Source organism: Hemicordylus capensis, chromosome 5 (assembly GCF_027244095.1).
Source record: "Hemicordylus capensis ecotype Gifberg chromosome 5, rHemCap1.1.pri, whole genome shotgun sequence".
NCBI classification, from domain to species: Eukaryota; Metazoa; Chordata; class Lepidosauria; order Squamata; family Cordylidae; genus Hemicordylus; species Hemicordylus capensis.
Window position 1 is genome coordinate 241,052,728 of NC_069661.1, and position 72,089 is coordinate 241,124,816.

Consider the following 72,089-nt stretch of genomic DNA (forward strand, 5'->3'; position numbering starts at 1 on the left):
ATTCAGGTTTCATTTCATTCCAACATTTATACCCCACTTTGCTTTTCCAGTGGAAAACCAAAAGTGGCAAGCAATAAAGGCTTTTTAATAGATACATGAAACCGCTGGGAGAGATTGCCAGGAGATTTGGTGCAGAGTGTTATCAATATGCTGATAACACCCAAATCTGTTTCTCCATGTCAACATCATCAGGAGAAGACATAACCTCCCTAAATGCCTGCCTGGAGGCAGTGATGGGCTGGATGAGGGATAACAAATGGAGACTGAATCCAAATAAGACAGAGGTATTTATTGTCTGGGGTTGGAACTCAGGAGACAATTCTGATCTGCCAGTTCTGGATGGGGTCACACTTCCCCAGAAGGAACAGGTACACAGTCTGGGAATGTTTTTGAACCCAAATTTGGTGTCTCAGGTTGAGGTAGTGCTTTCTATTAGGTTTGGTGTTTTCTATCAGGTTCATCCGTTGCATCTGTTTCTTGAGATAAACGAGCGCAGAACAGTAGTACATATGCTGGTAACCTCTAGACTTGACTCCTGCAATGCACTCAATGTGGGGCTACCTTTGTATGTAGACCAGAAACTTCAGTTGGTACAGAATGCAGCAGCCAGGTTGGTCTCTGAGTCGTCTCGGAGAGACTATATTACTCCCGTATTGAAAGAACTACACTGGCTGCCGATATGTTTCTGGGCACAATAAAAGGTGCTGGTTATAACCTATAGATCCCTAAACAGCTTAGGCCCTGGGTATTTAAGAGAACGTTGTCTTCATTATGAGCCTCATCACCTATTGAGATCATCTGGAGAGGTTTTTCTGCAGTTGCTACCAGTTCATCTGGTGGCTACACAGGGACAGGCCTTCTCAGTTGCTGCCCCAAGACTCCGGCATGCGCTCCCTGCTGAAATAAGTGCCCCCCCATCTCTGACCATTTTTAATGAATCTTTAAAGGCATATTTATTCACTCAAGCTTTTAAACCTGATTTGTGGTTTTAAATTGTTTTAAGGTTATAATTTCTGTTTTAATTTGTTTTATGTTGCTGAAAAGTGCTCAGAAAGAGAAGTTTGGGGGTGGTGTACAAATATAATAAATAACATAAAATAAAGGCAAACATAATTGTATCTATTTCCACAAGAACTGAGAATGTTATTACTCTTAGGGATGCATAACTGGAGCACCTGTGTGCAAGAGGGTGTACCAGTAGACGTGGGTTATGCATGGAAACATTGGTTGCACAAACATCTGAAGAAAAAGAAAACGAAGGAGGCCACTCTCACCCCCAACTGCCCCAATGTAACTCAATGGAGTGGAATGTTTGCAGGCTCAGAGAGAAGTTAACAGACAACCAGGTGGGCATCACCAATGGAACTCAGTGGCAAAGGGCAGGGAGGAGGACTTGAACAAAAAGAGTAGGACATTTCTTAACTTGAGGAATCCTCCCTCAAGACAGGCACAACCCTTTCTGCTACTGAGCGGGAAAGGTGTCTATAACTTTGGCCATGTCCAGGAAGAGGTTCAGGTAAAACAGGCACACCAGGGATATATTGCAACATTTTGTTGTGAGTCCATACTTGTCTATATAATAACATCAAAGTAACAGACATTATAAGCACAATAAGAATAATGTTACCGATAAATGAGCAATCTGATCATAATAAACAAATTCATAACATCTCATGAACAATACATGTGATATATCTATATCTTAGCAACAGCTAATAAACAGAACAACAGTGAACTAGCAGTTAGCACTGAAAATTCTAATTTTTAATGCATGTGCGCAAGTGTGTGGGCAGTGTCTGCATGCATAAGGAGTGGGTGATATTATTTGCACAGGAGTGAGAGAAGGGGTGTGCTGAGAATATTTTGTCCCCAACATGTCCTTACCATTCTTCTGCAGCAAAGATAGTGGGTAGGGACCTGTATCTGATGGGGGTCCATCTTTAATTTCGCCCCAGAGCCTACTCCAACCTTGCTACACCACCGAGTCCCAACTTCTTGTTGGTCACCACCATGTGAAGCTCAAGGTGGGAGGAGTGAGCTTTCCCCCACCAGAACTCTGAGAAATGTTTACCAGCTGAATGGGGGCAAGTTCAGCAAAAAGGTGGTGGGGGCTCCTTCTTGTAACTTCTTCCCTGAAAATGCCACTCCTTGCAACTGCTGATTTGCATGTCATTAGCATACATGGCAGTGGCCATTTGTAGGTGAACTTGCAGCTCTACCCTACAACGACTGACACCTTGAGACATTCTACCTGCTGCTTGCTGCAACGCCCTGCTGCTGCATGTTCAAGGAGCCATGGAAGACTGGTCTATCCATGGCTACTAGTCTGGTGGCTATAGGCCACCTCCAGCCTCAGAGGCAAGATGCTGATCAATGCCAGTTGCAGGGGAGCACCAGCAAGAGAGAGGGCATGCCCTCACCTCTTGCCTTTGGGCTCCCCAGAGGCATCTGTATGAATCAGGATGCTGGACTAGATGGGCCTTTACCCTGTTCCAGAAGGGCTGTTTTTATACCCTGGGTCAGTTTTCTTAGCCTTCGCTCAGCACCCCATTTCTTGGAAAAGCAGATTTATACAGCAGACTGTTATAGGATTGTGCAGTTGGAGACTTTATTAAATAAAAGTCATTTTTTAATGTGATACAGACACATATTCAGATGTATATAAGTGCCCCCTTGGCTCAGTTAAAAGGCTCTAGCCAACACCCTCACTGACGCTGCACATATGCAGCCAAAATAAAAACCACATGCACAGTGGAAGCATCCTGAAGTGAGAGGGCTTGTGTGCAGGGGGACAATTTTTGCCAATCCTCTGCTCCCCCCAGAAGCACTTAGCAGATGAAATTATGTCCCTGAGTGCCACAAAATCCTCAGGGACAGATTTTCAGGTTGCACAGAGTGCTTCTGTGGGAAGATGGGGCTCCGTGAAAATTGTTCCCCCATACTTCAGAACGAGGAACACAGCCACTGCATATGTGCGTCTTTTGCTAGCACACATGCAGCTTTAGTCAACGAGTTGGCCTCTATCACTCATGGGCCTCTCATTAGCTGTAGAAAGAGTGAGACATATGGAACAGCTAAGGATCAGGGTCTAAAGTCTGAAAGATCTTGCATAGGATCTTTTTAAAAAGGAAAAACAAAAAAGATAAACAACTATCTACAAGTGTTAAGTCAGTTCATAAACAAAGAAAGAAACACATCATTAAAATTTGACAGAAAATGCTCTGATGACTGACTGCACCGTGCACGCCGCCAGTCCTGTTCAGAGCAAGATTTCACAGGAGAGTCTCCATGGGAGACAAAGGAGAGGGACGATCCAGGGTACTGTCATAAAACTTAAGTGATTTCTCATGCTGTAAAAGTTGCTCTTGGAGAAGATCCCCTCTGAATCCTTTGTCACAGTCCTGCTGCAGATTGTTGTATCTGCAAATAAAAATAAATCCAAGCTCCTTTGTGGTACAATAGAATATTCAGGTGTAGCCCACGTTTAATGTATTTTAAATCCAAAAACAATTCATAGATAAATATGTTGAGTTGTCTTATACAAAACAATGGCCCATCCAGCCAAATACTCTGGCTCACTGTTGCCTTCCAAAATTTTGGAACAAATCCCTTCTCAGCCCTGCTACCTGAGGTCCTTGGTAGGAATCACGCTTACGGCAGATGTTCTATCACTGCACTATGGCCAATCACCTAAGAGAATATCTTACAACAGACACTGTTCACAAGTAGTCACCCATCCAAATGCAAGCCAAGGTGAACCCTGTTTAGCAAAGGGGTCAGTTCATGCTCACTACCTCAGTACTAGTTCTCCAACATTCTCTCTAGTTAGTTTTGCTTCATCCAAATTCCCTGGGAAATAAACCATGTCCTGTAGTTGCTCAGGCCACAGCTAGCTGCGTGTGGCAGCCCCAGAATGGTGTTTCCTAACTGGTGCCTGCACAGAATCACCGCAATAATACTATGTCCTAGGTGGATGTTCATTCTGCCCAGTGGGCAGATTGGCCCTTCCAAGTGCTGGTATATCATGCGCTCAATGGCCAAAGAGTCACCTGTGTGAGATGGTCCAGAAGCCCAAGGTATTAATCACCATTAATGAGGCTAGGAAGAAGTAAAACCGCTCCAATTTGCCTTCACTTGGAATGCTTGGAAACCAATCTCCTGTTTGGAAAAATAATGTTATATTTAGGGGGGATTCCAAGAACATAGTCAAAGAAATAGTGGTGTGGTCCCCCTTTCCCCTCTTTGCACATAGGATTTTGTAGATCCCCCTATATTTCTATACACATAAAGGGTTTCATTTTGAACTTTTATAAACTTAAACTTTTGTAACCTTCTGAGAGTTTTTTTTTAACTGAACCACCTGCATTCATGTATTCATATTTTGACTTCATATATCCTTTTTGTACCAATTAGTAAAGTTTACTTAAAACATCCTCCTAACCACCTGAAAAAAGGATGGATAAGATTTGCTCCAAGAAAAATATCTTAATTAGAATGTCCTTGGCAGTTGGTCAAGTGTTTGGGTCTCGCCCAAACTACTGATAAGATGAACCCACCAGACCATCTTCAGGTGGTGTTACTGAGTCCTTGGAAGTTGTTTAAGTGTTTGAGTCTCACGCAAACACTGATAAGGTGTGCGACCAGACCATCTCCAGGTGCTGTTTATGAGTTCTGTAAACATATAAAAAGGCAGCAGGACACCCCCATTATTCGAACCTCAGCGTAGATCTGGAGTCCTAGGAAGATGCTATGCACCAGTTGGCTTTAAGTGGGTCTGTCCGCTATCATCTGGGATTCTTGACGGCTGAAGAGATGTTTGGTATATCCTTTTGTTCTGTAATTCTCTTTAGGTATTATTTCTCTCTACCTAATAAAACTCTTTGGCATTTACACTGGTCTTAGCTTATTGTCTTTGAATCCCTGAACCTGTTGGACACTGCCAGTCAGAGCTGGATCCCTGGGTGGTCCAGCACAAGGCTTGGGTGCCAGTGGCTCAAATATTGAACTAGGTGACCCCCACCCCCCACCCCAGTTGCATGGGAGTCCAAGCTGGTTGAGCATGGTGCTTGCAGGTTTGGGGTATAGGGGAGAAAGGGGGGTAGAAAGCGGTGATGGGATGGATCCTTCTCACTGCACTCCGTGACGTGTGGGAAACTTTAGAGAAGCGGGTACAGCAACAGGCAGATGGTATTCTTGCCTTTAAAGAACAGCAGGTTCTTTTAGGAGAGGCACTGGGTGGAAAGTGCTCAGGGGAACTGGGAGGCAGCTGAAGAACGTGCTGATACGCTAGCTGTTCGGTTTGCCAAGCTAAAACATCGTAAGCAGGCTAAGAACAAATGTGTGCCTAATCTTGAAAAGATCAGGGCATTTCTTGCATCCCGTGATTGGGATCCAAAAATGTGGGGGTGCAGATGTATGGGACTCTAGCTTTGATGAGGAATGGACAGAGGGGAACAAAGAAGACAAGGAGGTAACTTGGGCAACAGAAGCTAGACCCCTTGTCACCAACAAGTCTAAGGGAGCACTCAGGCAACCCACATGATGAGGGTTTATACCCAGCAAGAGATTGCTGATCTTGCTAAGAATCACAAACAATGACCAAATGAGAGACCAGTGGATGCTGTGTGTCTGGGATCCAATGGGTTAGGAAATCAATCCCAAGAAAATTCAGGGTCCCACTCAACAAGTGCAGTTCCTAGGGGTGGTATGGGCAGGGCCAGTTTGGCACATACCAGAAAAAGGGTTCAATGTGATTTCGGCCCTCCAGCCTCCCACATCCAAGAAGAAAGCCCAGCACATAGTGGGACTAAAGGGCTTCTGGAGGCAGCATATCCCCCATCTTGCTCAAATACTGCACCCAATCTATCAGGTGACATACAAGAAAGCTCAGTTTGAGCAGACGCCAAGGCAGCAGAGGCAGCAGCAGTACCTTGGGGTCCTTTTGTCAAGAGTCTTCCCTTCAAATTACAAGCCTCTGACAATGAGGAAGTAGCCATGTGGAGCCTATGGCAAAAGGGGACAGATGGGAAGAAAATACCACTAGGGTTCTGGTCACGAAAGCTGCCTACAGCAACTTATTCCCCCTTTGAATGTCAACTGCTGGCATGCTATTGGGCTTTAGTGGAAACTGACTGGCTGACTGGCCAATAAACAGTTATTCTGAGACCAGCTTTGCCCATAATGAACTGGGTGAAGGGTGAGTCAGCCAGTCCTTGTATTGGTAGAGCCCAGCGACAATCTGTTGTAAAGTGGAAATGGTACATCTCTGAACGAGCTCGTCCCGAACCACACGGAGTAAGCCCTCTGCATGACCAGGTGTTGGCCCTCACTCCCACAGGGAGGAAGTCAATGAAGAGGCAGAAATAGAACCTTTGGGAGAATCTCCCATCAAAGAGGCTCCTCCTTATGATCAGGTTACTCACACTGCCACTTAGTTCACTGATGGCTCTGACAAATACGAAGGGGGTGAAAGCCCCTGGTGTGCTACAGCCATCAATCCTCAACAGCGTATAACATTAACCTGAGTGGGGAAGGGGAAATCAAGCCAGTATGCGGAATTTATGGCAATCTTATTGGTGTTAGAGAATGCTATACAGCAAAAGGAGCAAACAGTGTGCATCTACACTGACTCATGGGCAGTCTTTAAGGGGTTTACAGTATGATTTCCCAAATGGAAAAGGGGTGGATTTACCATACACAATCACCCTTTATGGGGACAGAAAATACGGCAACGTATTGATGAATTATTGCCCTGTCTTACAGTGTACATTGGACATGTAGATGGGCATTCTTCAGGTAAGCTTTATACAATCGAGCAGCAGACCAATTGGCCCGGGTACAGGCTACATCACCAGACCAGGAAGAAGAACTGTTGATCTTAGCCCGGTGGGCTCATGAAAAATCTGGGAATTTGGGTGCCAAACCTACTCGAGAATGGGCATTACAGAGAGGGATCCTGTGTTCAGTCGACATGGGATCCACCACAGCTGTGCAACCACAACTGCTACTACTTGTGAACTGTGTCTAAAACTCAAATCTGTTCCTTTACCTAAGGTCCCCATGGGACATCTGAAGTGGGGAGATAAATCTGGACAAATTTGGCAATTTGACTCTGTGGATCCTTTACCTCAACATGGGAGATGGCAGTATTTGCTAACAACGGTGGATACCTATTCAGGATATTGTTATATTGATACCTATTCAGGATACTGTTAGTTCATCCTTGTGCCCGAGCCAATCAACAGAGTACCATTAAAGGCTTGGATTTTCTGATTAGGAGGTAGGCACGGGGTGCCCCAGCAAATACAGTCTGACAATGCCAGTCTCTTTGCCAGGGCGGATGTGCAGGCGCGGGCTAACAAATAGAATATTCAATAGGTATATCATATTCCCCATCATCCTCAGGCATCAGGATTAATTGAGAGGGTGAATGATTTACTTAGAGATTAAAACAACTCACTCCAGACCATACTTTGCGAAAGTGGGACACTGTCTTAGAACAAGCTGAATTTGAACTAAATGGCCAGCCATTGACTGTGGGTCAGACCCCTCTACAGAGAATGGTGGGTCTAGTAGCCTCTAAGCCTGTAGAGCATTTAATGATCTGGAAGGTCCAGCCTTATGGCACGTTACCACTTAGAGCTACCCCCGACAGTGCAGGAGCTGATCTGAGTACACCAAAAGCAATAACAGTCCCAGCAGGAAAACAGATAACAATCCCATTAGGCATTGGGATAGAAGTCCCTGCGGGAACCTATGGACGAATTGCTCTGAGGTCAGGTTTAGCTCTTAAAGGATTGCAGGTCCAAGGAGGGGTAGTGGATGCTGATTACCAAGTTGAAGTTCAAGTCATTTTGCATAATACCAGCCAAAAGGATGTACAACTTCAATCTGGTCAGTGAATTGCACAGCTGATTTGTGCAAAACTCAGCATACCTCTTATCCAAGAAGTTTCTGGACCTGGACACCCTACTGTCTGAGGGGATAGAGAGTTAGGGTCCACGGATTGAGGACTGAGTGCAGGACAAAGGATATGGGTGCATTACCTTAACCAAGCTGACCGGGCTGGGGAAATCCTCAGCAAAGGGCCTGGAGCTACTCATTGGGTTCTCCTAGCCAATGCCACCTCCCACATATGGGATAAACTCACACGCCGGGAATGATTAATTTCTATATCCCCATAGGTAGCATCAGTATGGCAGATTCACATTAATATCGCTGTTGGATACATTTTCTGGAACCAAGTACCAATATGCTGTTATGAGTGTAATTAGAAGCAACAGTACAGATAATGATATTTTCTGTTCAATTAGCAGGATGTCTTGGTTATGGTTCCTGTTCCTCTCATGGGCTCCTTCTTGTATGTTGACCACACCCTTGTCACCGCTCCGCAATGTCTCCCTCCATCGGGAAGCTACACCAGAGTATTACCCAGCAAAGAATTGCACTACTACTCTGCTGCTGGGTCAACAACACGTGTGATCGCAGATGCAATGGTTTCCTGGCACCGATGGAACTTGTATGACTGTCATAGGGATGGGGGATTGGGTCATATCCAGTCAGAGAGTATATCTGTCTGTTCCTTGGTATCAGCCAAACTTTGTTGTAACATGGTCCATGACGTGATGGAACATCATTTTTCAAAATTTACAAGGGAAATGATGGAGGACTAATGATGCCAAGCAAGACACAGATATTTGGAGTGGTCCTGATGAAGGCCGGTTGCGAGAAGTGGGTATAGTAAATGCTACGTATGGCTTCTTTTACATATACTTAACTAGAGCACATATGTTAGTGGATTCTCCTCCATCTACTATTATTGTGTTAAGAGATAAACCTCACCAAGTGATGGAAGTGTCACAGAGGCATATTTATCATGTTACCATAAACATATAAGCATTTAACTTTGAACCCCACTGTGCTCAATGGGCACCTGCAGTAAAAACAAACAACTACCTAACATACCTAATGCTAGGTTACAGAATACACCTTTGTCTGATTCCATCCTGAATTTTACGGTGGTTCTTCACCAGTTGTGTTTCCAGAAGTGGAAATCAAAGACGTTATCTCAGTCCATACTAGATGAAGGTGCTACGGCTACTGGTTATCGGGACTGGGAGGTGGCATTCTGCTTGTTCTGGACACCGTTTTATGCTCCTTGACAAGTCAAGGTTTGCAGTTTAGGGGTGCTTTTAGATTCAACCTTATCTTTGGCAGCTCCTGTGGCATGAAACCCCTCCAGATCTCCCTGCTGTCTGAGGTGAATCAGCACAAACTGCCCTACATGGGTAGTGCAGCCCTGGATAGGGCTGGTCATGAAAACTGCCGGGATCGATCCCAATCCTGGCACTCCTCTACCAGGTAGCCCAGGCTTTGTACCCAGCCTAAAGGTGAAGGAGCAGGGCGCGTGCTCCTCAAAGAGAAAAGGAGCATCTGGCAGCGGGGAAACCCCCCAATGCACTGCGCTCCTTGCATGGTGCATTGTGGGATACAGGAGGACCCAGCTTGCTTTTCCCCCTAACCCTCGCTGCTTTGGGATCATAAGCAATCCTGGAGCAGTGTGGATTGTGTGGGGGAAAGGTAGGTTGTGCCCTGCGTTCCCCCCAATCCTCCCTGGCTCTGTCAAAAATGACTGTGTCAACAAGCTTTAAAACAGTTATAAAAATGTCATAGGTCTGCTGTGGTCTCCCCCTTCAAAATTTCTTCCTCTGGATCAACAAGCAGGAGCTGTCAGTTTTGAGTGAGCTGCCAGTTCAGTTTTCTCCTGTTCATGAATCGGTTCCTCAGACAACAGCACGAGCATCCCCTCCCCTCCCACTTCTCAAGAATAGTCCAGGTAGTGGCATACTCCCAGGGCTGGTTTTAAAACATATCATTTAACACTGTCAGCTGATTGAGCTCCTAGGTACTATAAACTTCCATTTTAGTAGCTTATAAACTTTTAGAGCCATCATTCACAATCAAGCAGTCTTTCATTTTACGCATCCCAGCGGCTGCAAAGACTCAAGGAGAGAGCAAGTGTATCTGATGAAAAAGGAAGGATTATATATTGGTCTCTGTACTACAACTCTTCCCATGGTTTAGCAGCTGAAGCTTTGGATTAGAAACAGAAGCCAGAAGGCTAGGTGTGGGAGCAAGCACCGAGGTGGTTTCTACTTTTGTTCAGTGGGAAGGAAGCAACTTCAGTACAGATTTTGTTCCAGGTCAAACACACAAAAACTAACTCAAAGCCTGTTAAAATATGACCTGCATATCAAAACAGGCAATTTTATGGCTGGAAATAGTTTTAAAATTACTTTGAAATATTAAAAATATTTTTATCCTGCCTTTTCGCCATACAAGCCAATCAAGGCATCAGATAAAAGTTAGTGGCTGCCATTCTGCACAGTTTTATTGCTGAGGGCAGTGAACACGTTCACCCAATTGTAGGCACACCCTTTCTAAAACCTCAATATTCAAGCAGACCACAATCAGTTACACAAAATAAGGGAAGACCTACTGGAAGAGCTACTTACCGTACTTACCCAAATCGAAGATGACTCTGAATTTAAGATGACCCCCTTAAAATGTAGAGGTAAAATACAGATTATATCTGCATTTACTCAAAAGTAACAGGACTCTGAATTTAAGATGACCTCCTGATTTCTAATATCAAAACACCTGAAAAAAACCTAGTCCTGGATTTGGTTAAATACAGTACATCTTCAGCTGCTGCTTAAAAGCAGACAGAATGGAAAGGAACCAAAGATCATGAGGGAGGATGTTCCAGAGAGGAGACACTACGGAGAATGTCTGTCCACGCAGCCTGAGCATGACCGGAAAGAGGTAAGTCACACAACTGGGGTAAGAGGGCGTGCCCGATGTTGTGAGCTGCCCCAAGCAGTAGTGCACTGTAGAGGCAGGAGATAAATACCTTAAATAAATACATAAAACCCCAGGGGGAAACCATAGAGTACCTGGCAGGTCAGTGTCAGGATTGGTCTTGATCCTAGGACTTCACATGAACAGCCCCACCTGGGTAGGGATATGCAAGCCTGGATAGGGCTGCTCATATGAACAGCCTTATAATCTTAACACGTCCTCAGAGAGCAGAACTCCAATAGATGAGGTGGGGAGATTATTGAGGAGAGTCAGTTTCTGAGATATGCAGGACCTCTGTGGTGAAGAAGAGCTTTAAAAGTCAAGTAGAGACCAAGTCCACCATTGTGGTCCTGCTGGGCTCACACGGATGGAGAGAAAGAGGAGGCGGGGCAAGAGGAGGAGGGGCAGGAGGAGGAGGACTGGGTTTGCCTCTCCCACCACATGGGCTAAGAGTAAAAGTAAAGTGTGCCGTCGAGTCGGTGTCGACTCATGGTGACCACAGAGCCCTGTGGTTGCCTTTGGTAGAATACAGGAGGAGTTTACCATCGCCATCTCCCGTGCGGTATGAGATGATGCCTTTCAGCATTTTTCTATATCACTGCTGTCCAATATAGGTGTTTCCCATAGTCTGGGAAATATACCAGCGGGGATTCCAAACAGCAACCTCTGGCTTGCTAGTCAAGTCATTTCCCCGCTGCAGCATTAGGTGGCTTTGGGCTAAGAGAGGATCCTCCATAAAGTGAGTCTCACGCAAAAAACCTAAGATCTGCCAACCCTATTAGCTTTTGTGGCTAGGAATAGGCAGTGCTAGTAAGCAGATACGGCACTGGGATAGGGCAACATACAGCACAGGGAGTTTTTAAACAAGAGGACAGTCTTTCAGACCCTTGCTAACTTGGCAAAGAGGCACCTTTTAACGTGGTGATTCTCTTTATTTAGCAGGGGGAGAGTAACTGGCCCTATCCACCCCCAGCACAGGACTTCCAGTGACTGTTGCTGGTGTCTACCTTATGTTTCTTTTTAGACTGTGAGCCCTTTGGGGACAGGGATCCATCTTATTTATGTATTATTTCTCTGTGTAAACCACCCTGAGCCATATTTGGAAGGGTGGTTTCAAAATAAAATAAAATAAAATAAAATAAAATAAAATAAAATAAAATTAAATAAATAAATAAATAAATAAATAAATAAATAAATAAATAAATAATACAGTAACCACCTCAGTGTTTCCAATCGACATAGCAATACCAGGGGATAGCAGAATAGAAGAAAAAGAAATAGAAAAAATAACAAAATACAAAGATCTACAAATTGAAATTGAAAGGCTGTGGCAGAAGAAGACCAAAATAATCCCAGTGGTAATTGGCGCCTTAGGTGCAATTCCAAAACACCTTGAAGAGCACCTCAACACCATAGGGGCCACAGAAATCACCACCAGCCAATTACAAAAAGCAGCTTTACTGGGAACAGCCTATATTCTGTGACAATATCTACAATAACAACAAGAACAATATTGATAACAAAATTCTGACATCCCAGGTCCTTGGAAAGGACTCGATGTCTGGATAAAACAAACCAGTCAATAACACCTGCCTGACTGTGTAAACAAGAAATAACAAAGTAACCACCTCAGTGTTTCCATTCAGGGGCCCTAATGTTTACAATTTAACTGAACATGCACCCTCTTTCAGAACAAATATTTAAACCATCCATTTCAGTGATGCCTACACTTCCACAGGCATTGGCCCAGTGGATGAACCACAAAATGTTCTTCATAGTTATAACACAACTAAGATGAAGTCAAAAGAAAACCATTCAGGTAGGCCTCCTATTCTCTTAGCCACCAACCCAAATGTACATATTTGCATTGCAACTTTTAGGAGAAACTTATTTCCATAACAAGTAGCATAGGGGGATAGGTTTTGTCATGTGTCTCATTAAAATGTCAAGGGAGGTATAAAGAGCCTTAAGAAATCAGTTTCCCCAGCTTGTACTGAAAATATCACTGTCACCCGTCACCTGTTTGCACTCATCAAAATTTTCAAGAAGTCTTATTTTATCATATTCACACCATCCTTCGTAGATGCATTTAAAAAATGATTAACGCCACTTTAAGGCTCCGGGTGACTATCTTATCCACTTTGCCAGCAAAACACAATTCTAGACTAACAAGATGGTACAGGATGCAAATAAGGCTTAAATATTCTGGTTGAAACCTTTGAAAGTCTGCTCCACTGTCAATCTGAAAAAATCTGGGTTCTCATCCCCAAATTAGTCACAGACTCAAGGCCTATTCACAAGTTATGTCCAACACCCGTATAATGAGTGTATAGTGTACACAGGTATGGAACTGTACGGGTACAGATCTGTGAATACAGTTATTCACAGCTTATGCTGAATGCCGGAAGAGAAGTACACTTCCTGTTTGTATCCATTTGAGGGACCTGTATCCAAGTTCACTTTTAAAATGAATAATACAGTTGTTCACACAAACACATGTACACGTGTACAGATATATAGGCAGTCATACAACACTGTCTGAACAGGTCTTCAATGGATACTCTTTGATACATTGCCACATCCTACTATTGCTTTCTTAGAAGAACCATCCAAAAAGGAACAGGAAGACTCATAATCTTGAAGGATGCATCTGCATTGGAAGCTAATGTTAATCCCACAAATAATCTAATTTCCAATTCTGAGCTCTAATCAGGTGACATGGGAGAAAGCTTCTGGTGACAGAGCACCTCCATGCATGGAAATTGGGTGCTCCACATTTACCATTGTATCCAGTACAAATAGGAGGGGGACCAGCCTGAAGAATTACCATGGACTGTTCCCTTGACTACAGATATGTATATAGCTAAGGCAGATTCATAAATTCATCTCCTCCTGTCAAATTTTTAGGCATAATAAAAGGATGCACGGAAGCGACATTGGGTAGAAAAGTCATCACATTACACCTAAATCAAAACTGAGGATTCCTGTTGGCGGGGCTGGGGGGTGGGGGCGGGATTCCAAAGAAACTAATAAAACTTTCAAACTCTCCAGTGAAATCCCCCAGGATGTCTGAATTTCCACACATCCCTGAAAGACTGCTATTGACTTCAAATTTCACCCTTTTAAAATTTCAGTGCTAACTCTACATTTTTTGCTATGATAGAAATCAAGGCAGAGGATATAACATTGTAAAGATGATATTAACCCAATTCTGGGGGAGCAGAGAATATGGTATTAGGCACAGCATAGGAACTTTCTGAAAATGTCAGCTGTTTCCCCCCTCCCCTTTTTTTATTTTAAAAAAGTAAATTTCTAGACCAGGCATTTCCATACTTGGGTCCCCAGATGTTCTTGGACTTCATCTCCCACAATCCTTTGGCCACTGTGACTGGGGATTATGGGAGTTGAAGTCCAACAATATCTGGGGACTCAAGTGTGAGAATGCCTGTTCTAGGCCTTATGACTGTGCTTGAAAATATGTAGACCATGGCTCCTAAAACCACAAGGTGGCTGGATGTATCAACAATGTATTTATTTACTTATATCTCACAAATTATTCTCCCATCATGGAGCTCAGGGCAGCTTACATTGAGTTCCCAGGCAGTCTCCTATTCAGGTGTTGAGCAAACACAGATCTACTTAGCTTGAGCAAGGCGGCCACGTCATATACCTTCACATCATGGAGCCCATGAGCCAGGTCCACCAATTCTGGCCATTGGAGCCATCTCAGGGGACAAATGCCGACATAGATTTTTGGCAATGTCTACTTCTCTAGAGATGAAAAATAGCTTTGTTGCACATACAGCTTCCAGGGTGTTATCATTCCTTTCCCCCTACCCCCTAACGCAGTGGTTCCCAACCTGGGTTCCTCCAGATGTTGTTGAACTACAACTCCCATCATTCCCAGCTACCAGAGACGTAGGTTTTGAGTGGTTAAATAAATAATTAAATAAATTTATTGTGGCTGGGGGTGATGGGAGTTGTAGTGCAGCAACATCTGGAGGAACCGAGGTTGGGATCCATTGTCCTAACGATTTGGATAAAATTGAAGTCATTTTTGCACCAATGATAGGGTTAGGGTAGGGTTAGGGTAACAATGAACAAATTGTACTCTCTCCATGGAGTAATCCTTGAAGAACATTTCTGCTACTTTTCATTTACACTCCTCTGACAACTTCGATAAAAGCTTACAGTAGGGTTTTTTTGTTTAATTATTTTAAAACTTTTAAAACATCATTGCACATTTGACAGCTGCAGGCCTAATGGTCAGGTGCTGGTCCTGTGGTTGTGAGCATGATTTATCCCCTCTTCTAAGCAGGGTCTACCCTGGTTTGCATTTGAATGGGAGACTACATGTTAGCACTATAAGATATCCCCCTTAGGGGATGGGGCTACTTTGGGAAGAGCATCTGCATGCTTGCATGAAGAAGGTTCCCAGTTCCCTCCCTGGCATCTCCAAAATAGCAAAGAGGCACTTTTTAATGTGGTGATTCTCTTTATTTAGCAGGGGAAGAGTAACTGGCCCTATCCACCCGCAGCACAGGACCTCCAGTGACTGCTGGTGGTGTCTATTTTATGTTTCTTTTTAGATTGCGAGCCCTTTGGGGACAGGGATCCATCTTATTTATTATTTCTCTGTGTAAACCGCCCTGAGCCATTTTTGGAAGGGCGGTATAGAAATTGAATTAATAATAATAATAATAATAATAATAATAATAATAATAATAATAATAATAGGGCTGAGAGAGACCCCTGACCGTAACCTTGGAGAAGCCGCTGCCCACCTGTGTAGACAATACTGAGCTAGATGGACCAATGGTCTGACTCGGTAAAAGGCAGCTTCCTATGTTCCCTATGATAGCACACTGAAAGCTGAAAGTATTGCAATGCTATCACCTATTTTTCATCTCTAGCGGGTCAAAAATAACAATGTACCCCAAAATGGTACTGACCACCCCCACTGGCACATGTACAAATGAGTACATTACTGTACATGTGGAATGCACTCCCAGCGGAAATTCGTAATCTTGATTCTTTACTGTTCTTCAAGAGAGCCCTTAAAACCTATCTGTTTGGCCTGGCCTTTCAGGGTTTTTAATCAGTTTTAATTGTTTTAATACCTGGTTTTCAGGGTTTTGTTTTGAATACCTGGTTTTCAGGGTTTTGTTATAAATTGGTATTTATATTTGTATCTCTGTTTTAATTGTTTTTAATGTTTTTTTGTTTTAATTGTAAACCGCCCTGAGCCATTTCGGAAGGGTGGTATATCAATCAATCAATCAATCAATCAATCAATCAATCAAATAAATAAATAAATAAATATATTTTTTTTAAAAAAAAACATGGAATCATGGAATTTTAGAGCTGGAAGGAACTTTGGAGGACTTCTAGTCAGCCACAGTGGACAACTCTAGACAATGGACAACTCTAAATTGCTTCTATTTAAACACATTTATGCAATTGAGCCATTTCTCTACATTATTTGTCCTCTCAAGTGCCTATGGAGAGAACAATTCCAACAGCTCATTGTAGTAAAGAAATTTTTTACATTTTGATACATTTCCAGAGCAGTACCAACATTATCGAGCATGTACAATTTGCAGCTCACAGACACACTCCTATGCCCACACCAACTGGCGGAATATGTTACAATTTCTTGTCACCTGGGGGAGATATTTGACCTTAACATTTAGCAAAGAGGAGAGCTGTAAAAATGATATATTAATTTGGGGTGGGGTGGGGGTGGAGTATAGAGCAGGTATCTTCTTTTAAAAGAAAAGGGGGAATTGAGTAGGAAGTTCAATCAAAAATTCTCAAATATTTTTAAAACCTGCCATAACGTAGATTTGAAAGCCACTCTAGAACTGATCCTTTTTGGCCCAGCAAGAGGATTGCCATTCCTTCCCCAAGATGCTTCAAAGAAATAAAATCCATGTGCCCTGGGGTATCCTAAAGCCCTAAGAGGACCGAGCCTTGTGGCACTCAAAAACTATGACTTGTATTGTAGCACTAAGTTTTGTGGTTTTAATCCACTTTATCAGATGTGTGAAGACATCTCCCAGTTTGGTAGGCAGTGCTATATGTATATATCAATAGAGAGACAATAGAAGTTCTTCTCTACAGTGGAGATGTAGAAAGTAAAAGGCAGGCTCACAAATACAATATCAGTGAGTACCAGCGAGCTAGTCAAAATTTATTTATTTATTTTCTAATTTATATCCCACTCTTCCTCCAAAGAGGTGGAAGCAGTCTACATGTTTATCCCCTCAACAACCATGTGAGGTAGGCTAGGCTGAGAGATAAGTGACAGACCCATGGTCAACCAGTGAGTTTCATGGAGGAACGGGGATTTGAACCCAGACCTCCCTGTTCCTAGTCCCATATTATAACTATTGCACCACATTGCAAATGAATAGCAATAGCAATAGCAATAGCACTTCCATTTATATACCGCTCTATAGCTGGAAGCTCTCTAAGCGGTTTACAATGATTTAGCATATTGCCCCCCAACATTCTGGGTACTCATTTTACCGACCTCGGAAGGATGGAAGGCTGAGTCAACCTTGAGCCCCTGGTCAGGATCGAACTTGTAACCTTCTGGTTACAGGGCGGCAGTTTTACCACTGCGCCTCCAGGGGCTCATGGGGCGCCTCCAGGGGCTCATGAAGTCGCTGGATTGCTGTTTGTTCCCCATAATATGCCATAGCAGGTACTTGGACTGTTCTTTTCAGTCTAGTTTCTCAACAGGTGTGTTCCTTGTGACATCAGTGTAATTGAAGTGCATTGAATCAGGGACTCATGCATCGGAGAAATATAACCGAATTCAAAACAATGTTGGACTGTGTGAGTAAAACAAAAATATGTCTTCATGCCAAACACACTTTCAAGATGGGTTTGGATGCTACAAGAAACTCAGAGGAAATGTCTTTTCAGAGTTTTGTCCATCCCTTGCTCAAATCTCTTTAAAGAACTCTTTGGCAAATAAATATCTTTTTCAGAATAAACACTCCTGTCTTGTAGCAAAATCCAAGGATGTTCAGTGCACAGTGGAAGTCCTGTGGAAAATGCCACACTCTATTATTCCACCTATCAAAATAGGAATGATTCATTACATTTTGATGAATCCAGCTGCAACTCAGTGACCTCTCTTAATCATGGAAAAGAGATCAATAAACAGCTGGCAGCTAGACTTTGTTATGTGCTTCTGATAGAAGTAAATAGCCAATCGGAAGAGGGCAAAAATCCCCAAGAAACACTCCCTAGCTTCACTATGCATAAAGATTACTTTACCTTGTGAGCCGACATAAGCTGCTTGAACAAGAAAGGCTCCCACAATGCAACCAACTCCATTGAAGAACGTCAAGACTTGCATGGCAATCCCACGAAGTCTGCCCGGCACAAACTTGAATGTAATTAAGGAACCTTTCCAAAGCAAGAAAGAAAGAGTCAAGGAGACTGAAGCCAGGGTGGAGTGGGGTATTTTCTGCTGCTCCACATCACTGCTGGGTATCAATGGTGGAGAAGTCACACAAGGTGACATCTTAGCATAGGAAAAGTGATAGGTCTGTGTGCCATATTAAGTCCTTGGAAAAAACTATGAATCGAAGTACCACCCAAGTAGGGATGTGCAAATTGATTCAAATTTGAATCAGTTCGACCTGGGTGATTTGAGTGATTTGAATTTGAATCGAATCACCCCTTAAAAGGGCAATTTGATCAAATTCAAATTGAATTTTTGGAACTTGATTCAAATTTTATTCGAGGGCCTTTTGACACCTTTTTTTAACCATTCAGGCCCCCTGATTGATTAAAAAAGGGACCAAAACAGGGTTGAATTGATTCAAACTCAATTCAAATTAAAAATGGATTTTCAAATTCAATTCTAATTCAAAATGAATTTTCAAAATTTGAATTGAATTGGATTCAAAGTTGAATAAAAAAATTCAATTCATGCACATCCCCATACCCGAGCTACTCAGGGACCTAAATGGGAGTTCAGAGAGGGGAAAATGTGCCTTCTAAAATGGAAGCTACAGAACATGGCTGACTTGTTTCCTCTAGAGTGAAAAGGAAGTGATGGATCCTGTCCCCTTCCCAGAGTCAGAGATAAAGGATCAGGGGAGCGGGGGAGGTCAGGACAGGTCTGACACGTCCAACATATATGTCAGATCTCCAACCCAACATACACAATACAACAGCTGGATGGGCAACATGGTTCCTCTTGACATTGCCACTGTCTGGTCGGAATCCAACATTTCAGGGCATGCACAGGCCTAGTGAGTGAAACTAGTTATGGAAAAGAAAACATAATAGAAGGATACTATTTTGGGTGGCATCCATTTGCATTTTATAAGTTATAAGGACAGTTCACATGATCCATATTAGGGTAGGATAAGCACACCCTACCCAGATTCCACCCCCAGCTTTGGAAAGAGGTGTGTATGTGTGGGTGTGGGGGGGAATAATCCTACTCAGTTGGGGCTGAGCTCACGATCATGCTCCCCGCCTCCAACCTTTTTTTCAACTGACACAAAATTAGAAACTGGGAGTGTGCAGAGCTCCTGAATTAGGAGGCTTCTCTTACTCCAATATCGACCATGGGAACTCAACTGTCCTATAGTGTGCCTCCTAACTTTCCATTAGAAGGGCTCATTTCAGATGACATGATATCCTTGCCCTTTGGTAGCACCTGAAACAGAGAGCTGGCCCTCTGTGGGGCAGACTCACAGAAAGGCCGCTATCCTTAAATTGCTATTGAAAGATCCTAGGAAGGAATCTTTGGTTGATCATTGAGTGTTGGGGTTTGCATCTCTAAGCTTCTCTTGCCATGCAGCCTGCGGGGCTCTGGCTTTAGCCCCCCGTACTAGACTTAATGGATGGAGAGCCCTACAGGGGTGGCAAATTAGACATGTCTCCTAATCTCAAAGAACATTATTGTTCAGTGAGCAGTAACCACAAGGATGACAAATTAAGCTCTTTCCATGCAAGTGATGAATGAGCCTGCTCAGAAAAGCGGTGGAAGAGCGCCAGGGGTGACGATTCTGATGACAGGTATTCTAGCTGTCCCTGTTCAAACAGATGTCATTCTGTGCTGAAGTCGGTTGGTTTTAAAATTAGAAAATGAAACAAACAGCTTTCTTACAGGTGGGAGTCACCAGAGCTTCTGCCGCACCAAGCAAGATGTACTGTGGGGACAGATGGATGCACGGCATGGAGGAAACAAGGAGGACTTTGCCTGAAAGCGTCTGCTCTACCAGAGGGAAATGTTTTCTGTGCACCTCAAAAAACCCAGCAACCATCACTGAGAGGGTGGCAGATGTGTAACCTACAACTGAGTGGGAGAGACACAAAACAATTATAAAACTGTATAAATTATAAATTGTTTCCTGAATCACACCTGGTACACTGGAGCAAAACGAACCGAATTTTCACAAGGTTTGATTTTCGAACTGTAAAAGGCCATTTCCCCCCAAATATGCTGCCTCCCTTTTCAAGAAGTTGCTTTTCATTCACATACTTTTGGCAGCGCCATAGTGCAGCATTTTCTATAATTTGGCAGGTTTTCTACCATTTTTAAAATTTATTTCACATTTATATCCTGCTCTTCCTCCAAGGAGCCCAGATTGGTGTACATGGTTATATTTATCCTCACAACAACCCTGTGAGTAGGTTAGGCTGAAACATATGTGACTGGCCCAGAGTCACCTAGTGCAGGGATTCTCAGCGTTGGGTCCCCAGATGTTATTGGACTTCAGCTCCCATAATCCCCAACCAAAGGCCACAGGGGCTGGGGATTATGGGAGCTGAAGTCCAATGACATCTGGGGACCCAACGCTGAGAATCCCTGACCTAGTGAGTTTCATGACTGAACGGGGATTTGAACTCAAGTCTCCCTGGTCCTAGTCCAACACTCTAACCACTACACCACACTGGTTCTGATATCACATGGTTTCACTTTTACAACTCCTTTATTTATTTTTATTTATCATATTTATATGCTGCCTGATATGTGTCTCTCTAGGCGCTGTACATAATTTAAAACACAACAAATATAAAACAGTAAAAACAATCAAAACAATTTCCCTGAATAAAAACAACAGTTTAAAATTAATTTTAATTAAAAGCCTGGGGAAAAGTGTGTCTTGAGGATCTTTTAAAAAGCAACCAGAGATGGAGAAGCTCTTGCTTTGAACATATTCCAAAACCCTGAGGCAGTCACAGAGGAGGCCTGGTCCTGAGTCGCCACCAAATGATCCAGTGGCAACCTCTTTACTCATTTCCTTCCACAAAGGGAATCACATGGGTGGACACAATACTTGCACATCAAGGTGTGTGTATCTTGTGACACGCCCCATACGTTTTGCAGAAAACCTTTGCACAAGAGTGCAGTTCAACGAGTCCCATGATTTAGTGAAGCTCCATAGTCCTTTCGCATTAGCACAAATTTATTCCTTGACAGCCATTGTATACACCAGACCAGCTAAAGGAGATTCAGACATCATTGGGCCAGCCATATAATACCCATGATATCACACCAAGTGGAACATTTAGCCTTGTGAACTTTTGTAGTGTCACTAGACTTCATGACCGGAGGATGTAACTTGAAAAATTGCCAGCGTTCCTATTTGAATGTTCTTTTCTACAGCTCGATCGAGTTGCGGTTTTATTTTAAATCCTGGGTAATTGCCACCTGCTGTTTCATACGCTTCTACTTTGCACAAAGCTTAACAACAAACTTAATTAGGCTAATTCTAGTCAGATTAATACTTCCTGTCTTTCAGCACTGGCTGTGCCACATGCTATGGGGTACTGAATTAAATGCTAGGAGGACAGGAAATGTTGATTCCTAAGAGTGTGTGTGTTTGTTTTAAATTGCATGGCAGGATGGGAGATAGTTTAGAATTGGAAGTGCATCCCACTAGTCAAATTCATACAAATAGGTCTGGAGTGTATTCTCTATCTTCCTGTAGGAACCAGAGGAAACAGTTGTGGCACGCAAGCACAAGGCAGTGGAGTAGAATCCGGAATATTACTGGTTTAATGAAATATATATTATTTACAAAGAGCATTTTCAATGCTCTTGCTGCTGGTTGTTTGTTAGCCCCGCCTCTTCTTCAGGACTGGAATACAAATAAGTAAAGCCCTATTCAAAAGCTGGCCTGGATCAAGGAATGGATTAACCAAAAACACCACGCTTCCTAACCCAGTGCAAGGCAATGCAGAAAAAAATGCAGCATGGTACCATGGGTAGAATGTTGGGTTTGGATGTGGGAAACCCAGATTCAGATCTCTGTTCAGTTATAACCGTATTAGATAGCCTTGGCCACACCACTCTCTCTCTCTCTCAACCTAACCCATAGGGTTTGGGATGTAACTCAGTGGCAGAGAAGCCCAGGTGCAATCCTGGCATCTCTAGGTAGGGCTAGAAAGACAGCCAAACATAGACAAGACTGAATTAGATGAACCAATGGACTGATTCAGTATAAGGCAACATCCTATGTTGTTATAAAGCTAAAATCCTACCTCTGAGCTCCTTTGAGAAAAAGCAAAAATAGAAATTAATTAGAAAGCTAAATTGCAACAAACAAACATTGCTCAGACAGTAAAGTGGTAGTTAACAACAAAGGTCCCCCACAGGTGTATAGTCACAGGTAGATGTGCATATCTACCTTTTTATACCGCCCTGAGCCATTTTGGAAGAGCGGTATAAAAATCAAATAAATAAATAAATAAAGAATGAATGAATGAATGAATGAATGAATGAATTCAGTTATAAATCAAGTAGACCCAGTCAACAGATCCTCTGCATCGCTCAATTACCTAAATTTACAAACATTATCTGAGTGTGAATTAAAACATAAGCAATAGGCCTTTTCTATAGAAACCAGCATATCTGTTAAAAAAAACACACACAAACACTCACCAATGAAGACTGTGGGGCACCAGCCGCTTGTTTTAGCATTATTGCTAAAATAATTGTTGAGACAATCTAGAACAGGCGTCAGAATCAAGAAGGGCAGGATGCTCATCACGTTCATGGCTGCCATTGGCAAGAGAAATCCATTCAAATTCAAATTCGAATTCATTGTCTGGAGATAGTATGCTGAAGGTATCTGCATTAGAAGAGGGAATACATTATTCTGCTTGTTGACTGCATGTGCAGAGGTGAACACAGGTAATTTTGGAGCCTGGACCTAAAAGGCCTTTGGAGTCTCCTCCCCCACCGCAAGTTGAGCATCATCCCCCTACACACACACACACACACACACACACACACACACACACACACACACACCATGACACACACAGTATTTTTATCACATGGGTTCTTGAGGGCACAAACAGCAACTGAACTCACAAGAATGCAAGAATATAAAACAGGTATATTTATGCAAATATGTATTAGCAGAAACATTTCAATATGCAACTTAATATATTCTAATCCCATATATATCTTTCCCCACTCCCCTCCCCCCTCTGGCTCTGAAGCAGAGGTCACACTTGGTCGCCTGGGGCAAGTCATAGTCACATCTGGCCACCTGGTGCAGTGTGGGCCAGTGGCACGAGGTGGAGCCCACACCACCCGGGAAAGACTAAAGAGGATTTGGGGGGCCCCCAGAGGGTGTGGAGGCCCTAGACTTCTGCCCGGAGGTCAAGGGGTAAGACCACCTCTGTGCCCCAGTTTCTAGGGCAAAGGTTATTTATTATTTATTAATTTATTAGATTTATATACTGCCCTTCCAAAATGGCTCAGGGCGGTTCACAGCATGATAAAAACAATTAAAACAAATTAACAACTAAAATCAACTATTAAAACACAATGAAACCAATGAAACAGCTAAAAGCCCTGAAAATCAGGGCAACAGTTTAAAACAGTTCAAAACAATTAATCATTTAAAACTCTGGAAGGCCAGGCCAAATTAGTACATTTTAAGGGCTCTCTTGAAGGACAGCAATGATCTCAAATTATGAATTTCTGCTGGGAGTGCATTCCATAGCCCAGGAGCAGCTACAGAGAAGGCCTGCCTCTGTGTCGCCACCAGACGAACTGGTGGCAACTGGAGACGGACCTCCTCAGATGAAAAGAAGGCGCTCTCTTAGATAACTTGGACCTAAGCCGTTCAGGGCTTTAAAGGTAATAACCAGTACTTTGTATTTTGCCCAGCAAGTGTAGCTGTTTCAAAACAGGCATAATATGGTCTCTCCTGGTTGCCCCAGAGACCAATCTGGCTGCCACATTCTGAACTAACTGAAGTTTCCGGACTACGTACAAAGGCAGCCCCACGTAGAGCGTATTGCAGTAGTCAAGCCGGGAGGTTACCAGCTGATGCACCACTGTTTTGAGGTCATCCTCTTCAAGGAATGGACGCAGCTGTCGAATCAGCCGAAGCTGATAGAAAGCACTCCTGGCCATGGCCTCCACCTGAGATACCAGGGTGAGGCCTGGGTCCAGGAGTACTCCCAAGCTACGCACTTGCTCCTTTTGGGGGAGTGTAACCCCATCCAGGACAGGGAGATCTAACTCATCCCTCAGATTCTGAGCCCCCACAATGAGCACCTCCGTCTTGCTTGGATTCAGCTTCAATTTGTTCTCCCTCATCCAGGCCATTACTGCCTGTAGGCAGGCATTTAGAGAATGAGTGCCATTTCCTGAAGATGAAAAGGAGAAGTAGATTTGGGTGTCATCAGCATACTGATAGCACCCAGCACCAAATCTCTGGATGACCTCACCCAGCGGTTTCATGTAGATATTAAAAAGCATTGGTGACAGAATGGAGCCCTGGGGGACTCCATATAACAGCTCCCGTTTTGAAGAGCAACTGTCACCAAGCGCCAACATCTGGAATCTACCCGAGAGATAGGAGCGGAACCACTGCAAAGCAGTGCCCCCTATCCCCAACTCCCCTAGGAGATCCAGAAGGATACCATGGCCGATGGTATCGAACGCCGCCGAGAGATCCAGCAGAGTCACACTCCCTCTGTCGATTCCCCGGTAAAGGTAATCCATCAGGCCGACCAAGGCTGTCTCAACCCCATAGCCAGCCCTAAAGCCAGTTTGAAATTGATCTAGATAATCAGTTTCCTCCAAGACTGCCTGGAGCTGGTTGGCCACCACCCTCTCAATTACCTTGCCCAACCAAGGGAGATTGGAGATTGGCCTGTAACTGTCCATCACTAAGGGATCCAAAGAAGTCTTTTTTAGGAGTGGTCTAATCAATCCCTCCTTCAAAAAGGGGGCACCCTACCCTCCCTTAGTGATGCGTTTATGATATTAACTAGGCCATCTCCAACAATCTCCCTGCTAGAAAGAAGCAGCCAAGTCAGGCAAGGATCCGGAGAACAGGTGGTAAGTCAGACCGCCCCAAGCAGCTTGTCCACATCCTCAGGAGTCACAGATTGTAACTGATCCAATCTAATATTGCAAGAGGGATTGCTGGACACCTCCTCCATAGTTCCTGCAAAAACAGAGGAGTCCAAGTCGGCCCGAATGCAGGAGATCTTGTTTGCAAAAAACCCATTAAAGGCATCACAGCAGAGCAAACCGGGGACTGATTTGAAGTAGAAGGAGCAGAAAAACTCCTCGCAACCCGGGATAGCTCCGCTGAGCGCGAACCTGCAGCCGCAATGCGGGCAGACCAAAAGCTCGTTTTTGCCGCACGCACCGCAACCGCATAACTCTTCAAATGGGTGACATGCTGTATCCTGTCAGATTCGAACCGAGTTCTCCTCCACTTGCGCTCTAGTCGCCTACCCAACCGCTTCAGCTCCCGCAACTCCTCAGTATACCAAGGGGCCATTTTTGCAGCAGGTCGGAAGGGACGCTTAGGAGCAATCATGTCTACTGCCCTGATGAGTTCCCTGTTCCAGGTTCCCACCAGGGCATCGACAGAATCACCGGTCACACCAACGTCAAAATCCTCCAAGGCCTTTTGAAATCCCACTGGGTCCAGCAGCCTTTTCGGACGGACCATCCTAATAGGTCTACCAGGTTCTCTCAGTTCTATGTATACCTATTTTAAAAGGGATATGCTTTATTCCAAAAATTGGGGAAATCAGAGGGCCAGTTACAAGGACTGATCTGGAGCAGCAACGTACTGTTACTGCCCTGTTCCCCACTTTCCCAAGAGATGAGAAGAACAGGAGTTTAGCACTAGCTGGATTCTCTCTTCCCTTGGCGAAAAGATCACTGGAGGGTTGCGTAATATTTGGTTTATTGACAGATATCCAAGTGGCTCCATTGGCTGCAGCCTTTGTGTAAAGTTTTTAGCAGGCCGTTGCTGCTCACTTCAAATAGCACCCCAACCACTTGCTGCTGGCCTCTGTGGCCCTGCAATCTTGCCAGCTGGCTTGCCTTTGCTGACCACAATGCAATATACATGAGAACACCACCCTGGCATGAGCCCATAACAACAAAAACAGGCACTGGGCGGTGACTTCATTAAACTGCATCACAACAGGCAAAGGGAAGCAAGTTGGCCATGAGCGTGGTAATGAGTGGGGACCCTAGAGGCAAAGAGTGGGTGAGCACAGCAGCTCCCCCTGGTGGTCCGCATGCAGGATATACGGTTGCTCAACAAGTGTCCCCTTAACCTCATTTTGGGGGGTTGTCTGTAAGTTGTGGCTGCAAGCAGCTATGGCTAGCAGACCCAAGCACTCTCAGGAGAAGGAGGGGGGATCCCCATAACTGGTGCATTATTGGAACTCCGGGGGGCTGGGGCAACACATCCCAGCATCCCGACCCTCAGAGCGACTGGCAGCCGGTGTTCATCTGGGCAGGTGATCCACCCACCAAAGGAAGAAGAACTGCTCATCTGCAGGGAGGTAAGCTCCTCAGGGCTTCCTCCCCACAAACCCTATTGCCTTTTCTCACTTGTTGTGAGAAAGGGCTCAGTGTGTGCCCACCTCACACCTAGGCTGAAACCAGCAGTGTGGGGAGGGGAGGAGGTTATGAGACTCCTCCCATCTGGGCGAGGTTATGAGACTCCTTACAAGTAGAGGTGAGCATGGAATCACTAAGGGCAGTTCAGTTTGAGTTCGAACCAAGCTCGAACCAAACCACCTGGTCTGCAATCAAACCAAGTGGTTGAACGCAGGTTCAAATGCTTGTAAAGGGGAACCTGGTAAGGATTCCCCTTTATAAGTATTGGGTTGTTGTTTTTAAAGGGGGCAGGTGGGGCAGACAGGAGGTAACCTTACACTCCGTGGTGGTGGTACGACTCCTCAGTGGTGGGGGGGGGGTGGCTCCCCTAGGCTCTGCTGCCACTCCCTCCCCATCAGCCCAGGCTGGCAGGGGCCCAGTTCGGCCATGGGCTGATGGGAGGGAGCACTAGCGGGGCCGAGGGGAGTGGCTGCCCACCTGCTGTCGCTGTAGAGGAGATGCACACTGCTGTGGCAAGTAAGGCTACCCCCCTTCCACCCACCCACCCACCCTCATTTCCAACCTCTCCCCAATGCTTGTAAAGGGGAATCCTTACTGGATCCCCCTTTAAAAGCATTTGAACTGGTTGAAGTGGGCCAAACCAGACCCGGTGGGGCTCAGACTCAGACAGGCCCCCCTTTCGGGAGGAGCGGTCCAGTTCAAGCACCCGTACTTACAAACCTCTCTTGTGATAGCCCCTCTTCAGGGTGAGACCCATTAGCTCCCTAATTATCCTATTATCCCGATTATCCTATGATCTGCCTAACAAAAGAGTGCTGATGACAGCAAACTCGTTAGAGTGGTCAACACACTGCGCAACATGACGGATGCATCATTTCCAGTGGGCAGCCTATTGCGCAGTTGTGCTTTCACAACTTTATGTTAGAGCAGAGCTGCCCTGGGGCGCCACACCATTTACACACATGTAAAGCAGCCGCCTATGTTGCTCTGCACAATGTGTGAATGAGTATATGTATCGTCAGCTTGCTCTCCCTGGGAATATTTGGCTTCAGGAACTGGATGAGTGTATTGGATTCCTTTAGAGAGAACGGAGAGGTATGATTATCAAAATGTGTGTGTTGCTGGGGTGTGGGGTGCTCTGGCCCTGAACTGGACCTGTGAGCCCAGGCGCCAGATCTTTTAAGCACACAGGGACAGGGACAGGGAGATGCATTTTTGCTTATGTTCGCCTGTGAAGCCCCATGCACATTACTCAAACAATATAAATAATAATATCATGTCTGGAAAAAGCAGATGAGGAATTGACATATATCCAGCTGTAATTATAGGACAGTGCTGTCTCAGTTTCATCGTTCTTCTTAAATGTCCCAGGGCTCCCCCAACCTTCCAATCAAAGAACAAGATTGGAATCATTTTGTTGGTTCAGATCAAAGTCCCATTTTAGTCTATGAGCTTTTCAGGGCAGAGACTTATCGTCTTCTAAGTCTTCTAAATCCTTCTAAGGCAAAGGATTTCGCACATAGATGGCGCTATATTAACACATAAACAGCGACTCCAGCATTCTGTTCCCAGCAGCAGTCAGCTTGATATCTCCAAGAATTTACAAGCAAGGTATGACAGTCATGCTTATCCCCTTTGTCTGTCCCCAGCATCTGATATGAAGAGGTATCCTGTCTCTGTATATGAGCTATCCAACCTAGGCTCTTACCAACCTCAGCACAGCATCCCTCCAGTGGCTGTTGCTGGTATCTGCCTTTTGTTTCTTTGTGGATTGTGTGCCCTTTGGGGACAGGGGGCCATTCTATTCATGTATGTATGCATGTATGTATGTATGTATGTATTTTTATTAATTATTATTATTATTAATAATATAAACTGCTTTGAGAACTGTGGTTGAAGAATAGTATATAAATATCAGTAGTAATAGTATCTATCAGGGCTTTGTCTTCAGCTGGACTTAGATTGGCCAGTTCAAGGGGACTGGTGACCATTTTAGAGAGAGGAGCACTTAGTTATGGGAAGTCAGCAACAAGTGTTTGTTCTGGTGTTTTGTTTTGTTTTGCTTTGAACATGGATTCCCAAGTAATTTAGAAAGCAAATCCTCTCCTTGCCTTCCCATCCAGTACCTAATCCTCATTAAGTGACTTCAATCACTCTCAGTGATTTCTCAAGTTCCTGGTCAGTCGACTGGAAAGAGATGTCATCTAGATTCCATCCCACCCCACCACCCCAATCTGCCTAATGGTTGTTAGGTGGTTAGATTCAAATTCTTCTTCATGAGGAATGGAAATCTTTCACTAGCATGCTTTTCCTTGATTGACTTTTTACAAGCACTGTCTTTTGCATCTTGTAAGATATTGACCAATTCACTCAGGGGGTGGACACCCTATTGTTGAATCCCAATATCTTAGGGTGTTTTTTTTTTTTTTAAAGAGATGGAACTTTCGCCTTTGATTTCACTTTTTCCTTCTCTCTCTCTTTCTCCGAGTGCTTGCTAAGAAACAGGTCTGATGAAGAAGCTGCAAGCCACAGCTTTTTTGAAATGGCCAGAACCATTTCAAAGGAGGAGAGCTGGTCTTGTGATAGCAAGCATGAATTGTCGCCTTTGCTAAGCAGGGTCCACCCTGGTTTGCATTTGAACAGGATGTGTGTGAGCACTATAAGATTTTCCTCTTAAGGGATGGGGCCGCTCTGGGGAGAAGACCTACCTGCTTGCAAACAGAAGGTTCCAAGTTCCTTCCCTGGCAGCATCTCCAAGATAGGGCTGGGAGAGACTCCTGCCTGCAAACTTGGAGAAGCTACTGCCAGTCTGTGTAGACCAGGGATTTTCAACGTGTGGGTCCCCAGATATAATTGGACTTCAACTCCCATAATTCCTACCAAAGGCCACTGGGGCTGGGGATTATGGGAGCTGAAGTCCAATCACATCTGGGGACCAACACGTTGAGAAACCCTGGTGCAGACAGTACTGGACTAGATGGACCAATGGTCTGACTCAGTATAAGGCAGCTTCCTATGTTCTTATGAGCAAGGACTTTGGGAAACTGGGTAACTGAAGCATGTGTTTACCTTATCTCCTTTTGTCATCACGCTAACATTTGTGGTGTTTAGCCAGATTTAGAAATACTTTTGTTCTTTTAAGGTTTTGAATTCCAGGTGATCCGATTTCCTAATAAGAAACCTACTTGCAATGTGCCTCTGGATTGGAAGCCCTGCACTGGCAAAGCAAGCCGTGGTGCCAACCCTGTGAAATGCCCTTTGCAGGGAAGTCCACCTAACCCCAGTACAGCAAGCCTTTCAGCTGTCAGGCAAAGACTAGGCTTTTTGGAAAGGCGTTTGGGATAAGCCGACTCTGGCCTTCTGGTGTCTTGCTTTATAAAGGATGATGGTGCTTATCATAGGTTGCTATCAGGGACATAGCAAGCCCCCTCCCCCCCCCCCGTGGCTCGGGAACAAGCTGCCGAGCACACCCCTTTCCCCTACATTATCATGCCAATGTGGGGGCGTGGCCTGTGTGGGGAACAAACTCTCAGCAGAAGAAAAGCCCCTGTGCTGGCCATGTCGGCATGATGATGTAGGGAGAAGAGGGGTGGCTGGTACATAAACGTGCACCCAGGCCTGGTGGCAGGGATGAGTGGGAAGTCTGGCATGGGGAGGGTTGATGGAGTGGGTGGCGAAGGGCACATTGGTGGCCCCCCGGCCTCCGCGGCCCATGGACATTTATCCCCCCTGCTCCGTTGTCCCTTTGCACGTGTTTGCTCTGTTTTGCTGCTGGTGGTTCTTGCTGAACGCAAGCTGTCTTTTGGCTCTTTTGTTTTAATTCTCCTGTCTTAATGGTTTTTGTTAGATGCTTGTCTCCTTATTTCCTAGATAGGATCAAACAAGATATACATCTTTAAAAATCAATAGGGACATATTTTTTTTGCTAAACTAAATGGGCTTTAACCTATCCTCATAAAGGTGATGAAATCTCTCGATCATTTCAGCTCCCCCTTTTCTGGAATTCCTCACATTGCTTGTCCTGCAGAGGCCACTGAACAACACCGCTGCGGGATGCTTCCAGCTGCGTTTGCTACTGGTGTGGCACATAGGTTGCCATCTCCAGACACGCCCTCCAGAGAGCCACAAACAGCTATGGGATAGCCCCATAGAGAGCACACTACCCTAGTCGTATCTCAGAATTATAAAAGCATGAGTGGTATAGCAGTTGCTAGGGCTGAATCATTCATAGCCTTGACATATGACAAGATCTTGTGGTACGATGCTTAAGAGGAAATAAAAACACACCCTGAGGTCATTCTCATAACCAGCCTTAGGAGAGAGTTAACTCAGGTACACAGGCTCGTCTGGAGCCACAGGAACCTCTCCTACCCATCGCCTGCCTAAGTGGGTAGCCAGGCTTAAAACAAGGTAGGACAGAACCCACCTACACACTAGGGATGTGCAAACCGGCTTGACGTCGAGCCAGTTCAGCGTCAAGCCGGTTCGGTTCGACAGTCAAAGGACAAACCAAACCATCCCCTGTTTGGTCTGAACCCGGACCGAATATGCCCCGACTGTTCGGGGGTTCGAGGACTTTTTTTTAAAAAAAAACACAAAACAATTTTTTGAAATTTCACTTAGCCCCTCCGGGGGAGTTTTGGACTGGTTTGGGCTGCAAGGAAGGCCGGCAGGGGGAAGAGGAACCTCCACAGACCCCCCCCCACTGCCGCTAACAACTAAAAGGTCTGCAACCCCGCGTGCCCAGACTGAACCGAACCAGGAAGGGGTTCGAGGGGATGCCAGACCGAACTGGCCCAGTCTGGTTTGAGTCTGGTCTTGACTCGAACCAAACCGGGCCAGCCAGTTCCATGCACATCCTTACTACACCTACACACACACACACACGCACACACACACACAGTCCTAGCTTCTTATTGTGTAGGCATTCGCTTTGGCTTCTGCAGCTCCTGGGAGCTGGCAGCCATGTAAACAAAAGATCCAGTGGAAAGTGGGGCCAGGGAAAGGCATGCAGCTGCATTACATAGGAGCATAGGAAGCTGCCATATACTGAGTCAGACCATTGGTCTATCTAGCTCAGTATTGTCTTCACAGACTGGCAGTGGCTTTTCCAAGGTTGCAGGAAGGAATCTCTCTCAGCCCTATCTTGGAGAAGCCAGGGAGGGAACTTGGAACCTTTTTGCTTTTCCCAGAGCAGCTCCATCCCCTGAGGGGTATATCTTGCAGTGCTCACACTTCTAGTCTCCCTTTGATATGCAGCCAGGGTGGAACCTGCTTAGCCAAGGGGACAAGTCATGCTTTCTACCACAAGACCAGCTCTCCTCTCCAATTGAAAAGGGCTGCCACTTCACGGCCCACATGTTGCATTGAGGAATACTGGAGGACTCCCAGCTCTCAAATGCAGCCCTGAGGAACACCACTGCGGTGTTCATAGGGCTGCATGAGCGGCGGAGCCCAATGGAGACTCCAACCATGGGGGAGGAAGCAGGTAGGTTGCTGCGTCCCCTCCAGCCCAACCTCTGTTTGACCGTGTGAAAGGGCTCCCTCTATTTAAAATATGTATATCCTGCCACTGGCACAATATTGTTTGGGGCAGTGCACAAGAACAGTAAGGCAGCAAAGCAATAAAAATAACTTACAAAGCTAAAATCAGGACCAAATTAAGACCAACCTTAAAGGTTTGAAAATTTAAAAACCCACCAGACATAGACTGCAGATAAAAACTCATTTCTAAAAGATGGGTCTCCAAGTGCCTTTTGAAGACCCTGAAATTATCCTTTGCCTGATCTGGATCATATTCCCAAATGCATTTTGGCTTTTCACTTAGGACCAAACGGTCGCTCACTCACCTGCATAACACACGTCCTATAGAGGATTTGAAAAGCAAAGAGAGGAAAGAGACCAAGAAGCCATTTTGTGCTTTCCACTTCAGTTTCGCTGTACCGGCCACCATAGTTTTCCTTGGCATGGTCAAGCAAGTTTGTGACGTTCCCACTGAAATAGCGACATTTCACACAACACTCTTTTAGTGCATTAGCAAAGACCCCGCAGACTGTCAGCAGGGAACTACCTGTGGAAAAGCCAGAGAAGTCAATGCGTAGTCCTCTCTGGGGTGCCAATCTTTGCTGTAGGCCCAGAGACTGAAAGGCACTTCATACCACCGAGAATGGCATGGTCAGATTCTTGACCAACTTATTTTTAATGTCACTAAACATATTCTTATTTTTGTGCTGATTTTTAAAGAATTGTTGCTGTCTGGTTTTAATATTCTTAGCTGCTTAGTGTTTAAACCCGAAGGGTGGGGGAAACATGCCTTTGCAGGGAAGAGCTGCTCCTGGCTGGTGCTGCGAACGCAGCGCCAGCCTTTGTTTAGCTCCTGAAGGGGCTGCGCGGCCCCCGCTCGGGAGCTAAACTAGCCTCCCTGCATCTGACGTCAGACGCGGGGGGGGGGTGTCGGGGCCACTCTCACGGCCCCTGATTGGTCAGCGGCCCGGGTTCTTTGAACCCGCTGGCCCAATGGTGGCTCCGCCCCTGCATCCAGTGCTGCTTTGGGGCCCTTCCCTTTTTTCAAGCAGCAGCAGCAGCAGCGGCAATAGCCACTGCCAGGGGCATAGCAAGGTTGGGGTGGGCCCAGAGACAAGATTTTAAAATGCCCCCCCCCCCACTGAAGCTCAGCTCATCTCTCTCTCTCTCTCTCTCTCTCTCTCTCTCTCTCTCTCTCTCTCTCTCTCTCTCTTTCCTATATGCCACAATGGATCATCATCCTATATTATTCTTTAAAAGGTTTTGTAAATTGTGGACAATGCAAGTCATTTAATGGTACTGGAGAAAGACATGCTGTTCTGTATAGCTCCAGGTCTTAACACTCACATCCGTTTTGGAGGATGAATACAACTGAAGGAAGCCTGGGTGGGTGCGCGGCTGGGGGAGTCAGTCATGTGACTTGCCTCTGGTGGCTCCCCAAGGCAGTGGGCCCCCAGACAACTGTCTCCCCTTGCCCTATTATAGTTACGCTCCTGGCCACTGCTTGATTTTGTAAGTGTCCCAGCACACCCATCTTTGCTACTACCTCCTCCTACTCTGCTGCAGCAATTGGGCCACCCTATGATATGTAGCATGTGCACTCTTCTCCCTCTGTAGAGCACCTCCAGTACACTAATGCCCTGTCCTCATTTTTCTCTTCCTTCTCCTCCTCATTCTCAGGCCAATGGCAGACAAGGGAGGAGGCAGCAGAAGAGAGGAGGAGGAGGAGGAGGAGGAGGAGGAGGAGGAGGAGATGGTGATGGTAGGGTGAGGCATGGCTCTTTGTTGAATGACGGCTGGTGAACATCTCCTCAGATGGAGCAGCACAGCAGAGGTCGGTAGGTGCTGCAGCGAGCATCTTGTTGCTCTGCTGGCACCCCCATCATTTGCTGCCTAAGGCAGCTGCCCCATCTTGCCTCATGGAAGGACTGCCTCTGCATTTAGTACTGCAGGGATTCATACGTAGGTATAAAATGTAAAGCAAGAACCAGCCCTCAGCAATTCGTTCACACGGGTCATGTCTGGAGCTGGGCAGGAAACAGAGGGAACGCACCCAAAGCAAGATGGTTGTGTCAATCAGTGGTATGAGGTCCTTACATATGAACCTGCCTTATACTGAATGGGGCCATTTGTCTATCAGTGTCCATCAATATTGTCCACACTGATTGGCACGAGCTCTATTTGGGGTGTGTGTGTTTCCCAGCCCTGCCAGAGGTTGCACCTGGGATACTGTGCATGCAAAACCACATGCCCCAACACTAAGCCATGGCCCCATCTTCATTACAGAATGCTCAGTACAGACTCTGCAAGCTGCAGCAATCTGGAAATTGTGCATATGCTTCATCCTACAGATATGCATTGGCAGGACTATGTCAAGTTTGGTATATACCGATCACCTGCAATGTTGTTTAAAAGATTAGCATAGTTCTAAAGAAAAATATACTTTTGCATCACACATTTCCAGTTGCAGTATGCAAGTTTTTTGAGTTCCAGATTCTTGTCTATGGAATTCAGATTTTTTTAATTGTAACTTTTCTAGACCCACTCTCCCCTCTCATTTCAGCATATGTCCTGCCTGTAACCTTGGAGAAGCCACTGCCAGTCTGGGTAGACAATACTGAGCTAGATAGACCAATGGGCTGACTCGGTATAAGGCAGCTGCCTATCTTCCTAACACTAAGGATATTGCATTTTACTATCATCCAGTGATTCCTTGCTAGTTCAGGGGCTCCAATGCATATATGAGCAGCCCACAGCCCATAATAGCTTATCCATTAACTTCAGTTGAGGAAGCAGCTCTAAGCAGTCAAAAAATGGCAAAGAGCAAAATTGCAGCTCCCTCCTTTGAAATCAAGGGAGAAACCAACTTGCCCAGAAGCTCCGCATGTACATTCGAGTGTGTACCAGGCTCCATGTCAGGGTGTTAAAATAGACATGTTGAGGATTGGGGGCAAACTTTAGGAATAGATTAAGAAACGTTTTACAAGCAAGATTCTCCTCCCTCACCTTTCCTCCTGAAAATCTTGGCTCGAGTGTGCTGCTCCTCTGACCTTGAGCTAATCTATGCTAGTTAATTACAGTTCTTAAAAAGTCTACATGGCTCTCTCTAGATTATTCCTTCGCTCTCCCCATCTTTGGTCAACTGCCAATTGTCAAAATTATAGCTGGGTGAAGAAATGCAAATGAAATCCCTGCTTGACATATGCATGGCCCGTGATTGGGAAAAAGCGACCTTAAAATAAAATACAATCATTTCTTTTAAGGTCACCTATGGACTTGAATTATTGACTGGTGGGGAGAATTTCCAGACGACTCATCTTATTGGAAGGAGCCAAAACAAGGTTATAAACTTGGCTATTAAGAAGGAAAGAAAGGCCCTGACAGAATACTCAAGATTGGTTATCCTAGCCAAAAAAAAGGAGAGAAAAGAGAATGATTAAGGGAAAAAACACCTTAGTGAATAAAAAGAATAGCATATACCAGATTGGCTGTGACATGAAGGCCAGTGCAGTCTACAGGTTATGGGGACAGGTTTGGGAAGCCACCTGAGCCCTCATCACACTGCTGCCACAAGTCAACAGGTGGTTTTATGCAAACGATGTTTTAATTAGGGATGTGCATGAACTGTGGTTCGAGGACAGTTCAGAAGTGGGGGCTTTAAGACTGAGGAGAGCGGGTCCGTACCTGCTCTCCTCCACCCCCATGCAGAATCCCTGATCTGCGCAAGCACGGTGTTGCTTACCATGTAAATAGCGCACACACATGTGTGGATGCCATGTGCATGCTGGCGCCACGTGGGGATTCTTGGGATGCATGCTGCCCCAGCAAGACGATGCAAGGTAAGGACCTGTTCTCCTCTTTCTCGAAGCTCCTGCTCCCCATTTCCTAACTGATTGTTTGTGCACACCCCTAGTTTTAATATGTGCTGGACGTATGGAGTGCCTCTAAGGCCACAGTTCAACAACAGTCTTTTAGCATTAATTTATCTCTTGTAAAACAGGAACAGAATCACCTTGATTCACAAGTTTTGGTGGGGGCATATTCAACACACATTCAGCCCATTTTCCCATCCAAAACTGGGTAGGCGGATTCAGAGGCGCTATTACCCACGGACCCTGGGGACCTAGCCCGTGGCCTCCAAGGTCCAGGGTGGCCTCCTGCAGAGCCGCCTCCTGCCGCGCCGCCACCTCACCCCACCCCGCCACTGCTCCGTGAAAACTTCAAAAATTCTAGCCGCGCCGTGTGTGCGGCTGCTGGGGTGTGTCGGTGAGCAGAGCAGGCCTCCTCCACCCCTGCGGTCACATTGGTAGGTGGAGCGGGACTCGGGGGTGGCTGCTGGGCTCGACTGCTCAGCCCAGTTGCCCTTGAGTACTGCAAGGAAGCTCCAGTGAACTGAGCAGGCGTGTTGGAGCAGCTGAGTCCAGAAGCCACTGCCGAGCACCTGCCAATGCCACCACGGGGGAGGGGGCTGCTTGGCTCAACCCCCCACCCCACACAGGGTGAGGTGGCAGCACGGCAAGAGGGCCCCCCCCACTTTTTGGGATGATGGAGGTATATAACTTTTTTAAAAAATTAAATTTTAATTTCAACTTGCGGTGGGGTGGGAGTGGGGGGCGGGGAGGGCTCCAAAGCCATTCAGGTCTGGGGACCAAAATTACCTAGGTGTGCCCCTGGGTGGATTGTCCAGCTCGGATCCTAGACCCATGTGCATTTCCGAGAATCTGTTGTGTGCGGTCAAAAAGTGAGGTAGGAGGATGGGGAAGCAATCATGGGCAAGCCATAATCTGGGCAGGACAGCAGCAGCCCACAGAAACAGTTTGCCCCGCACTGTATCAAGCGGGGAGGAAAAGCATGTCCCACACCGTTCTACCCAGATCATGGCTAGCCCACAATCACTTCCCTGTCCTCCTCCCTTGATTTTTGCTGACATATGGCCAGTTCTAGGGAGTGGGCATAGGTCTGGGAGTCTGGGTGGATGCTCCTCTTACCCAGCTTATATCTTTAAAATAAAGCGGCTTGGGCCTCACTGACATGAAACTCCCTGACCAAACCACAAGCATGCAGTTTTTGAAGGTTGGTTCCAGATCCTCCCAGAGTAAGGAAGTATTGTTGTGAGCCACCCTGAGCAGTAGTGTACTGAAGGGGCAGGGTATGAATATTGCAAATAAATAAATAAATAAATAAATAAATAAATAAATAAATAAATAAATAAATAAATAAAACCCCATTATTTTCCTTGGAAATGTGAAAAAAATCCTCATTGAAAAGCTCTGGGAAAGAGACTGCATAGAGCGAGGAAACAACTAGAGCCACATGGTCTCATGGCAGTTCTGAAGGTTGGGGTGCCTAGGGCGTGGGGAAATACCTGTTAAAAATGGTGAACATCGCCACGGCTAGCAGCTGACATTCTACAGGAAGCTGATGGGTTCCTGTGGGGAGGCCGCCCTGCTCCCACTCAACTGCCCTCTGCAGATATGTGTGGTCATTTGAGTGGCCAGCATGATGCTTGACTGTCATGCTGACCATTTAAATGGCCACTGCACATGCTCACAGGCCAGCTGGATGGAGCAGGTGGGGTGGCTTGCCTGCAGAATCCTGTCGGCCTCCTGGGCTTCCCACAGGATGGTGGGTGCTAGCTGTGGGGACATTTCCCATTTTTCACAGGTATTTCCCCCCACCCTTGTCAGCCCCAGAGCTGCTGTTACCAGCAGAAGGCTTGCAAAGGATAAGTTGCTTTACTCGTGAGTATACACACACAGAGAGCTTTTTCAACAAAAGAGTGTTCAAAGCAATTTGAATAGAAAAAGAATAATAAGGACAAGATGGTTCCCTTGAAGTACAAAGATGTCAATGCCCACAGAGGTTCACATGGGAACAGGTAGACCTTCAACTACACAGGACCTTTGATGGTCTGAATATCCAGTCTCAGGAGCTGCCCTTCCATGAGGCAGGATGAGATGGTCACCTCAGGCATGGGTGTGAGGGGTGGCAAGCTCTGCCCCACCACCACAACTGCACCCACCTGCAGGTGGGGTGTGTGTGGGGGGCTTCAAATTGTCCTTCACCTCAGGCAACAAAATGACTTGGGCCTCCCCTGTCCAGCCATCTTCTAGTTTCTTGAGCAAGCTTCCTTGCTCCACCTGGCTCTGCCTTATTGAGACCACAACCCTGAGCATCTGAGATTTCTTCCAGGGGGTGGGGTCATAGCTCAGTGGAAGAGCATCTGCTTGCATGCAGAAGGTCCCAGGGTCAATCCCTGGCCTCTCCAGGTTGGGCTGGGAAAGACTCCTGCCTGAATCCTTGGAGAGCTGCTGCCAGTCGGTGTAGACAATATAGAGTGAGATGGACCAATGGTCTGACTCAGTATAAGGCAGCTTCCTAGGTTCCTCAGCTTTTGGGCCCTTTGTTCTCTTAAAGATAATGGTAATCCCGGGGGCCTAGCAATGAGTTTGCAGAATGCTGGATTCTTCCATTTACCCTTGCTATGATAGACTTCAGTACACACCCCAGCAATTATACCACACGATAAAGCTGGAATACATGGATAGCCACTCCCTGCCCCCTTTGCTGCACCAGCGGCGATACCAGGAGAGCAGGGGGCGGAGTTGCAGGCCCAGCCCTGGGAAGCAGGCATACGGGCTGCCTTTTTTGTCCCCCGTCACGTGTTGCAGGTGGACCAATCAGTGCATAGGAGCGCTTGCATAAACAGCTGGCTTCGTTCCATTATCTCTCAGTTGCTCTGCAGGCAGGCACCCTCCCACCCATCCCTTGACTCAGTGGGGGATATTCTGGTCACCTTTTGGGGCCAAGTAGGAATTTTTTGGGTCTCAGCTGATTGGCTAAGGTTGGGGCCTTTTTTTTTGCCTGCTTCTCACTGATTTTGTAAAGTTGTCACTGGGTTATTTGGTCACTTTACAGTTGAGTGCGGGTCGGGGTAGGCCAATTTGCAGTGGTGTTGGGCTGGAGGGCCATTATGGTGACTGGGAATACGGATGAAGGCTTGGTGATCTCGCGACTCTTGGGCTGGATCCACTCTCACTCAGATGCATGCCAGTTGCTAAGTGCCTTGCGACCTGGGTTGAGGTTGGCTGGCATGCATCTCCTGGTCAGGGGTAACCTCGTGGTCGAGATAAGGTTCAGACTGGTTCCGAGCCAAATCAAAGCCCAGTCCTTCACCCTCCTGTGGGCATACCTCCTATGAAATTGACCCACATACGGGATACCCGCACTTTAGTTCAATTCCTCGTTGCAGGTTTGTAATTTATTTAATAAAGTGGCCCTAGTTTCTTCCAACTACACGTGTCCTGTCATTATTTGGGTCTGGGTTCACAAATTGGTTCTTCCTTCCCGATGAGTGCAAACAGAAGAGAGGCAAGCTTGCGCTTATGAAAGCTGGGGTTTCCCTCCCCATTTTGATTTGAAGACATTTCTAACAGACAACTTAATTGCTTACCTTTGGGGGGCTGGCCAATCATTTCACTGCGTGCCATGTGAATCGTGATCAGAGCCATCAGGACAGAGACAGAGGGGATGAGCAAGCCAAGGTTTTTGGCCACCGACTGCTGGATGCATGAAATGCTGACAAAGGCAATGGCTGAACTTAGGTTTGCCATCCAATAAAACCTACAGAAAGAAATGCCAACAAAAGTCTTTTTTTTTTAGGGATAAGAGGAGGAAGGACAAGTCATTAAAACTCCAGTTGATTTTTTCCAATGGAATTCATACAGCAGGTTTGGACACGACAATACGGGTAGCCAGCACATGAGTTTCCAAGTTGCTTTCCCATTTCATGCCCAAAGAGGGAGCTTGTGTAGTATGTATGCACACCTGTGGATGCATGCAAGACATCTCATAGAGTCCGGCATGCATTACTAGGCTGATGGATGTGGTCTGTTTCTTCCCATCTCTTTCTTCCCTCCTCCCCAGAGTGGGCTTTTACACACTTGGTGCAGCTTATCTGTGTGCAGAAACTACAACACTGGTCAAAGTGTGAACACCCCACATGCAATTCTGCTGGAGTTCAGACATCTGGCCATGCTTCTTGTTCCTATGCCATGGCACTTGGGCAGGGGTGGACCTGTAATAGAGTACACGGGTTCAAAGAATCCACCATGCCCTGCACCGGGGAGCTGCAGAGTGTCTGGAGAAGCCACCAAACTGCCCCCCCCCGGTCAGGACTCACGCCACTGGCATCGCAGGTTGCCTCCTTTGGTTGCTGGCCTGGCTCTGCCCATCCTCCTTCCATTGGCCAGGCTCCTGGCCAATGGAAAGAGGGCATGCATTTGGCCCTTCAGTGGCTGGTCTGGCCCTGTTCCGCCTTCCTGGAGCCCAGCTGATGGAAGGGGGATGGTGGAGCTGTGTGAGCAGGGTGAGTGCATGCACTGGGTTGGGGGGCAGTACAAGGAGAGGTGAGACCTCCCATGTAGTGAACACAGGCCCACCCTCCCCTTGCTATGCCCCTGCACTTGAACACGGGTTGTAACGCTCCAAGGGTGAGGAAATGTGCTCCTGGCCCTTTTGGACTCAGAATCCCAGGGTGAGAACAGCCAAGGTCAGGCTCAGAGTAAGCCGGGGAGGAGGTTACTTCATCACCTTAGTCCTCCTCCTGGCCTGCTGCATCCAGCTGGTTCACTCTGCAGGGGGACTCCAGTTCCCACGCTCAGGAGCAGACCTCATGATTATTGGCTGCCTTGGCTTTAAATGCCCTAGTACAGAGCGGAAGGGCCTTAAAACCTCCTCCAAGCCCCTCCCCCTCCCTGGCCTCACTTCCTGCTTCCTGCCACTCGCAACATGGAGTTGGAGCTCCTCCCTGCAGCTCTCCCTGCCTCACCTGCTCAACCCCACCGGGACCCAACCAGCCTGGAACTATCTCACCCCCACTCACTTCAGGGGAAGAGAGAAGCTCCAAAGGATGGACACCACACTCCCCGCGCTCCCCACCGGACTCTACAGGGCCACGCCTTCACCCAGATAACACAGCATCCTGACATTGGTTTTTCTTTGCAACAAGAGAAGTGGGAAGAAAGGATGGGGTGGAAACATCAGCTCGCATGGTGGAAACAAAGGCCAGCAGGCCCATCACTCACTACCGGGCAACGTATCATGGACAAAAATCGGTACATGCTTGTCACACACCTGTGCTCACACCAGTTATCACTACCTGAGTTCTCCCCCTACCCCTCAATTACACATTCATGGAGTTTCAATTCTGTTGGCTGTATCAATCTACTCCTGTCCTGCAATAAGCCAAAAGGTTATTCACTCTTTTTGTTAAGTATATGCTAAAAAAAAAAATACATTGTTGTATAATATGCAGTTATCACGATTTCAAGCGATGTGACTGCAGTGCACGAAATAGCGGGCAATGCCGTGCAATAGTGTCTTACAGGTCATGCATATGCATTTTGTGCAAGTGAACGAGATACACAAAACTCCCTCCTCAGAGATTTAACTTCTAGAAACTCTGGGGAGTCCCTGAACCTCGAGGAATGACAACTGTAGCAAATCACACTAACCAAATTTAACAAGGCAGCTCACAAAGAGAAGATAGGGTCAAAATAGGGAGAGTGATTTATCAGAAAATCAGGACTGTCAATGAGGGAAGTTGGAGCGTATGCTAGAACCACTCACAGAGCATTCTGGATATCCGAAACTCTATTCTGGTTGCAATAGCAACATTTTGTTTCCTACAGATGAGAGATTTAAACATTCCATGTGCACATCATTTATGAGCAAAGAAAGTATGCCTTTTCCTTCAAAAGTAGCATGTTGTTTATCGGGAAGTTTATGCAGATATAATCCATTAAAGTAGATAAAAACTCATACAGTTAAATCAGTTACGATTACTTTAATTGGGTGACAGCTCTAAAGTGTTTTTTAAGCCCCAGAAATCTAAGACCAAGAGCATTTAAGGACTCCGAAAGGTCAGGGCATAAACTTTACATGTTGGAGGCCCAAGGAGTGCGAGAATCCCCAAGTTGGTTTTAACTGTGAGCAAAATAATTTCTCATCTTGTTAGAGCGGGGAATGACAGTGGCTGTGTCGGAGCAGTACATCCGTGTAGCGGCGTGCCTTGCAGAATACAGACAGCAGCCAAAGGAAAGAACAATGACAGATCCAATTTGAGTGAATTTAGAGCTGCCGAGAATCCTTTGGCAGCTGTCAAGGGTGCTAGCAAACATCTGAGTGCCAGGAAACTGAGATTCCCATCCACCAAGGTCACCGCCCCCACAAGCTCTGACAATGTTAACATTTTGTGTGTGTGGTCGATTTTGGCTTCTTTTAAAATATTTGTATCACAAGAAGCTGTGGGAGTGAGCTGGTGACGTTTGGCTGAAGATTAGGTTTGCCACATAGAACAAGAAAACAACTGGTCTCCCTTGGCTTCTGAAAGGAAGAGCACACACCATAGTTTATGAACACGACATTACAGAAAACAAAGAACAGGGCCACTCTTGAAAACAGAAGCTCCACAACTAGTTTCTCGTCCTTTCCATGGTAATTTGTAGCAGTGAAATTTGTGATGTGATGTTATCGTGCTATGTGTGTTTCCTGTTCCACAACAGCCAATGAGGGCTGGGGGGAAAGACAGTCAGATGATGTTTTCTGCCTTTCCTAGAGTTGCCCTGGGATTCTGGAATGAATTTCCTAATGAAATTACAGTTTCCCCTTTTTTAAATGTTTTTAAGAAGGACCTAAAAACACACCTGCTTAGTCAGGCTTCATTTTATAGTTTTAAAGCTTTAGTTTTAGAGTTTTTATTGTATTTTTAATTGTTTTAATTATGTTAATGTTTTAATAGTTTTATATTGTGAACTGCCCGGGGACTTTTTTGTATGGGGCGGTATAGAAATGTCCTAAACAAACAAACAAACAAACAAACAAACAAACAAACAAACAAACAAACAAACAAACGTCATAAGAAGAAGCCTACTGGAGGTAGACAAGGATTGTCTTGTAGTTGAGAGACAATTCCCACTCTCTCCCAAGCCCCCAGGGTTATTTTATTTTATTATATTCCACTCCTCCTCCAAGGAGCCCAGAGCGGTGTACTACATACTTGAGTTTCTCCTCACAACAACCCTGTGAAGTAGGTTAGGCTGAGAGAGAAGTGACTGGCCCAGAGTCACCCAGCAAGTCTCATGGCTGAATGGGGATTTGAACTCGGGTCTCCCTGCTCCTAGTCCAGCACTCTAACCACTACACCATGCTGGCTCCATGCTGGTTTGGGAGAAAGGCTGGGATGGGTTGGCCACTGCATTGCTGAGGCATTCCAGGGTGTGTCGCTGGTGCAGAGTCAAGCCAGCAAACTCCTGTCACCCTTCCCATCTGGGGAGACACAGAAATGTGCTGCGGTTGTTGCTGAACTGTAGTGCTTGCAGCAATTTGGCCAAGCAAAGGGCAGAGTCTGCCTCCCTTTCTCATGAGAAAGGATACTTCTTTGGCCCATGCTGGACAAAGGCTCCCAGAGTGGCAGAAAGGCAAATGATCACAACTTTTGGCTCGTTGGCCATGGTCAGTCAAAAATCTTGGACTCCCTTTTAAGCCATCTAAGCCAGAGGTTCCCACCCTGTGGTACTCCAGATTTTGCTGAACTGCAACGCCCATCAACCTCAGCCACAATAAATTGTTACTGGGGATGATGGGAGCTGTAGTTCAGCAACATCTGGAGTACGACAGGGTGGGATCCCCTGATCTAAGCTAACGGCCATCACCACATCTCCTGGCAGCAAAATCCATAGCTTCATTATTTATTTATTCATTTGATTTCTATACTGCCCTTCCAAAAATAGCGCAGGGCGGTTTACAGAGAAAATAATAAATAAATAAGACGGCTCCCTGTCCCCAAAGGGCTCACAACCTAAAAAGAAACATAAGATAGACACCAGCAACAGTCACTGGAGGTACTGTGTGAAGAAGTACTGGCTCTTGTCTGCCTTAAATTTCCTGCCAGTCAGTGTCATGGATGACCCCTGCTTCTAGGGTTGCAGGAGTGGGAGAAAAACATCTCCCTATCCACTTTCTCAACACCATGCAGCATTTTATAAGCCTCAGTCATGTCCTCCCTTTAGTTGCCTTTTTCTTCAAACTAGCTGGCCCAGGCACAGAGCATCTGTGCCTCTAGTTCCTCCCCCCTTCCCGGCTCTCCCCCTCACCCAGCCGCCGCCACTTTCTCTCCTGCCACCGTTTTCTCCCCCCCTGCCATTGCCGTTTTCTTCCCCACTACCCTCGTCGTTGTTTCCCCCCACTGCCATTTTCTCCCCACCACCACCGTTTTCTCCCCCCTGGATTGGTTCCCCTCCTCCACCCACACACCTGTCCGCCGCTGCTTTCCTCCGCCCCTCCCAGCAGCTTGCTCGCGAACTCTCACGAGAGCTGCCACACATGGGATTAGCGACGGGCATGTCTTAGATAGATAGATAGATAGATAGATAGATAGATAGATAGATAGATAGATAGATAGACAGACACTGGCGTTTCTGCTGCAGGATTCTAGAAAGTTTTTTATATGTTACAGCTGGTCAATGGCACTGCATCATACATTGCAAAGCACACATTTCATAATTTTAAAGTGGGTTACTAATGCTGGTTTTGCACTGTCTAAAAACAACCTCACCACCAGTCACTAATTCCTAGCTAAAAATGAGACCTTTGTTGGCCCGATTCATGCCATGGGGCCATTCACATGAACTGGCGGGCGGGGGAAAGGCATTGCAAACCTTGCCTTCCTTGGCTTGGCTTGGCTGCCTATGCCTGGGCTTGGTTGTGCAGGAGAGGAATGGCAATTCAACTTCCATTAGTAGAGCAAAGCCAGTCTGGGGAGGATTCAGCCAAGCAAGTGATCTGGAGATGGTCCGTTAAGTCTGAAGAACAACAAGGATTTATTTAGAAGTTACAAAGGGATAGGAAAGCTGAGCTTAAGGCTGAAAAGCGAGATAGTAAACAAACAGCCGTCTCTGGAGAGACAAAATGGAGACTAACACTGGAAGAACAAAGAGGGAAGGAGTCCAGAACTTTTATCCATGACCCTAACCCCGCCCTCCAGTGGTCACTATGAGACATTGCAGCTGAGAGCTGATACTGCCCCCCAGTGGTCACTATTGCAGCTGAGAGCTGATGCTGCCAGGGTCCTAGCTCCAATAGGCTGCTCGTGAGAACAGACTCCCTGCCTATTAACTAAGTATGCATCAAGCAATGGTCCTATTCTTACAAGTCCAGAGTGAGTGAAGACACGGGTGGAGTTGGGTGGAGAGCAGGATCGCAATGGAATGCCCAAGCCATTTGACTGGAAATCCAGCTGACAACATCCCTGTGGAAATTACTGAGAAACTGATCGCTTTTCATAGCATCCAAAAGTCTCCCAAGGCAGTTTTTATTTATTTTTACATTTATATCCTACTCTTCCTCTAAAGAGCCCTGAGTGGTGTACATGGTTATGTTTCTCCTCACAACAACCCTGTGATGTAGGTTAGGCTGAGAGATATGTGACTGGTCCAGAGTCATCTAGTGAGTTTCATTAACATGGGATATCAGGGATATTCCAGATTTATTTTTTTAAAGTCAATTTCTAGCTCTTTCACTTGTGGAAAACCAAGGAAATGCATGCAGATGGTGCTCACTAGGGCATAGCTTGTTCTGCATTCTAGAAGTCCAGTGAATACAGAGACCCTGGGCTAACGGGCAAACACTAGGCCCTTATTTTAAAATTTTGTAATATTAAAATTTTAATTTTGTGTGTGGTAAAAAAAATAAATGCAAAAATACTGTTTGGTGAACTGAGGATTAATATTGGAAGAAGGAGCCACTTAACTCCTGATATAGCCTGGAGTAATGAAAGTTGCTGAAGATAGTTTTAAGATGGCTGCTGTTAGTTGCTTCAGGGCTGTGGGTCGGTTTGTTGTTGATGTAACCCAACAGTTTTGATTTCTTTATAAGAAGCGTGTGTGTGTGTGTGTGTGTGTGTGTGTGTGTGTGTGTGTGTGTGTTTGGAAGCTAGAGAGCACACCTCTAACTCTTTTACAAGAAATATCTAATACTATTGCACATCTTTAACTTAGCATACAGCACTAGGCTTCTTTTATTTAGGCTGTAGCTGTTTTGCAATGTTTCCTTAGCCCAGAGGTTCTCAAATTTGGGTTCCCAGCTGTTTTTGGACTACAACTTCCATCAGAGCCATTGTGGGGGGGGATGATGGGAGCTGTAGTCTGAAGAGGAGCTCTTACCCCTGGACTTCCAGGCTGAAGTCCAGAACCTCCACACCCCTCTGGGGCCCCGCAAATCCTCTTTAGTCTGCCCCGGGTGGTGTGGTCACACCACCAGCCTGCGCTGTGCCAGGCAGTTGAGCATGACTGTTACCCGTGCAGGGAGGCCAAGCGTGGCCTCTGCTTTAGAGACAAAGCAGGGAGTGGGGAAAGAAATATGTGGGATGAGAATATGTTGTGTGTTGACATGTTTCTGCTAATGCAGATTTACCTAAATATACCGCTTTTATATTCTTACATGCTTGTGAGTTCAGTTGGTGTTTGTGCCTTCAAGAACCCATTTGTTAAAAACACTATGTGTGTCAGTGTGTGTGTGTGTGTGTGTGTGTATAGGGGCATGATGCTTTACTTGCAGCCCGGGGGTGGCGGGTGGGGCGACTTCAAAGGCCTTTAGGTCCAGGCTCCAAAATTACCTGGGTGCATCTCTGGTAGCCCAACAACATCTGGGGACCCAAGTTTGAGAACCACTGCTTAGCCTCTGAGGGTCCTTGTTCTGCTGCAGACCTGTGTGTGGGTGGACATCCTTAGCTTTGCAAATTTTCCGAGAGCAGACATTCTAGAAGCAGAATTAATCATTAAGCAGGGAACCACAGATTTAGGCAGAGCTTGCCAGCGAGCCACTGTTTGTGGTTGCCACCAAGCTCCCCTCAGGTCATTCTCTGCCCCACTGTCAGGGGAGAGAAGTGGATCTTCTGCCATTTGCACTGGGATATGGAGATGGGAAGCATAGGGAACCCTATGCTGCTCAGAAAGGATCCCTGCTGTTTCTTACCTTCTCAAAAGTGGCAATGGAAACCAGACTTCATGTGAGGAGATCTTCATGGTGCTGGCTGCCCTGCTCCCCAGAGGGCTGGAGGCACTCATCACTGACGAGCTGGCAAGTGGATTTGTAGCTGTCTAACATTAAAGCTGAGAGCCACCTAATGGCGCAGCGGGGTAATGCCTGACTAACAAGCAGAAGGTTGCCGGTTCGGATCCCCGCTGCTGATATATCGGGCAGCAGCGATATAGGAAGGGGCTGAAAGGCATCATCTCACACTGTGAGGGAGGAGGCAATGGTAAACCCTTCCTGTATTCTACCAAAAGAAAACCACAGGGCTCTGAGTCGAAATTGACTTGATGGCATACTTTATTTAGCCCACTTTAAGTGGCACAGCAGGGAAATGCTTGACTAATAAGCAGAAGGTTGCCGGTTCAAAAATCCCTGCTGGTATGTTTCCAAGACTATGGGAAACACCTATATGGGGCAGCAGTGATATAGGAGGATACTGAAAGGCATCATCTCATACTGCATGGGAGATGCAATGGTAAACCCCTCCTGTATTCTACCAAAGAAAACCACACTCTGTGGGTGCCAGGAGTCGAAATCAACTTGACAACACACTTCACCTTTTAACATTAAAGCTGGTTTTGCTGATGAATTGTCTTTTCAAAGCAGATAATTATGCACTTTCTTATTACCAGCTCTCAAGTACAGAAGGTATTGCTTAAAACGACACACTTTCAATGATGGTCCTAAGGACTAAGCTTTGCTTGGCGAGATTTAAGATCCCAACAATGCATTCTTTCTTCAGCCCTTATACTGCTATAGAAATTCAGTTCTATCGCCTGCCATCCTTCAGATACTATAGCAAAAAGCCCCAAGCAATGCCCTGCTTGGATTACCCCAAGGATACATTTTATATGCATTACATCTCCTTTGTAATCAACACCAGAAAGTGTCACTTTGATTAAACAAAAACTCTGAATTACTAGGACTGCAGTACAATAAATTCTCCAGAGCTATCGTTTAGATTGGTCTTCAGCCTTAATTCTCTAGAGCCTTATTTAATCATAATGATGTTGCTAATTAAGGATTAAAACCCAGAATTGAATGAAAAAAAGGAAGATTTCTCTCTTATTCTCTCCTTTGGGCAGGTCAAGCAGTGCAAATTTGCTTCAAGGAACTAAACAATCTTTTCACCTTCAGCAAATTCAGCAAATGCCATATTCAGGAAAATTTGGATTTAATCCAAAAAGAGAAAGAGTAACATAACAAGGAGAGAAAAGAAGATATGCACAGAAAAGCACCCCCTTAGGAGCAGAGCTAGTACCTTTCCCACTGGTAATAATTAAAATTAAAATGTATGAGTGACAAGATCTGAGGACAAAGGCAGGAGTCAGAGACCTCCCCAAAATCTTCCAGTTCCTCAACTCCTATCAGAGCCTACCAATTCAGACAGAGGCTAGTACATTCTCTATTTAAAAAAGTCTAGTTCTCTTTTTATAGAGTCTCTAATAGCCTCTGTCTAGATTGGTAGGTTGTATAGTACTGCACCCTATGTGGTGGTGGTGGTGGCTTACAGTAGCAGCAGTTGAGTAGCTGGGTCAAGCTGTAGGATGTTCACAGAGGCTGCCTTCGGATGTAACGTGGGACTGTGGATCTAATTGACCCAAGGTTCCACTCCACTCCCCACACTCTCCCATCTGAATCCAGACGTTCAGGAGAGCTCCCTCTCTGCCGTCTTGCTGACTGCAGAGAAGAGGGGGAAGTGGCTGCTTGGGCTTCCTTCTTTACTAAAGGACAGCCCTGGCAGCCAATAGCAGCCAGAATGAGGGCAGAGCTTCCTCCATCAATTCTGGTTGCAAAGCAACCAGACTGTGGTGCCAGTTTTCGGACGTAACACTGGCACCGCAGAACTGAAGGTCCAGGTGGTGGACCTCACTACAAACTAAAAGGTACAAATCACTGTCCGGGGAGGAAAACTATGGATTCATTTTTTCTGCGAAACTGCATTTCCCCCATCAGATGAACTGAAAATGAAACTGGAGGTCCCTTCACCTCCGGTTTCATGTTTTGTGTGAATGCAGCCAGACAATAGTATGATAGCCCTATTTTTACTCAGGTAGATTAAGTCCTTGCTAATGTACTTCCACCATGGTACCATGGATAGAATCCGAGTGTTGAATTAATCTCCCAACAGTCTTACAGTAGTACTAAAGAGATGGGCAATCAAAATAAAAGATTCCAAAATGAAAGCACAGCAATTGCCTAATTGCATGACTATCTAGTCAGACAGCCTTGCTTTTCAGTTGTGGGGAAAACAGCTTCAAGCCATATTTCAAGGGGAAATGGCTACTACCAACAAAGCAAGAAAAGGAGAGAGCCTTCTTCTTTCCCAAAGTCCTTTTTGAACATTCTTGTCCCAAAGAAACAAAAGAACCTCGGCATAAACACACACTGTGATTGTGCTGGTATGCACATTTGCATAAGAGTGCTTCTGCACAATTGCATGAAGGTTTTGTTAAAATGCAGGCAGAATTTTGCACAGTATGTCAGGCACTTCTCTTTTAAGAACATAAGAATTGCCCTCCTGGTACAGACCATGTATCTATCTCATAACAGCAACAAACAACAGTTAATCTAGAACAAGGCTGCTAAACTTCAGCCCTCCTACAGATGTTGGCCTACAACTCCCATATTCCCTGGACACTTGGCTGGGGATTTTGGGAGTTGTAGTCAAAAACAGCTGGGAGGCCAAAGTTGAGCAGGCCTGATCTAGAACATGATTATCTCCCCAATGGTGGTCAGTCAGATGTCTCTGGGAACTCACAAAGAGGATATGAACATGACAGTCACCCTGAGTTTTTCCTTTCCCTCTGGTTATTAAGTAGTATACTGCCTTTTATAAGAAAAGCTGGATCAGGCCCAAGGCCTATCTAGTCCAGCATCCTGTATCCTGCAGTGACCTACCAGATGCCTCTGGGAAGCTCGCAGGCAAAAGGGAAGCAAAAACTCTGTCTGTTGTGACTCCCCTGCAATTGTTATTCAGAAGCATCTTGCCTCGGAGCGGGAGGTAGCCTATAGCCATCCAGACTAGGAGCCATCGAAAGACCTGTCCTCCATAAATTTGTCTGACCCCCTTATAAATGAATGTTCCAGTTAACTGCCATGTTTGATCACATACCTGCCAACATGTCCCTATTTCCCCATTCAGGTGAATGGGAAAATGGGGACACATGGGCAGGTATGTGATAGAAACGGAAAGACACTCTCCACAAATTTGCCTAATATCCCTTCTTCCTTCATCACTTGATTATGATCACCCTTCTGCATATAATTGATATTGCAAAGTCCTCCAAGAGGGGCAGTATCCCATTTAACTCTGCAAGCAGTTTGATGGATTTTTACTTCTTAACAAGGCACTATCAAAGCGCAGCTAGAAGCACTCTGAAAAATCAAAATATGTCAACAATTAGAACAAAAGATTATTAGTTGAAATACAATTCCTTCAACCACTGAGATTTCCCCAAGGCCAGTCCCGCCTGTGGTTCTTCACCCATTGCAACAGTGTGAAGCACTGACCAGTTGAAGAAGGAAAGAAGCTCTTTTTGTCCATGGTCATCCAGACTGTAGGCACTCAAGGGACACACAATGGCTCTTATTCCTCCTGATCCAAGACAGGTGGCACATAATCCAACGCCAAAGAAGACCTCCTGCTCGCTTTTAGCCAGAGTGTGAAGAAAGTCATGCTTTTCTATGTAAATATCTTCAAAGGGGAAGGCAACAACAGGTAACAGAGCTGTACCTGCAACAGGAAAGATGGGTCAGGTCACATGTCATCCGGATCTTCATATCTGGGGGTCAAACGGGACATGATTTTCAACACATGGTTTCTTTTGTGGGATTAGATGCTTTTGTTTTCTGTTAAACAGCAGCCATGGTGCCCATTCTGGATTGGGACCACAGCATCAAAGGGTGGGAAACTAACGCTTTCTGCCTTCACCATGGTCCAGATCCAGATCCAGATCCCCCACTTTGGTGCAGGGGGCTCCAAATTGCTCAGGCTGTTGGTGGAAGCTTCCCATCCAGGGCAGATAGCCATGAGGTATGTGGACTGGGAATTATAGAGGTCATTCACACAACCAAAAGCTGTGTTCTACGAGAATTTGGGAGCTGTATGTCCTCCCAAGTTTTGGTTGTGTGGAAGCAAAGTAAGAGGAAAACCTGGGAAGAAGTGATTGTGTGGAAGTAAGGTAGGAGGAAAATCTGGGTAGCTTTTCCTCCTACTTTGCTTCCACACAATCACTTCTATTCAGGTTTTCTTCTTATCTTGCTTCCATCCAACTGAAAACTGGGAGCACACACAGCTCTCAAATCTGGGCAGAACACAATTTTTGACTGTGTGAGCGACCTCATAGAATGTTTAAGCTGGAAGGGACCTTGGAGATCTCATCCAGCTCCTTCTCAGAACAAGAATCTGCTATAGCAGGCCTGCTCAACTTTGCCCCCAGCTGTTTTGGGACTACAACTCCCACAATCCCCAGCCATAGTGGCCAATAGCCAGGGATTATGGGAGTTGTAGACCAACATCTGCAGGAGGGCCAAATTTGAGCAGGCCTGTGTTATAGCATACTCAACAGATGATCATGTAGCCTCTGTGTGAAAACCTCCAGCAAAGGTTTTCCCACCACTCTATGAGGCAGTCAGACTGTTCCACTCTTTAACAGATCTTAAAGGTAGTGCATTTTTCCTAAATGAGTAGTGTAAATTTCCTTTCTTGGAATTTCAGCCGATTGGGTCTAGTCCTGTCCTCAGAAGCAAGAGAGAACAAGTATGCTCCATCCTCTGTGACAGCCCTTCTGATATTTGAAAATGGCTATCATATCTCCCCTTGGTCTGCTCTTTTTGAGGCTAAACACATCCAGCTAAACACATCCAGCACAACTGCTCCTCACAGGATTTGGTTTCCAGACCCTCACCTTCTTTGCTGTCCACCTTGGAACTAGTTTATCAATGTCCTCCTTAAAATGCGGGGCCAGAACTGCACACAGCATTGCAGGGGTGTGTCTTTCTTTCGTATTTTCTGGGTATTGCTGCTTAGTCAATTCATTTGATTATTTCCTTTTTGAGGGTTATGTTGTAGTGTGAATATGGGTTGAGTTTTGAGTGTTGCTAGCTTGGGGAGTTTTTGACTGGGAAAGGTGGGATACAAATATCCAATTATCATACAACAAAATAAACCCACCTCACAGGATTGTTATGAGGCTAAAATGAGTGAGGAGACGGTAGCCATGCATGCCATCCTGAGCTCCTGGGCAGGAGAGAAGTGAGATACAAATCTAACACATAAAATAAATAAATATTTATTGGGGAGTTTTGAAAGGGGACAGATGGGCTTCAGCTGTTTTCTGCATTCACACTTTCCACTGAAGTATTTCCATCGGTAGCAGCTCATCCTAACAAGTCTGGGGGCCGCCAAATGAGGTGCAGCTACCTCTGGTTCCCGCCAACCCTGGTTGAACCTCTCTCTCCTGCCCTACCCCAACTGGTGTTAACAAGAGCCACACTGCCTACAGGTTAGCCATTTGTCAGGTGGTACTGAATGGGCTGGTCAATGATTAACCAGCTCACACAGCTCTATGCGACGAATGGCCAGCTCGCAAGCAGCACGGCTCTTATGATCACTGAGGCAGGGCAGTGGGGGTGGGAGGGCTCACCTGGGGCTGCCAGGAACCAGAGGCAGTTGCACCTCAAGTGAGGCGAGTCTCAAGATCAGTGAGACTCGCCTTTAGGGGGTTTGTGGGGAGAACGGACTTAGTCCGCTCTCCCCACAGACGATCAGAAGGGAAGCCCTGCGTGGCCGGATCGGCCACCCACACGACTGCTGGCTCCGTGACGGAGCCAGCGGGGGCTGCGGGGATTGGGGCTGCGTGGCCCCCAGCAGTTCCAGGATGTCCCACACGAGTATGCATGGCATCCTGGAGAGACCCCCAGGGTAGGGAGGCTTGTTTCAGCCTCCCAGTGGGGGTCTCCTTGTGTGTTGCCATGGCGTGGAGCTGAGCCATGGCAATACACGGTCAAAAAGATGAGGTCAGCGGAGCGCTCGCTCCGCTAACCTTGGCTAAGGGGAGGAGGAATTAGGAGGGTCTGTGGCAGCAGACGATCAGCAAAAAGCGGGCTAGGCTCCCTTAGCCCGCTTTTTGCTGATCGTGAGAATCTCCTCCTTGACTCATAAGGACAGCCACTACTGCTTCCCATCTCTTGATCCTCTGCCTCTCCTCACCAGTATCCATTTTAGGAACATCACTTACAGACCACATCATCTCCAGGGCACGAGTTGTCCTACAAAGCCACTAAATGGGACCTTTTGCTACTGAAGGGGTACTCATTTTGGTGCGGAAGCATCAAAAAGGACTTGGAAAGCCATTGTCTGAGTCATTGAAACAGCCGCCAAAGTAAACACTCCCCCGACAAGCAAGAAGTATGACCAGATACATACCTATAAAATGTAGCAATGTGCAGATGTACACCAACTTGATCCTCCCCACCAGGCACTCGGCAAGCCAGCTCATCAAAACGGGAGTCACCATACAGGCCCCCACAAAGCACAGGTTGATCATGGCTGCCTGGTAGTTGTGATAGCCAAGCTTGATGGTGCAGAAAAGGATCATGTTGCAGACCACGCCCAGGAAAGTGAACTTCTCACATAGTTCCACCAACAATAAGTAAATTGTCACCTGGAGCTCACTGAGAGCCTTTGAGCCACACACACGGCCCACTTGGCCGTCTGCGGGGAAGCGTTTTCTCCGTCTCGCCTTCTCAGAGATGCAGTCTAGAAGTTGCTTGTCTTGTGAGGCTTTTGCGTCTTTAAGAGGCATCGCTTGGAGTTGCCAGGAATGACTGGCTCAGAGGGGTGTCAGTTTTTGGTGTGTGCACCTCAGTTACAGTCTCCTGTAATTAACACACAGGCGAGACAGTTTGTGTCAAATTCCACACCTCAACACAACAAGTCTCACAAGCTCTCTCATGCTTGTGTTTCAGGATCCGAGGCACCGATATTAACTTATTGGAGTGCATAACTTTGGCGGAAACCAATCTGTTTAATTAGCTTGTTTTGTGGCAAACACAATCTTCCCCATCCTCATCCTCCCCCCCACCCCCAAGCAACAATTGCCTATTAAATTATATGAATCCAATACAATGCACAGCAAACTTTATTTGCCTGTTACAGATAAAGGTTTAAATACTGAGGAAGGCTCAGCAAAATCCAAGTATTAGGATCGAGAAAAAATAACACACGGCTAATATCCCGATGCTTTAATTAAGCAGCCCCAAATGAAACCACAAGCAAAGAGATAAAGACGGGGGGGATTCATGTCAGCAGATGAACAATAGCTTATCGTTATTACATTGCTTGTTATTTTTTGAGTTCAATTCAGATAAGAAAGTTAATTAGAAAAGAAGTGTATGCCACTAGATTTACGTGTAATAAGTAGTATCTCCATCACCACCCCTCCCGCCAAATAATTGCAACGTGCTAATGAAAAGTGGGGGCGGGACACCATCAGGGAAATCTCCAAGCAAAAAATATCCCTCCACTGTGACTATGTTCTAGTCTCAAGCGTTTGCTGGGATTCAGAAGAAAGAAAATGCATTTTTGTGTGTAGGTAGAACTAGTAACAAAATGTTGGCTCAGTCTGCAGCAGCTGTGAAAAAGGCAAAATCATTAGGAAGGGGATTGAAAATAAAACTGCTGATTTTATAATGTCTTTATACAAACCTATGGTGCAACCACATTAGGAATGATATGTTTAGTCCTGGTCATCATCATCATCATCATATTATTATTATTACATTTATATCCTGCTCTTCCTCCAAGGAGCCCAGAGTGGTGTGCTAAATACTTAAGTTTCTCTTTCACAACAACCCTGTGAAGTAGGCTAGGCTGAGAGAGGAGTGACTGGCCCAGAGTCACTCAGCTAGTTTCATGGCTGAATGGGGATTTGAACTCGGGTCTCCCCGGTCCCAGTCCAGCACTCTAACCACTACACCACACTGGCTTTCATATGTCAAATGTCATATGTCAAAAAGGATATATTATAGAACTGGAAAAAGTGCAGAAAAGGGCAACCAAGATGATCAGGCGGCTCGAGCACCATCCTTATGTGGTAAGGTCACAACACTTGAGGCTTTTCCGTTTAGAAAAAAGGCAACTAAGGTTTATAAAATTGTGCATGGTGTGGAGAGAGTGAACAGAAAGAGGTTTTTCTCCCTCTCTCACAACACTAGATTCAGGAGTCATCCCATGAAACTGATGGCCAGGAAATGTAGAACCGACAAAAGGAAGTACTTTTCCACACAGCACATAATTAATCTGTTGAATTCTCTGCCATGGGATGCAGTGACGGCCACTAATGTGGATGGCTTTAAAAGTGGCTTAGACAAATTAGATTTCATGGAGATCAGGTCTATCAGTGGCTACTGGTCTTGATGGCTATAGGCTACCTCCAGGCGGCCTCACTGCAACACTCTCCCAATGGAAGTCATTCTGCTGTAGCTGCCATTTGTTCTCCCACACATTTAAAAATAGGTTTTACCTCCCCTGAAGAGACCCCAGCTGCTCATCCCCAAGAAATACTGGTGCTGGCTGTGGTCTAAGAAGAAGAGATCGCAGGCAGTAAGAATCTGCCAGCGTTTATGGAAAATTGGGTCTAGGATGGGTATTTGATGGAGTAACCCAGGACACTGGCAAGGAACTAGTCCAGAATTCCTGCCTGTAGCCATTTCTAATACCAAATACTCAAAGCAACAGACCACAGGTATGGTCTTACCTGCGTTCAGTTGTTAGCTTCCAGCTCTTGCCAAATGCTGTCTTCAGTTTGGAAACGCTGCCCAAGAGAGGCCTGGTCCTGCAATGACTTGTATCTCTGGGGAGGAAGATTTAAAGAGAAACACTGTGCAAGTTTACCTGGGAGTGAGCCCCATTGCACACCGCAGGATTACTTCCAAGTCAACATAGGGTAGGGTCAGGCAAAGGTGACAGTGTGGTTACCAAACACACAGCATGAAACTGGATGGCCAGAATACACATTCTGTTTTTACAATCCCATCCCTATGCAGGTTTACACAGCAGTGAGACCCACTTAATTCAATGAGGCTTACTCCCAGGGAGCAGACATCAGATTGTAACCTAAGGCTGCCATATCTTGCACACTGTTAAAAAAAGAAGAAGAAGGAAGGAAGACCTATTGAACACAGTGGGGATTTCTCCCAGGTGAAAACAACAGCGACAACACATAAAATTGGATTAGGTGGTGTATGTCTACATCCATTCACATGACTCATGCTTCCAAGAAGAAGGATTTTGCAATGTGCTTTGTTAGGAAAACATGGCTCATCTCGTAAGAGGGCTGTAGGGATAGAAGATAGTTGCCACAGGGAAGAGATAGGCACTAAAGCCTCAAGTGCTGCAGACCTCTCTTGGGCAGCTGAGGTTTTACTAAGAGAGCAGCACATATGTTTTGGAAAGGGGTTTCTTTCTTTCTTGTGCATCCATAAGGTCTGGAAACTTAAAGAGATAGAAAGAGACTGAGGTTTTCATGACACCAGATGCAGATATGGTGATGGGCAAGCTCTCCTAGGCTCACCTCAGTTTTATCAGTTGCTGCTTTTTGCTATCCTTGAGTCTTTTCCAGCAGTGGCAAGAAAAGTGCATGAAAATGGAATGGTTTAAGGTTGGGATGCTTCTGTTGCAGTATTCTAGGTTCCTTGATGGAGGGAGGGAATGACCTTGCTGCTGCTGCTCCCACCAGAGAGGTTTAGAAGGGAAGGAGGCAGTGGGGAATGGTTGATTGGCAGCAGTGCTGATGGCCAAATCCTGATCTTATATGCATTTCTGAAATGGTTGGAAATGCTCTTATCCTTATGGATGCATAACCAGAGCACCTGCAAGTAAGAAGGAGGTACCAGCAGATAACGGGGCCTGCAGATACGTTGGTTTCATAAAAATCTGGAGGGAAAAACCTAAGGGGGCCAACCTGCCCCAATGTAACTCAATGGAGTGGAATGTTTGTGGACTCTGAGGGCACTTAACATACAAGCAGGTGGGTGGGGCTAATGGAATTCAGTGGCAATGATGGGGGATGGAGGGCTTGAACAAAGAGAGTGAGAAGCTTCTCAGCTTGGAGAAAACTTCAAGAGAGTTATAACGGGATGAAAAGGAGCTGAGACCAAGTACCAGTGGGTCCTTATAACAACAAAAATCCAGAGCACAGAAAAAAATAATTGCAAATGAAGTAAGGCTCAAGTTTGAACACAAACTTCTGTCTTTGTTGCTAATGTTTATTCCCCCCATGTTCAACCACAGGCTCAGGTAACACATGTACACCAGGGATGTACTGCAACATACTTGTATTACCTATTTTCCACATGTCTTTACCACCTACACCAGCCGCAGCCCTTCTTTGAGAAGGCAGATGAGGCCACTATCACCCATGTCTCAGTCACAGGGATTCTTGTAGCACTCATGTGGTTGCCCTTGAGACGTCCTCAGAAGCCACAACAGGTGCAGAATGTGGTTGCCATTGGGCCCTCTCAGATGGACCATGTAAGTCCAACATTGTTGGATATCTGTTGGTTCCCTATTTGTTTCCTGGTGCAATTGGAGGGCTAAAGGCCACCTCCAGTTGGAGGTTTTTCCTCCTAGTTGGAGGGCTGTGGGCCACCTCCAGCCTCAGAGGCAGGATGCCTCTGAGTACCAGTTGCAGGGGAGCAACAGCAGGAGAGAGGGTGTGCCCTCAACTCCTGCCTGTGGCTTCCAGCGGCATCTGGTGGACCACTGTGCGAAACAGGATGCTGGACTAGATGGGCATTCTTGGGCCTGATCCAGCAGGGCTGTTCTTATGTTCTTAATTCAAAGTGCTTTAAGCCCTAAACTGGATACTAAGTTTCGGAAGGACCACATGTCTCCATGTGAAGCTATCTAGAACCATTGAATTTTAGAGCGGGAAGGCGCTTTAGAGATCATCTAGTCCGACCTCTTGCTCAATGCAGGAAACAGCTCCAGCATCCCCGACAAATCCTTGTCCCGCCTCTCTCTGAAAGCCTCTAGCGAATAAGAGCTCGCCACTGTTGCAAGGCAGGCTGTTCCACTGTGAAACAGCTGTTACTTTTAGGAAATTCTTCCTAATGTCGAGCCTAAATCTCTGTCCTTGGCATTTCAACCCATTGGCTCTAATGCTGTCCTTAGGAGCAATGTGCATTAAGCTTGCCATTAAGCTTGCCAGGAGAGGCTCTGCTCCATGTACTGATGCCTAAGGAGGTGTAGCTGGCAAGCATACAGGCTGGGCTTTTCCAGGAGTAGTCTCCAGGCCTTGGAACCCTCCCTCTCAGCCTTCAGACATACACTCAAAATGTTCCTGTTTCATCTGGTCTTGGGATATGACTCTTGTTTTTTTCATGCTCTCTCTGTTGTTTGTGTGGTATTTTTATTCTTGGAGAGGGGAAGAGGAAGAAGAAATGAAATAATCATTAAAAACAAACCCACAAGAGTTTTATCTTGGAGTGGGAGGCTGATATTCAAAATAACAAAAGCAAAAAAGGAGGAACTCCAAACTGGCTGCAAGCAATGTAAGATTCATGGCAAAAATATGCTCTGTCTTTACACCCAATGTGTTTAGGTTCAGATTACCTTCTTTGAGGGCCACAGATCACGTGCAACGAGACCCGCCTGCAGAGGGTTTGTGGGGAGAGTGTCTGCGAGCCTGGTGGCTCCCACCATCAGGTGAAATTGGGCTAGGCTCCCCTAGCCCGATTTCGCCTGATTGTGGGATTAGCCCCCTTGAGTCAATGGGAATAGGGTGGGGGTGGGGGTTAGGTTATTGTGTTTATATACATGCTTCTATGTATATGGTTTCTTTCCTAGGTAACTGTTAAAGGCACAGTAAGCCTTGTAGATGAAAAACTGGCAATGCAACCTGGACGTGTCATTACATGAGCTGTTACAAAACCGGATTTTGGGTTTCTGCAAGGCTTTTGTGTTAGGGAAGACCTGAGCTTCTATCTCATAAACATCTGTCTCCAAGAAGTCTTGCTGGGTGCGCAGAATTTCTTAGATACTATGGTAAGCGGTTAGTTTGTTGAGCCTGAATCCAGGTTTATGAGGTTCTGCCATCAGGTGAAGATGGTGAGCTCATGAGCACCTGGGCACTTGTTTGGAAGTAAGTCCAGTCAAAGGGTGGACTAACTTCCACAGAGCTGCCTAAGGGCTATTTTATTTATTTATTACATGTATATCTCGATCTTCCTCCAAGGAGCCCAGAGTAGCATACATGGTTATGTTTATCCTCACAACAACCCTGTGAAGATGGTTAGGCTGAGAAGTAAGTGACTAGCCTAGAGCCACTCATGGCTGAATGGAGATTTGAACTCAGGCCTCCCTGGTCCTAGTCCACTACTCTACCACACTGGCTCCATCTTGCTCTGATGGGAGGAAACAACCTATAAGCTTCCAACCAACCTTGCAGGTATCTCCAGCCATCCCCAACTACCACCTCAGGAGAATGAGGGCTATCGACCACCTCCAGCCTCAAAGGCAGGATGCCTCTGAGTACCAAGTTGCAGGAGAGCAACAGCAGGAGAGAGGGCATGCCCTCAACTCCTACTGTAGGCTTCTCAGAGGCATCTGGTGGGCCACTGTGGGAAACAGGATGCTGGACTAGATGGGCCTCAAGCCTGATCCAGAAGGGTTGTTCTTACGTTCTTATGAGCAGGGACCACGTTGCTGTGAGGGAAGGAGCGAAGAGACAAAACAGCCTATCAGAAATATAGGAGTTCCCATCCTGGGTCCCTAGATGTTGAGGAAATACAACTCCCATTATCCCCAGCCACAATGACTTTGGGGATCACCGGGATAAATTGATGTAACAGCACACTGTAATAAAATACGGGTCTTATGAAGTTTTGTCTTAGTTTGGCTGTTTGGTGTTTGTTTAATAAGCAAAAAAAAAAAATTCTTACTGATGCCTATGGTTTTAATGTTTTCTGTGAGCTGCTTTGTGAGGCTTGCCTGAAAAGGGGTACATATGCTCAAATAATAAACAAAATAAGCATACAGGGGAACAGGCTCTACAAGCCTGCCCTGAGTGCCTTCGAGGAGATGCTTGGATGCGATGGACATTTTTGTGGGTGTTCATAATAATTATAATTGCACATGCCTTAAGAAAAGTGAAACTGATGTATGTCTTTGAGCTGTTTAGTTGCAAATCACAACAGTCCATTGGCAGGTAGAACCAGTCAGTGGACTCCTGAGGGATAATAGCATGGAAAGCCAGTGCAGACGCTCCTGAAGAGTAACTGTCCGTGGACTGAAAGATGATAGATATCCCCCAGGGGCATAACTAAAATTGATCGGGGCTGGGGAGCAAATATCCCTGGACCCCTGGAGAGAAGAGGGGCACTGTCTCAGAAGTAGCTCACTCTTCCACAGCAAAGGTATGGGGGGAGGTGAAGAAATCAGGGGGCCCAAGGTCTTCAGTTTTTGTCCCAGGGTCAACTACAACTTTGTTACATCCCTTCCCCTTAACGCCCCCACCCCCACAATGGTGCCCCTGATTCTCCTGTCAATTAGGAGTGATTTACAGTTTCAAATTTATTTATTGGATGGATGGATGGATGGATGGATGAAGTACCATCAAGTCAGTGTCGACTCTTAGCGACCACATAGATAGATTCTCTCCAGGATGATCTGTCTTCAGCTTGACTTTTAAGGATTCTCAGTGGTGCATTCATTGCTGTTGTAATCAAGTCCACCCACCTTGCTGCTGGTCATCCTCTTCTCCTCTTTCCTTCAACTTTTCCCAGCATGATGGACTTCTCAAGGGAGCTGGGCGGACCTTTAGCCAGCCTCACAATTTGGGGGGCAGGATTGCAGAAGTCAGGGGAGGCAGGTTATAAAATTTTCAGTGAAAACAATCAATGAGGCTGGGGAGGAGAGAGAATTTTTTTGGTGTGGCAGGTACACACCATGGCGCCAGCTGGCCATGGACCTGGAGCTGGGTCTTTGATAGTTTGAGCCTGGTCATTTGTGCCAAGTGAAAATTCTGGATTGATTTGTTCTAGGATCCATTTGTTTGCTTTCCTGGCTGTCCTTGGTATCCTCAAAAGTCTTCTCCAGCACCAAAGTTCAAAAGTGTCAATGCTTTTTCTATCTTGCGTCTTCAAAGTCCAGCTTTCACATCCATAGAGTGTCATGGGGGAAAACTATTGTCTGAATGATTCTAATCTTTGTAGGTGTAGACACGTCATGGCATCTAAATATCCTTTCCAAGGCCTTCATTGCAATCTTACCAAGTGCTAGTCTGTGGCGTATCTCTTGACTGCTGGATCCTTTATTGGATCCTTTATTTATTTTATAGCTATATTAGTTCCTGCTCTTCCTTCAAGGAGCCCAGAGCGGCATACATGGTTATGTTTATCCCCACAAAAATCCTGCGAGGTAGGTTAAACTGAGAGTTCAGTGACTGGCCCAGAGTCACCCTGTGAGTTTCATGGCTGCATGGGAATTTGAACTCGGGTCTCCAGGGTCCTCATCCAACACTCTATCCACTGTACATTTAACAGCAGCCTAACATGGAGAAATGTATTGGGTGAAACTTCTTTCTTGGCAGTCTATCTACATTTCCTGATTTCTTCCTCTCAGCTTACTTCACTGGAATAGGGCCAGTAAAAGAGATTGGCTACTCTGGTGTTGGTATATGCCTTAGTCTTTATTTTCTGTTCTTCATTGCATGCAAACAATGTACTGTATATCAATAGCTGTGGGAGCTTCCAGATGTCTGATACATTGGCAAGACATAAACATGAAGTCTTTTTTAAATGATGCCTCTCAAACCTCTCCCTGGTGTAGAGGCAGTGGCCAGAGGTGCCTTTTATCAGTTTTGGCAGGTATGCCAGCTGCACCTGCTTCTTGAGATAAATGACCTCAGAAAAGTAGTACATCTGCTGGTCATCTCCAGACTTGACCACTACAATGCACTCTAAGTGGGGCTGCCTTTGTATGTAGTCCAGAAACTGCAGTGTTCCACAATGTGGCAGCCAGGTTGGTCTCTGGGTCATCTTGGAGAGACCATATCACTCCTATCTTAAAAGATCTACACTGGTTGCTGATAAGTTTCTGGGCAAAATACAAGGCAGGAGCATATCTAGGGTAGGGCAGGCAGGGCATGTGCCCCGGGCGCCACTTGAAGGGGAGGCATTTTTTAAAATTAAAAAATTTTAAAAATGGCCACTGAAAACAAAATTTGAGCATGTGCCACAGCCATTTTGTTTTCAGTGGCCATTTTTTAAAAACAAATTTTATTTTAAAAAATGACCAATGTACATGCTCAAATGGTCCCTGTGAGGCCCTAGAGGCCAGCAGCAGGAGACGGAACCTTTGCAGATCCCCCCACGGCACTACAGGTAATTTTTTTTAAAAATTAATATAATATAAGTCACTGTACACATATTTGGTTTGGCACTATGTACAGAGAATCAGGGCTTGTGAATACTGAGCTGAAGCTTATGAGCCAGGATTGTATTCATTTGCTCTTACTTTGTTTCTTGTGGTAAGTGAGTTAAATGTGATGACTTAATAATATGGCTATTAATGGTGAGTTTGTCTTTGAATCAGTGTGAAATCCTTAGTATTAAGGCCCACTTGGAATTTATTGCTCTCTTTCTCTCATTTTAACTGTCTTTCTGAAATACTAGAATATATTCCAAGCAGTAACACCGTTTACTCTGCATATCCTTTAATTATTTTCAGAGTATCTGGGAAAAGTCAAATTCTCCATTTATTTTTAAAACTTATGTAATAGTGATGCTACAATGCATAGTAGAGAATTAGACAGGCACTTCTGTTTAGTTTTCCAAGTACACCTCCACATAGTATTTGGGTATTTCATGAGCTGCAGCATACTGAAATTTGTAGTTTTCCAGCATTTTCTGGCCTGCCTACATCCACTGCTAAATAGTTTTTTAAATATCAAAAGATTAACGAGCTTGACTTGTATTTTTTAGCTGATATTATAGTAAAGTTATCTGAAAGATGGGTGTCAGATGTTTGGACGGGGGGGGTGCAATTTCAGTGCTTGCCCTAGGCGCTATTTGCCCTAGATATGCCTCTGATACGAAGTATTGGTTATAACCTATAAAGCCCTAAACAGCTAGGGCCCTGGGTATTTAAGAGAACGTCTTCTTTGATATGAACCACACCATCCATTGAGATAATCAGGAAAGGTTTGTCTGCAGTTGCCACAACCGGCTCCTCCGGTGGCTACTCAGGGACGGGCCTTCTCCCTTGCTGCCCCGAGGCTTTGGAACATACTTCCTGCTGAAATAAGAGCCTCCCCATCTCTGACAACTTTTTAAAAGGCAGTCAAGAAACATTTGTTCACCTAGGCTTTTAATTAGAAACTGTTTTAATAGTTTGAAGATTTTTAATAGTTTTAACGTTGTTTTAAGTTGTTGTAATGTTTTAACCTTTTTACTTGTTGTTTTTATTGTTTTGTTGTAAACCACCCAGAGACTTGCATTTTGGGCGGTATACAAATGTGCCAAGTAAGTAAGTAAGTAAATAAATATGCATTGACTCAGAAACTATCTTATTGGGCACAATTCACTGTGAATGGTGAATCGCAACCCCACTGTTCTGCACTGAGACCTCTGTCTGTCACTCACATACGCACACCTCAACCCAAGCAAATCCCAGGCATGCCTGATGTCATCCTATCATGTGACCCAGAAGCGATGCCCTTACCGGCAGCTCTGCTGCTATTGGCAAAGGGCAATTGCAACAGCTCTTGACTGGCTCGGACCTGAACGATGTTGTAACAGGCAGAGGCAACAGAGGTCTTTGCTGTTGTCTGGAAAGAGATGAAAGATTGCTGGTTTCTTACCCATCCACTGGTTTCGTCAAGCTGTTGTTTATACTGTGCAACTGTTTTGGATGACGATGGCTTCAAACTTTGTTTTAATATAGTGTTTTATTGAATTGAATGCTTGCTCTGGGAGCCTTTGGGCTGAAGAACAGCATCCAAAAATCTGAAAACAAAGAAATAAAAGTTATCTTTTACTCCAGAAGAAATGTGTGCACTGAGGGTTTTCAAGTCTAGGTAAGAGGAAGGAAATAGGGGTGGTGAGTGGAGTAAGGGAGAGAAGCTGGCCGACATCCAGGGTAGGCAACCTTGGCTCTCTAGCTGTTATTGAACTACAACTCCCATCATTGTGGCCAGGAGTTGTAATTCAACAACAGCTGGAGAGCCAAAGTTGCCTGTCCCTGCACTAGCTAGTTCCATTAAGTTGGGAGCTTGCGTTCCAGGTTACTGGGCAGTTCCAAGGTTCACAGAATTAGTCATGTTGCCACTTTTTCAATGATCGTAGCCATAAACAAACGTTCAAGATAACATTACAGGAGAACCTTGCTACTCATGGGGTTCCGTGCCTCGCCTACTAGTGCGAGTAACGGAACCGTGAGTAATGAGGCATTAGGGCTATGGGGAAGGGGGGGTAGGTTCCAAGGTGGAGGGAAAAGTCAGAAAAAGCCCCGCAAATGGCCTCCACACTTCCCCAAACTTACCATGGTGTGCTCCGTGTGTCCCCCATGTGCCCAGGCATGCCCCCCAGAGGATGAAATGGCCCCCCAAACTGTGAAAAATCATCCAAAAAAGTCCATTTGTTCCCAGGAAATGAGCCACAAAATGGCTCCTCCTGTATCTTCCTCTCTCCTGAAGACAAAATGGCAGCTGGAAGTGACATCCATGGTCACTTCCAGCTCTCTATTAACTGTGGATACGTGGGTTTTAACACATTAGTATCCAGAGATAATGGAAAGGGGTGTCTATTAGACACCCATGGATATGTGGAACCACGAATAGCGGTTCCACGAATAAAGAGGTTCTCCTGAAGATATAGCCACTGGCAAGAGAACATCTCTAATTATAAGGCCATATTTTAACAAAGCCTTTATATAGTATAGGTAGTGTCTGTCCAAAATAATTATTGAGGGCAATCCTTGACATGCCTAGATGGTTTGAGGTTGGAGACAGACTAAGTGAAGGCAAGTGTATGGAGTCTGATGGGCAACTATTGGCTTAAATTGTGTCCTCTGGGTTTGGTGCCTCGGGTACTGGCTGATTATTACAGATTGGGATAGGAGACTGCACTCCGGGAGAAATTCCTGTCCTATGGACTGCCCCTAGATTACCTGCTGTCCTTAGGCCTAGTTCAAGCCCAGTGGGTACTAGTGCAGATATTAGAGGATGTAGAAAGCCAAAAGGGTCTCAGTATGATCTCTGACCTCAATCAAGAGTGTTATTTAAGTACCAGCCATTCTCCAGCACAATATCTATCATCATTTATCTTCCCCAAGTTATGTAAAGCATTGTTCAGGGCCAGATTTTATGTGCGTCCCTTGGCAGTACTTTTTGGCAAGTAGAATAAAATGCCTCAAGCCAATAGGATCTGTCCTTGCGGTGAAGGAATGCTTGAGACAATACAGTATGTTCTTTTGTACTGCTCCTTCTATAAAGACTCATGTGTCAGCTTGATTACACCCTTGGTATTGAACAGGCCAGGTAGAGATGGGTTTTACTATACACAGTTTCTCCTCTCTGATGATTGTGTAGATACTGCCCAAAAGGTAGCCAACCTTTGCTTGGCAACCACTAAAATCAGACAACAAAGGACCACCGATGCGATGTGAGAGGTATTTTTTAACGTTTTTTTACGTGAGAGGTATTATTATACTTTTTACGTGAGATGTATTATTATATTTAACTTGATATGGTATTTAATGTATTGTGTAATGCTATTGGGGGGTGTTTTGCATTTTGGCTTTTGTGTATTTGATCATTGATTGTAAATAAACGTTCTTCTTAGTGTCTGAAATGTGTAAAATTTGTCCGTAACAGAATCAGAAATGCTGTTTAAAAATTCTGATTCCGTTACTGACATATTTTGTACATTTCAGACACTGTCTATAATATTGGATTTTGTAAACATATGGCCTCATAGTAGATATTCCCTTTCCAGTGGGTATATAGAATATCAACTTGAAAATTTGCTTATGGCTACAGTCACTGAAAAAGTGGTGACGTCCCTGATTCAGTTACACTTGGAATTGCCCTAGTGTTAGGAGAGGAGAGCTGGTCTTGTGGTAGCAAGCATGATGTCCCCTTAGCTAAGCAAGGTCTGCCCTGGTTGCCTATGAAAGGGAGATTAGAAGTGTGAGCACCAAAATAGGGCTGAGCGAGATTCCTGCCTGCAACCTTGGAGAAGCCACTGCCAGTCTGTGAAGACAATACTGAGCTAGATAGACCAATGGTCTGACTCAGTATATGGCAGCTTCCTATGTTGCATCTGCAGAGTGCCTCCTGCTGTGAGATCTCTTCCTCAGTCACAAGGAATCTGTCTGCCTTTCTTGTTGTGCAAGCACAACACTTGCGCAGGCAGAGGGCAAAAAATCGCACAACTTTGAGCATCTGCTCAGCTATGCGTCCTTCTTGTGTGGTTGCATCTTCATTCATTGCACTGGCACAATGTTAGTCTGGATGTCAGCCACTCACCCTATGGATGATGAGAGTTGTAGTTCAACAACAGCTGGAGAGCTCCACTGAGGTAAAGGAGCCCGGATACAGGAAGCACAAGTCACGTGTATTCCCTGCATTCCTTTTGAATGTCCAGAGCCAATCTCTAGGAGGGCAATAAAAAAAATTAGGCACCTATGTCTTGGCATGCATCCATATTTAGCAAAGGTTTATGTCATTATAGCTCTCGCTGGAGATTTTGGCACCCTTGTACTTTCCCTTCAACCGGCACCTGCTTTATTTTTTTTCTTTCTCCTTTTTGTTTTTGAGCCTCAGCCCAAATATATATAATTATATCTGTGCTAGGCAGTTTTTCATATATTCGCAGGCTCTTGTCTTATTGTACCTATTTGACGGTTTTATAATTCAGAGGTAATTGCATTGCAATTATTTTTCATGATGCATGGTGAAGTTTTATATCATGTAGTTGGCAGATATTCTTTACGACATTGTTTTCGCTAATGGGTAAATTAGACCTAGTTCTATCATATAGAAAGATGGCTTTTTAAAAACCCTGTGACAAACTATAGATTGGAGAAAGCACTCAAGATTCTTCCCCCTCCCATTATAAGTCCAAAAAAAGAAAAGGAATTTGTAATTAGATGATCAACTAGTGCCTACAATTGAAGCATTACCATCTGTGGGTCTGGTTTCAGCTGCTCTCTGATAATGATGGATAGTGTCCCTATCCCGGCTGGATTTGTAGAACTGGAAAGGTAAATCTCCCTCCATTGCAAAGTGGAGCCAACTACTTTCCTTTAGTTAGGTCCATGTCAAATATTCATCACTCAAACGTTCAGATCAAAGCTATCCACCACAGTAGAGTAGAAATGTCTCCTCAAGATCAAATTGTACCATTTTTTCTCACACACACACACACACCCACACCCATTTTGTTCAGTGCTATTGTTTCCCCCACACAGTTGCAGATACGTTTAAACAATCTGAGCAAAGATTTGGCTTTGCATTTGAGGCACTGAAGTCAGAACACGTCCACATCACTGTTGATTCTGCACAGAGGAGGCTGCTCCCACACTTCTCTCTGTGCATGGATGCTATGTGCACAGGGCTGTAAAAAGGATTCGGAACGAAGCGAGAGGCCCCAGGGACATCTTGGAGGGTGTGCAGGGAGTGCTGGGAAATGTAGGCCTCTCAGCGCTTTCCCCATAGAAGCGCTAGAAAGGACTACATTTCCCAGTACTTCCTATGCATTTTGCCATGCACTTTCCAAGATATTATTGGGACTTCTCACAGCTTTGAATTCCTTTAATATCCTCTCCAGTGCTGTGCACAAGACCTCTCAGTGTAGAGGTGAGTAGTGGGAGTAGCTGCCTCCATGCAGGGCCAGGGGCAATGTGCAAATGATTCGGCTTTGACGTGTTGAAGCCAAATCTATGCACAAATCTCTCTCTTAATCCTGGGGAAGAGCAAAGAGCTATACAGGGAACTGAAATGACTCATGGAATCCTCCTAGCGTCTGAGTTTTCAGGAGGCATTGCTCACACTTGGTGGCATATCTGTATAATCATAATGAAAGGAGAGGAAGGGTGAGAGGTAGAGCATCTGCTTTGCTTGTAGAAGATCCCAGATTCAATCCCGGGCATCTCTGCTTAGGGCTGGGAAAGACTCCTGCCTGAAACCTTGGAGAAACTGCTGCCATTCAGTGTAGATAGTACTGGACTAGATGGACCAATGGTCTGACTCCGTATAAGGCAGCTTCCTATGCTCCTATGCTCATTTTGTAGACTAGAGCTGGTCTTGGGGTAGCAAGCAATTCTCCCCTTTGCTACGCAGGGTCTGCCCTGGTTGCATTTGAATGGGAGACTATGTGTGTGAGCACAGTAAGATATTCCCTTTGGGGGATGGGGCTGCTCTAGGAAGAGCATTTGCATGCTTGCATGCAGAAGGTTCTCCCTCCAAGCCCCCTCTTTGGCATCTCCAAGATAAGGCTGAGAGAGGCTCCTGCCTGCAACCTTGGAGAAGCCGCTGCCAGTCTGTGTAGACAATACTGAGCAAGATAGACCAGAGGTCTGACTCAGTAGAAGGCAGCTGCCATATATTTAACTACAAAAGCAAATATCCTCCTGGATTTTACCCTGGTGGAAGAGTAGCAACTGCAACACAATTAATACAGAAGGTGGAGTAGAGGCCTCAGCAATGTGAAATTGTTTGGGTGGTGGTATTTGAGAGTTTCGCTCTCGATATGAGAGCTGAAGTTGAAGGAGAGGAGAGTTGAAGGAAATGAGAGCTGCTCTTGTGGTAGCAAACATGACTTGTCCCCTTAGCTATGCAGGGTCTGCCCTGGTTGCATATGAATGGGAGACTTGATGTGTGAGCACTGCAAGATATTCCCCTCAGGGGATGGAGCCACTCTGGGAAGAGCAGAAGGTTTCAAATTCCCTCCCTGGCAGCATCTCCAAGATAGGGCTGAGAGAGATTCCTGCCTGCAATCTTGGAGAAGTCACTGCCAGTCTGTGAAGACAGTACTGAGCTAGATTGACCAAGGGTCTGGTTCAGTATATGGCAGCTTCCCATCTTCCTATGCTTTATACAGATAAAGTTATTCTAGAGTAAGTTATAAATGGTTATAACTCTATCTCAGCAGCTTCAGTATATGAAATGCCAGTCACTACACTTCATGATCTCTTTGTGTTTATGTGCATGTTTATGACTACAGACTTCATGCTTCCATTCATCCTCCTATAGATTTGGAAGACTTTTGGGAGGCAACTGGACCCTGAAGAAAGACAATGCTAGCAACTCTCACACTAATGACATTTTAATAAGACATTAAAAAACAAGATCAGGGACAGAACTTTTCCAGACACAGGGTCTAGAAAATAGATACTGTCCCTGGTAAATGGGGAAATGGGAGCATATGGATTTCTAAAGGCTATCAATATGTATCTTGTTGATACTCAGCTGGAGGCTGGAGGCTTGATATAACAAATGTCAGGACATTTTGGAAATCATCTATTGTTTCCTGAGTCTTCCTTTTTATTTTAAAGCATATAATTTCCAAACATTTAATATTAAAAATGAGATTTGCTTTTGTTGTCAGGTGCACGTTTGATTTTTTAAAAACCCTAAAGCAATAAGGAATTGAAGCCTAGATAGCATACTCTTTATTACTCTTAGCACAAATGCTTTATAATTGCTTATACGCTTTGCAGCTCTGTGATTGATTGAATAGATAGGCTCTTATTTACCAGCACTCCCACAAGAAGTGCAGCCCGATCCGCAGCCTTAAGAGGACCGGGCATAGACTGAGGGGACGGTCTGCTGGCTATTGACAAGATTCTGCCATGGAGGTAAATGGGGCTACAATTAGGGATGTGCACAAACAGGTTCGGAGGCCCTTTTACGGGGCTCCGAACCGGTTCGAACGTTGCCTGGCTTGAGGATTCGACAGTGTGTGTGTGTGGGGGGGGGTAGCTTTAAGGGTGGGGGAGGATGTAACCGGAAGTAGCAGCTGCGACTGTGCATACCGTGTGTGCACGTTGGGCGCAGGCACGCAACATACGCAAGGTGAACGCATGTGAGCGACGTGCACAGTTGCAGCTGCTACTTCCAGATAATGTTGGAGCAGGTCAGCAGGGAGTTATGCTGCCTTCCCGACGGGCTTTTAGCGAGACGTGCGCCAGTGGGGGGGGGGAATGTGGCAGGGAGGAGGAAGTGCATCCTCCCCCGAATTAAACCCACCCCCTATGCTGTCAAACTGGCCCCCTCCAGTTCTGTGCACATCCAGCTGGGCATGCTTCTCTCCTTCAGTGTTTTCTGACCAACATTTTTAAATCAATCAGTCAATCAATCAATTAATTGTCCTCTCCTTTCTAGACCACCTCAAACAACCAAAAACTGAAAGCAGAGAGTACAAAAACGTAAAGCACCGATCAACAGATTAAATCTGTTTAATCTGACAGATGAAATGGAGCCAAATCTCACCAAATACCTGGGTGAAGTCATGAATTCTTAAGGCTCTCGTAAAGGCCACCTTGGCAGGAAGTGTGTTCTAAAGTTCAGAAGTGGCTATTGAATAGGCACAATTCTGAGTAGCTGTCAACCGAACTGGTGGCAGCCGTAAGGACACCTCTCCAAATAATCTTAATAGACAGTGGGGTCCATACAGAAGGAGACACTCTCTTAAATACCCTGGGCTCAAACTATTTAGGACTTTATCGATGATTATCAGTTCTTTGCTTTTCACTGGAAACATCGGCAGTTTGCGTAGTGTTTTCAAAACCGGGGCTCTTGTGAGCCTGGGTCTCTTTTTACCTCAGAGAAGCTAATAGAAGCCCTAACTGCCATCTGAGAAGGAAGAGGAGGAGGAGGCGGAGGAGAAGGCAGAAAGTCAGAATGTCATCATCAGGGGTGTAGCTAGGGTGGCGGGATCCCATGTTTTCTCTTCTCTCTGGCAGCCCCTCAGAGTGAGGGAGATAATGATGAAAATAGGGAGGGGTGGAGCTGGGGGGCCCTCGGGAGCTGCGGGGAGGGGTCCGGTTTTTTAGAACCCATCTGCTCAATTATAGCTACACCCCTGGGCTCTTTCCAGATTGGACACTAGAACAGTGTCACTATGTGTCTGTTAAGTGTGCTTCCAAACGGTGTTTTGACATCGCACGCAGTCCCTGCTCTGTCAGCAAGGTGCCATTCAAATTTCTGAAGCCTTCTTTCGGATTTTATTGCCACGTTACAGTCTTATAAAGTTGCATGTGCGGAGCAAATCAATCACTGTATTTTCCCATTGTGGAGTTTTTGCAAGACTGCTCCCTCTGCTGATGGCTTTGTGCAACAGCCTTTATTTACGGTTTCAGTGCACTCTGCCCAATGCCGAATCATTTTACCGCTGTTGAACGGGGAAACTGGAAAGCACCCAGGTCATCATCTGCAATCCTACTCAGCTGGGACTGTGTGATTCTAATAGACTCTGTGTGGGGAGACTCCTGTGAGCAGGAGGAGAAGCCATGAAAAACAAGAATAAACAAACAAGCCATCTTTTATTGTTTTAATTATTTACTTAATGATTTCTATTGATTTTGTGTAAGCTGTTCTGGGAGCTCTGTTGGCTGAAGAGTAGAGTGAAAATGCTTAAAATAAATACAGAAAATAAGAGAATTTATTTTGCAGCTGCCATCCTGTGGCTCCAAGACGTGTGGTGGGGATCCATCATGTAAGCT

At 45.6% G+C, this 72,089-nt stretch overlaps 1 protein-coding gene across 1 annotated transcript; it reads right to left on the reverse strand.

The window, feature by feature from the left end:
• Positions 1–2,385: 2,385 nt before the first annotated feature.
• On the reverse strand, positions 2,386–56,210 carry SLC15A5 (solute carrier family 15 member 5). Its single transcript, XM_053256831.1, has 10 exons — positions 56,119–56,210; positions 53,787–54,238; positions 50,870–51,092; positions 39,717–39,886; positions 32,590–32,810; positions 22,784–22,973; positions 20,003–20,191; positions 18,151–18,282; positions 4,050–4,158; positions 2,386–3,420 (listed from the first exon to the last, which is right to left on the reverse strand). Exons 2-10 carry the CDS (start codon positions 54,163–54,165, stop codon positions 3,273–3,275), a joined length of 1,761 nt encoding a protein of 586 aa, XP_053112806.1. The 5' UTR covers positions 54,166–54,238; positions 56,119–56,210; the 3' UTR covers positions 2,386–3,272.
• Between the last annotated feature and the right edge of the window lie 15,879 nt (positions 56,211–72,089).

Excerpts from the sequence above, each read along its gene's own strand:
- SLC15A5 (XM_053256831.1), bottom strand. The coding sequence starts at position 54,165 with ATGCCTCTTAAAGACGCAAAAGCCTCACAAGACAAGCAACTTCTAGAC. Across the intron at positions 22,974-32,589 it reads ATAGGACGTGTGTTATGCAG|ATACCTTCAGCATACTATCT; the intron begins GTGAGTGAGCGA and ends CTTCTAATGCAG. Across the intron at positions 20,192-22,783 it reads GTGCCCCACAGTCTTCATTG|TTGTAGGTTACACATCTGCC; the intron begins GTGAGTGTTTGT and ends TCTCCCACTCAG.